General features: G+C 35.0%; 1 protein-coding gene and 1 long non-coding RNA gene across 29 annotated transcripts; both read left to right on the top strand.

Moving 5' to 3' along the window:
* Positions 1 to 3,830: 3,830 nt before the first annotated feature.
* LOC113322123 lies at positions 3,831 to 10,106 on the top strand. 26 transcript variants are annotated; one of them, XR_003346991.1, is made up of 16 exons: positions 3,831 to 3,990; positions 4,095 to 4,318; positions 4,435 to 4,517; positions 4,607 to 4,953; positions 5,231 to 5,308; positions 5,434 to 5,503; positions 5,934 to 6,117; positions 6,424 to 6,469; positions 6,562 to 6,795; positions 7,143 to 7,239; positions 7,470 to 7,675; positions 7,880 to 8,311; positions 8,618 to 8,718; positions 9,028 to 9,094; positions 9,204 to 9,353; positions 9,709 to 10,076. It is a non-coding gene; the product is annotated as an uncharacterized LOC113322123 (long non-coding RNA). The 26 variants fall into 26 exon arrangements; XR_003346999.1 differs by having other exon boundaries at positions 4,610 to 4,687; positions 4,871 to 4,953; positions 8,618 to 9,353; XR_003346989.1 differs by having other exon boundaries at positions 4,607 to 4,687; positions 4,871 to 4,953; positions 8,618 to 9,353.
* Positions 10,107 to 17,181: 7,075 nt separating this feature from the next.
* Positions 17,182 to 18,431, top strand: LOC113320163. Of its 3 annotated transcripts, none has more exons than XM_026568100.1 (2): positions 17,182 to 17,875; positions 18,076 to 18,431. In XM_026568100.1, the coding sequence occupies exons 1-2, from the start codon at positions 17,246 to 17,248 to the stop codon at positions 18,268 to 18,270; spliced, it is 825 nt and encodes a 274-aa protein (XP_026423885.1). In that variant the 5' UTR covers positions 17,182 to 17,245; the 3' UTR covers positions 18,271 to 18,431. The 3 variants fall into 3 exon arrangements, with proteins under 3 accessions (XP_026423885.1, XP_026423887.1, XP_026423886.1); XM_026568102.1 differs by having other exon boundaries at positions 17,183 to 17,875; positions 18,057 to 18,431; XM_026568101.1 differs by having other exon boundaries at positions 17,188 to 17,875; positions 18,045 to 18,431.
* The last annotated feature ends 32,888 nt before the right edge of the window (positions 18,432 to 51,319 follow it).

Below are 51,319 nucleotides of genomic sequence, written 5' to 3'. Positions count from 1 at the left end.
CCCGTAAGAAGGTCTTTGTAATGGTACAAGGTTATTGGTTACTAAATGTGTAAACATGTACTTCAAGAAAAAATTCTAACCGGACACAAAACAGGGCACGATGTATTACTGCCAAGAATAATGTTCCAACCATCGATTACAGAACTGAATATAAATATGACAAGACGCCAGTTTCCTGTCCAACTAGCATATGCAATGACAATTAACAAATCACAAGGTCAGTCTGTAAAGTACGTTGTGATCGATTTACGAACTCCTGTGTTCATCCACGAACAACTATATGTTGCTTTATCGAGGTGCACTGCAGAAAATAGAATGACAATGCTTCTGGAAAATGGAATGGACAATCTGGAGACAACTAACATTTTCTACCCATAAGTCCTATTGTTGATTATTATTATGATTTAGCATAACATATTGACACTCATGTTTACTTTTTATTCAGTTTTGACCTGAGGCAACTTACATTGTCTATCCATAAGTTCTTCAATTTAAAAGATAATTTAATTGATGTACATATCTACTAATGTTCCTGAAGATGATTTGGCAAAGAAAAATTTATTTTCTCCCTAAACCAATTGTCATAACAGTACGTGATTTAGAGACTCCTCTTGCCAATCGTCAAGGTACTCAAATGACTTGGCAACATTCACAGTGCATCACGTAACAAAGAAAAAAACCCGTTATAACAAGTCTCTTTCTTCCTACAAAATAATTAGTTGTTAAAAGATACAAAAATGTGTTAAATAATCTACACAGTTTTGTGAAACTGTACAATTTCCAAAGTCAGTTATAACAAAAAGCAAGTCTAACTTAGTTGTGCTATTTTCGGAATCTGAATAATAAAGAACAACAAATTAGATTCAGCAGTTTAAGTTATCTTAGGAAACCGATTTCCTCAATCGGGAACTTACTCCAGTTTGAATTATATCGAAATACTGATTTCCTTAAACAGGTTTTTTTAAAACCTATAAATGGACACAAGGTCGCATACACAAGACATCTATCAAAGATATTTTTGAAAGTTAAAGCACAAACTCCCAAGGTTCACTTCTCTTTTTCTTTGTATTTCTTAAAAATCCTGAAACCGTATTTTATTTATTTATTTTTATTATGACATTCAATATCAAGGTTATGCTTCATAAGAATAACAAAATCTATAACATTTGAATATGTCAGGAGGAAATACTCACAACAATAAACAAAGTTTGAGATCATTCTTTTGCGTTATAGTTATAATATTTTAACATGTTGTCTAAAGATTTAGTTGTTACATCTCTGTCTACGGTATTATGTGCATAGAAAATAGTAAGAACCATGGCATATACTCAAGCATACGAATCACAAGCCGTTATATATAACAAGTTTTATTGCTACATAAACCCCGAAAATAATAAATTTTTCATATTTTAACAGCCGAAGTTTGAGACTAATAGATATGGTTTTGGTGAATAGTATAAAGAAAAACACATCTCTTTGCAACAAGATAGTTAAAACTTCTGATCAAAATAATTCAATAAATGGAGAATAGAAAAATTATCAAACAACCAATGTTAGGTACGACACAACAAAAGAAACCCTACACGCAACACCTTTTTCTCCTTAATAAAAAACCTATGGATTCCGACGACAAATATGAGTAGAAACAGTATAATGGAGAATCGTATTTATACGATACCACGTTTTCACAGTATTATCCGATTGAGTTTTGTGAATGTAAAACAATATTGATTAAAGATCATTACAATAGGATCATATATATATATATATATATATCTACGACGAAAAGAAAAGACAAAAACATGAGCTAACAAAGTTTAGACCTTATCAAAAACTAGAAAAATACTGGAATGACATCATGTTTAGCGAATTTTTAGAATTGGATGACACTGAAGAAAAAAATGCAAAAATAATTTTTTACAACTCATATGTTATCGCGTGACAATATTTACTGGGGAAAATTTCAGAGACGATTCAGAATCTAATACAAGGCCGAGTGCAAAAGATAGAGACATCTTTGCAGCATTAGAAAAATAGGCAATTTATGTTTTCCAGATATTGTTTTAAAGAAGAAATACTAAAATAAAGAGATAGAGAAGTGATTCATTCCTGAAAGAATAAGTAACAATACAAATATATATAAAGCATGATAATAGGATTCTTTTTTCCAGATCATGGATCTAAAGAGCAAATAAAAGAATTTGGGAAATATTATTACATAAATGAACAAAAAGTAAAGAAAAAAAATCGTAGGATGTTAACGTTCAAAGAACATCTACAACAAAAAATACAATGTTAACATGGATAAAATTTGGGATTGAGAAAAAATGAAACTATGCAAAGAAGTTCTTATAGTATATAAATTAAACTCAAGAAAAAAATATGGAAAATCGAGCGCAATTTAATGACATAGATGTGGTTCGGTTTAAATTACTAGCAGAAGTCATATACGATTAAAAGGTAATGTCATGCTCTACGTTTTACGTTAAACTTTATGGTTGTTTCCTGTTGTTTTTTAATCAACATATATTACTGTTTTCTTCTTTTGGTTGAGCGTATTATATGTACCCATGCAACTACAATAGGTATGAATATGTATTTACACAGTGCTTTTAATTATTTTTTTGTTTGGGATTATTGATTTACTCTTTTATAAGGGTTAAATTTTTTCGTCTGCAATATTATTGTAACAATCTTTAATCCAATCTTTTTTTATAAGTAAAAACAATATTATATTATTTTCTTACTGTCGACATATTTATTTCATGAAATAGTTTTTATATGTATATGCAGATGTATTTTAGGTGTTGAATGAGGCAATATTACAATTTTCTTTTTAATATCAGCATGATCAGTAGGTGTAAATTCGGGCAGGCCGGGCCGCCCGACCCAAAAACTAAGACAGGCCGGGCTTAATATTTGTGAGTCCGTAAACAAATTCAGGCCGGACAGGCCGGGCACAAGTAGATAATTTGCTACCCAAAGACCGCCCAAAGCCCGCTTTTTATACGGGCAGGCCAGATAGGGCCGGACAAGCTACTATTTTTTTTTTTAAGTTTAAATTTTCAAATGAACGGTATTAAATACAATATCCTTTCCTTTCCAACATCGCATATCGTAAGTGATAGTATTATTTTATATTTAAATTACACTGATAAATTTTTAATTTTAGACTATAATAAATAATTAATTAGAGTACAATAAACTTTCTAATAAGAAAATATATTACCATTAATGTTTTGAAAAATTTAATTATAAGTAAAAACAATTATATATTTTATTTTTCTTGACACAAAATTGACAATTATAAAATTGTAACTTTTAAGTCTTTTTAAGAGGATATTAAATGATTAATGGCACATAGAAGACTTTCAGGCCGGGGCACCAGGCCGGGTATCAGGCCGGGCATCATAATTAATCGCAAAGCCCGAGACCGCCCAATAATTTAATCCAGGCTGGGCCTGGTGGTCCATGACGGGCCATAACAGGCTTTGGGCTACTTCGGGTACAGGCGGGCTCGGGCGGATACAGGCAGGCCGAGTATTTTCGGGTATTATTTACACCCCTAGGTCTACGTGACTAAATTGACTATGGTGTAGTATCTTAAAAGTATTTGAATATATGTGCACTTACATTATGAAAAAAAGGTGTACTTTGACTCTGAGATCTGAGAATCATTAAACGGACAGGATTTAACGGGAATCCTGATCTGGCGGTCATTATCGTCCGGATGGACTTATTGCTTGGACGGCCAGGAATGATAGGATAGGTCATGGGGAATTCTTTTTACGGCTAGGAAACTGCGAGAAATTCCGGGTTTGGAGGTCTGAAATCGTCTTTTTTTATCTGTCTCATAAAACCGATTTTTCTGAGATCCCTTCTTCTGCGTACTCAACTCTTCTTTGGTTCTTTACATCATCTTGAACAAGTGATTGCAACATCTGCATCTTTTTGCTGATTCGGATTCAGTAGTACTTGAAGGATTTGTAGGTAAGAAGAGATTTTTGCATAAATAATTTATTTCTGTCATGATTTTAGAAATTAAAACCTAGGGTTTGATATATTTGATGGTAATTTGGAGGTTTTCAATGTAGTCCAGCAAAAGTTTAAATTTGATGCAGTTGCCACTACCAAGACTACCTCAATCATCTCCAGTCTCCACCAACAAAACAGATGATATACAGATGATCGTTGGAAAAGAATCATTGGTCTCTACAGAGGTTATTGGTTTATTGACCTGCCCTGTGAATGCCCAGTCAATGACCAAACCTAATGGCCAGGAGTGCATGCTGCATGAAAAGATAATCCAGAACCTCTGGTATACTCGACCAAACTATCCACTTCTTTTAAATATTATGAGGCATCTTGTCCAAATTCACCCAAATATGTTTACTAATGATCTTTAAAATTGATGTTGTTGTTGATACATTGAAGCTCATACTCTGGTAGAGCTACAACGAAGGTGGACGATTTTTCTTCTTCCCAAATTATCATAGATCCTTTGTGCTTTAATTTAGGTAAACAACGATTCTTATTTTATATATGATTAGAGTATGCTTTGATTACATGTATGTCATCTAATCCCCTTATTCATGTTGATTCATAGAAGCTTGACAAATGTGGAAGTTACAAAGAGGCCTAATTGGAAGGAGTGCCGGAATTGAGAACTGACAATCGTGGGCTTGAGGTCTATGTTTGTGGTGAATATAATTTGCGTGCTTTGTTAGTTTAAGGTTTTGGATTTCAAGTTCATGTCTTTTCAGATTGTAAATTTGTGATTCAGAAGTGCTAATTGGCTATCTTCTAATTTGATACTGTATTTCTTTAGCTAAGTGTTCAGTACAATGAACACCATTTTCTCTCATTTCAGAGCTTGCATATATGTGCTTATGAATTTGGGACCTTCAAAGCCTCATAACTCCTGGAAATGTGTAGATGTTGCTGAGTGTTATGGTTGGGAACTCTGTTATAACTTCGTATCTAAGTTAGTGATTGCCGAGCGTTGTGTGATATGAGACAATTATTATCAGTTAACTTGAATTATCCCGGCAACTCAATATATGTGATTACAATCTGCCAACTTTAAATTAGCAGTAATATATAGTGATTGTTCTTAGGATCTAATCGATAAATTGGCAAGAATATGTAGCATAATTTGGGTAGGACATCTGCACATACAGATATCAATTGTACAATTAGAAGATTTATAATGTTGGCTTGCTTTCAATAGGTGTCGGTAATTGGCCAATCGGATTTAGGGCGTCACTATGTCTGCTCTTTGGTGATAACAAATCCCTTCATAATCAAGGTATATATAATGAATGTTTGAAATTTCAGTTCATTTAGAGTTCACTGTGTCTGCTCTTTGGTGATAACAAATCTGCACGTTCAGTCTTTTGGTTTGATTTTAAATCACTTTTTGATTTTCTTCAGGGTGTAAAATTTTGATTTTCTTCGGATCCGCGGGAGTAATTCGGGGCCGTTGATTCTGTTTTTGCTCGAGGTAATTCTTTTTTATGAGTTCGTTTATAAATTTCTTTCTCTGAGAATTCAAGACCCAGAATTCCGGTTTTTTGTTTAGCAAATATTAGGGTTTATAACTCCTTTATCTCAGACATTAACAATTCCCATGTTTGAATGATCGTTGCGCTGAAACCAATTCAAAGAGACGTCCTAGGTTTAGGCAGAGCAAATATTAGATGAGCTTTTCGGTTATAAATTTCTCTCGATTTCTTTCTCGTGTTCTTCGTTCTCGATTTTCTTCATGATTTTGTGTTGATTGCTTTGTATTCTTAATTTTTTGGTTGATGCCCGTCTCTCTCGAAACTATGGCATTCGAGGTTTATCATGCAGGTGTTGGTGATTTTTTATTTTGTTCAATGTATCAATAACCCAAATCAACTGTGATAAACCGTTATTTATATTGGTTTTAGGTAACCAATCAATGAAGCCAATTTATACCCTTGCATAGCTTTGTCGGATTTTGATACACAGTTGAGTTGTTTGTTGGTTTTGTATATGGTGGTGACGTTGTATCTGGATAGAAGAGTGTTGTATTGGTCAACTTATGTGCTTCATTCAAGGCTGGGAAGAACGAACATGGATGGATGATTTAAGGTAATTCTCTACTGTTTGTCTCTCCTTAATATTGGGTATGAAGGTTTGTCAAATCCTGCTTAATTCCGAAAATTGATACTAAATTGTTTTATGTTCGGATGGTTATCTCGAATAAGTCTAGCCAAAGTTCATGACATTGGCTGCGTTTATTATGGATGATCCCATAACAGATTTTTCTCAACTGTGGATTGCCGAGAGTTGCTGATGTGATGAGTTTTGCCTAAATTGATTCTGATGGATATTCGATTGCATTTACCTTCTACCGGATATCGGATGTGATTTTTTGGTTTTTGTTTTTCTTGGCAGGTGCTCGCATTCATTGGTTTACTTGCCCCGACTTTGGCTACGACAAGTACGGTTTACTGCCCCTCTACTGTTTCTTTTTTGCCTGTAGTGAGCATCGTTGAAATTGGATTTTAATTGGTTATATGTCTACACTTTCAGTTCTTAAGAAGAACGAAAGCTCTAGCAAAGATTAATTTTAAGAAAAGAAAGGCAACCATTTTCCTGAGGAATAATGTGTTGAAACAAAATCATCCTAGATCATGAGGTGATGACCCATGTCAATCCAAATGTCACTTAGCTCATTGTCGTCGGATCAGTGAAGTCCATGCCTGCAATCTTATGCTTATTGTCAGAAGTCAGAACCCGATGAGATACAGTCATGTATTGCCATTGGTAAATGCCTAAAGGATGTTAGCTTATACTTTTTTTTTCTTTTATTGTTCATTCTTTTTGACATCTTGAAATTCCCCTTTGCTTGGCTTTCTATTCGTCACTTTGGGAAAAGCAGTCCATGAAAAAATAGAATGATGATGATACTCACTGCTATGGGGAGTTTTGTTGGAGTTGTTTCGGAGAATAGGAGCCATGAAACTATGTAATTTTGGAAACTCCATTGTGGGGTGTGATTGTGAATGCACTAGAGTTCCAGTATTACATAGTTTGATGGTTTTTCAATCAAAAAGAATCTCTTTCAAAGCACTGTTTTAGCTTCTAAAATGTGACGGCTTGGTTTTCAACAGAACGCTAGCATCTCAGATAATGCATGGCTTAGGGCTGCCAGTGAGTTGGAATTGTATGGAGCAGTCTAGCGTTGATAATTCAAATCGCACATGAAAGGTACTATATAATACCTATGTTCTGCCAAAAGACTTTTGGAGCATTAATAACTTATAGAGAGAACTGGGTACATTTCCTGCCAATTGTCATGTGATTGTATGTCGTATTTTATGTTTACACCTTGGATAGAGCTTAGAATTATAAAGTTCGCCTTTGTAAGCATGATTATTAAATGTTATTGGAATTTAACAACCCTGATTATCTTCAAGCTAATGCCAAAAATTCAACAGGTAACGTCTGTATGACTACGAAAGAGGTGATAGAAGAATGCAAGTTTTTCTGTTTCGCTGGCCAAGATACAACCTCAGATTGTATTACATGGAACATTATAGTCTTGAGCATGCATCAAGATTGGCAAGAAAAGGCCAGAGAAGAGGTCATAAGAATCTGTGGGAAAAACCCACCTCAGTTTGAAAGTCTTGCCGATCTAAAGACTGTAAGTGTCCCAATTCATTCTGGATTTATAACTAAAACAAGGCTAAGAACTACAGTATCTAATCTTTATGTGAGTAATTCATCTGATAGCGGATCTAAAGAAATTTAAACATTCCAGTGCTCAGAAAAAGCGTCAAAACTGGAAAGAAACGTCATATATGTTTAAATGCCAGATACTATGTTTTCTGACAAACTCTAACTGCAGGTAACCATGATCCTATATGAAGTTCACAGGTTACATCCACCTGTGATCCAACAACATGGGTGTACATACAAAAAAAGTGCAGATTAGAGATCTCAACCTTCCTGCTGGGGCCGAGATTATACTACCAACACTTACTATTCATCATCATCCTGAACTATGGGGTGAAGATGTACAAGACTTCATACCAGAGATTCTGTAAGGGGAATATCCAAAGCGGCTAGAATGCCATCTTAGCTTCAGCAATGGCGAAGTTTTGCCCTATACAGATCCTTGGTCCCCATCCAAACGGAAAGAACGCTACTGGGCACCACCTCTATCTATTTACTGATATGCATATAAAGATTCTGATCAGGAGCATTATGAGGATCAGACTTCATCGTCGTTTCACCATCCCTGTAAATATTCAGATCTTCCTCTTTTTTGTAACTTCAGGTAACAAACTTTCTGCAAGTTGCGGGTCTTTAATATTATTAGGTATTGTTCATTGATTTAGATCTCACAAATTGTTAAATAGCTGGTTCATAAGCTACTAGAGTTGATGATAATTTGTTGGTTTACTTGGTATCTGTATTGAATCCACATAAAGTGAGGTGTGATTTGGCCGTGGAAAGTAATTTTGGTGAATTGAATGAGGAACTTCATATAGTCTTCGTGATTTTGAATTTCTGAGGCATTTAGCACCTTACCATTCTTTCGAATTTTTTAATTTCTATCCAATTGTTATAAATGTGATAGCAGGATCATGGAGCTATTTTTGGATATTGGACTTCTTTCCTAGAATTCAAACACGATTGATTCCGGGGTTTGCATAAAGCATTTGGGGAGAATGGGATCTGAGGGTATAGCTTTACTAGCAAAGTTGCTGGGGTTTTAATCCATATAGGCCTTCCTAACTATAATAATAATCCCAGTTGTACCACTACCTGTAGAAGCTGACTAATGCTACGTTATTTTACAATCTATGATGGGAATTTTCCTAATGCCAGTTCCCCAATTCTTTGTTCGTATTTAGAGGACTTTTACAAAATTATTTGTTGGGTTTATTAATCAATCAGTGATTACCCCTGGTTGTGATGAAAGAGTTAGTTTTTATGTTTGGTAAATACTTCTGTTTACTTGATTGGTGTAGGATGTATTATTTGTGCCAGGGGCGGATAGGGAGCACAGATATTGCATTACCCCTGGTTGTGATGAAAGAGTTAGTTTTTATGTTTGGTAACTACTTCTGTTTACTTGATTGGTGTAGGATGTATTATTTGTGCCAGGGGCGGATAGGGAGCACAGATATTGCGTTTTTGTTATAATACAATATTGTGTCCCGCAGGGCTATGCAAGTGTTGGGAAATGATGGTCCAGATAACCATATGGATGCAGCTAATATATTCCAGCCCTTGCATCACGTTGATGGGTAGGATACTGTGGAATCCTGAGTTGGTTTCAGGGATAGCTGTATCGGTAATGTTGTTGTGTGAAGGTGGGTTTGTGTACTGTTTTCGGATTAAAGAGCTGCTATCGGTGCTTTTTCTGGAATCCTTCCATCTGTTTTGAATATCCCTAAAGTATTTTTGAGTTAATGATTAACCTTTTTTTGATAATAAAGTAAAATCCTTTACTAGATTAACCTTTTTTTTCTTACCTGTTCTACATTACATTGATTCCTGAATTAGCTTGCACCTAACATAAGAAGGGTCAAGGGTGTATATGCTTTACATTGAACTCCAGTAAATATTGATTCTGAAAAGGAATTTACTATTTTGAAAGAAAAAAATCACTCAGCGTGAGTTTATAGTATGACTAACAACTTAAGAGTTTTTTTTTAGTTCCTGCAGGAAGCAACAGCAGCTAGGAATCTAATAAACTATTTGAATCAAAGATGCAGTCATCCATGTCCCAGTAATCCTTGAGTTTATCTTTTGACATCGTATTCGGATATACATGGCAAAGCACCAAAACGTCGACTCTCATCACACCAGAACAACATGAGTTACAGATAGCAGAAGTTATTAAACAAAGGTGAATATATTCATGTCTATTTAAGGGTTAGTCCCACCAGTTTTCTTACAGATTCATTCCATTTTCAGTTCCTTGATATGGTTTTCTACTTTAAGTAGTACCCATGCTACGATTCCTTGATATGTTACTATAATAACGAAATTATTAAACAACGTTGTTGTATATATTTTCTTTTTTCTGGCTACCAAAAGAAATGATAAAGGTTTTTTGCAGTTTTTTTCCGCGTTAAGTACAATCATAATTATATCTTGGGTTTTCCCTTCATGCCTCTGTTCTGCGCCTAAAATTTTCTTGAATTGTTTTTAAATCAGGGTAATTCCTGCTAATTTCCCAAAGATAAAACTCCCTTGACGAAATCCCAGGTCCCTTTTCGCAACCACTCTCTTGATTATAGTTTTCAGCTTCCAGTTTTCAATTATTACAGAGAAAATAAAAAGGTGCTTTAGTTCCTTTTTTTTTTTTTTTTGTTAATATTCATCTAGACTTCTGTCTTAAACTCTCTTTATGTTTTTGAATTAGTAAAATATATGGACGAGCCTTCAAAGGATATCCATCCGGTTGAGTACAAATTGAATACAATGTTTATTCTCTGTCATGACACTTGGACGTTTCCTGAAAAATATAGATTTGAACTGGGCTACAATTTTATATTTTATTATGAATGATTTTTTAGGATGATTTTTTTTTGAGGGGACCATGATTTTATTAGGCCACCTTCCCAATAGTTATAAGGGATGTCCTAAAATGTTGAAATGACTAATCTATCCTTAACCTAATTTAATTTAAAACCAACCTAATAATCATATATATATATATATATATATATATATATATATATATATATATATATATATATATATATATATATATATAAATATGTAATCACCTCCTTCTCGCACCACCGCTGATTACCACCACCTCCGATTACCACCACCACCAACCACCGATTACCACCACCGTCGATTACCACCACCACCATCTTCGCTTATCACCACAACCAACCACCGATTACACCCTTGGACTTTAAGTTCGATTTGATCGCAAAAAATAAAATTCAATTTTTTATAACCGAACTTCTTACTGGTAACTAATCATAATAATCATTACTAATCATTAAGTTCGGTTTTTGGTCGGGTAACCTAATTTTAAGTTTGGTTTGATTGTAAAAAGATTTTAATTTTTTTTGTAACCGAAATATATAGTTCGGTTTGATCGCAAATAAAAAAATTCAATTTTTGTAACCGAATTTTTTACTGGTAACTAATCATAACTAATTATTAAGTTCGGTTTTTGGTCATAAATTTGGGTAATCGAACTTTGATCGCAAAAAGTTTTAAATCTTTTTGTAACCGAACTATACGGTTTGATCGCAAAGAAAAATTTCAATTTTGTATGTAACCGAACTTGTTACTGGTAACTAATCATTACTAATCATATTAATCATTACTAATCATACTAATCACTAATCATTAAGTTCGTTTTTGGCGATAAATTTGGGTAACCAAAAAAAATTTAAAATTTCTTTCTAATCGAAATTTTTACTAGTCACACCAAATATATAATTTGGTTTGATTGCAAAGAAATTTTTTAATTTTTTTGTAATAGAACTTCTTAATGGTAACTAACCATTACTAATCATAGCAATCACTAATCATTAACTAAAAATTAATTAATCATTAAACTAAAACATTTAATTAAGAAAGATAAATTTGATATTAAAAAAACATTTAGATAAAGAATGACTTAAAATTACTTATAATGTCTTGTCTAAAATAGAATCATGGTCTCTATAAAAAAACAATAGTCCTCAAAAAATAGTTCTTTATTATTATCCCCGTTTAGTAAGATACTACTGGAAAGTTGATGAGCTAGTTAGCTTATGTACATCTTTTTGCCACTGATCAATTTGTATCCACATTCCCTTAAAATTTTGTTTGCGGTGAAAACAATGGTAGTAGGCGGAACAGAAACCAATCTGAATGATCAAGTCTTTACCCATGTATTGTTGTGGAGAGTTCTTCCATGAACATCATGTATTCTAGCGTCGATGATGTTTATCAGCTGCAAGCCTGTGTTTCCCATTGGTTAACCACCACCACTAAAGAGTCCACCAACACCAACGTTAGTACAAACAGCTCCAAGAACTACAAGAATTGAACTTAACCCCAGTAGTAATTCACCACTTTGAAACCAAGCAACCATGTACCCAGCTAACGGTTTTATGTATTATATTTAGAACAAAGCGTTTGGACTATGGCTTCAGTATTGGTTGATTTTACAAATGAAACCAAAAAAAAAAACGTGCCTGATTGATATATTATTACCATGCTGCATTCAAATTCTTGGTACCGTCTTTGATGAAACAAACATTCAGGTTTATTTGGAAAAACATGAGTTACAATACATCATCATCTATTCACATCATCTATTAAAATATAGTCATTTGGAAAAACGCCATATTTTAGTTGTTAAAGTACTTAATTCCTAATATGATAAGTTAAATGCATCTTGATATATTTGGTTTGTTTTTGTAACGTTCCATTTCGAATTCTAGGTCGGCCGCCCTAAAATCCAAAGTGTGGCATACTCATGGACCTCTTTGCACACTCAAACCATCAACCCAATAAATGGAGATTAGGTTATCCTATGGAGCACATTCACATAAAATCAAAAATAAAATAAAGTAAAATAAAGAATATTTTATTAATTTGGGATTGTAAAAAAAATACAAGTAATCTTCGACGCACAGGTCGATACCAAAAACAATGCTCAGAGTTTATGGAAAGAAACAAAAATTTATAAAGTCTTGCTAGCCACTTTGGCCAAGTAAACAGAATTCAGTTTTCAAACAAGTGAAATTGATGTTATAGGCTAGACGTTCCGCCATAACGATACCTGAAAAACTTAGCAAGTTGGGTGAGACTCCAGCTAATAGTAGATTTCGACATACTTAAATCCTCGGTAGAGAAAGTACAAATAAATAAGGTTGTAGCGAAATTTATCGAAGTTTTAAAAAATATTTGTATGAGTATAAGTAAAACCCCATTTTCTTCGCAACCTGAAACTATCAACCCTATCACTCCCCATATAACGATACCTATGAAATCAAATATCGTATGCATAATTCACCATCTAAGGTGATGTTGGTCCTCATTCTCGTACATAAAGTAACCATAATCTGCATACCTAACTGCTAAGAACTCCACACACATACACAATTATGTGACTGTTAAGATCTGCACACACATACACAATTATGTGATAACGATTTTCTTCTTTTTCCCATAAGCAAGCAGTAGTATACACATCCAAAACTACATTGCACACACAAGATATTCGACCCTTAGGTCATTGCAAAAATATTCAAAGGTGAGCCAACCACCGACACGAAACATCACATAGAAACACAAATACAACGACACCTGAACATATAATTGAGGGTACTTACACCCTTAAGTACTAACTAGTTACCGTACATGTGCTCAAGCATCACGTTCACATTCTTATCTAGTCACCTTACATGCTTATAGACATCAAAAATAAGGCCATTACACTGCCATATATCTTTACCCTTGAATTTGGTTGAGAACCATACACCTTCGATAGCTTCAATAATCTACTTCTATTTTACTTAGAAACAAATACCATACATTTAAAAATATATCACATACATTGTACAAAAACTTCAGAGAAACATTGGTATTGTTATTCATTGTATATCTTGTGAACAACCAATATATGTGATTAGTATAACCGTTCATGACTTGTTTGTGTTCTTGGTAAAAATATTCACAAAGGCCTAACTTATGTATTGGTATGACTTTTATTAGTGAAACCGATCTTAAGTAATCACCTGAAATGGTATGATCGAGTTTGTGATTTTATGTCTGACCGAATCTGGGTAAAGGGGAACCGATCCTAGTAAGAGGTGTAGTACATAACAAAAGGGAATCGATCCTTGAATTAGGTGCAACAAATTTATAGCATAAATGGGAACTGATCCTATGGACATGTGCAACACGTTTTTAGGCAAAGGAGAACCGATGCTATGGACATGTGCAACTCATACAAGTTAGATACCATATATTTGTGGGGAACCGATCCTAGTACCTAGTCAACCAAATTTTGGAAAGTTAGTGTCACTAAGCACAGTACTCACATGGAGGTAGAACTGAAACTTGTTTTGGTAGAACCGTTACACCCATGTTTTGTGATTAAATGTACTTTGATCAATCGCATAGTTCTTGAAAGTCAGCTGAAACAATTCTAAACTTGTTTTGAAGTGTGGAAAATCGGTTTCAAGCTTGTAAGTATGAAAGAGGACTTACAAAATAAGGATGTAGACATACTTTGAACACTTGTTGTGAATGTTAATCTTTAATTGATCCAAGTTATTCCTTAATAGATAAGGGAAGAAAATCTCAGGATCGAAACATAAATAAGTTAAGAATCTTTTAATTAAGGTTATTAATTTCATTTTTAAGAAAATAAGAATTATTAATGTGCATTTACTAATTAGAGATTTTCCAAGAGATTTCGATCATTATTTTTGAACAGAGCATTTCCAGGAATTATGGAAACCGAATTTGTGCCTTAATGAATATCTTGAGAATATTTTCGGTTTTGGAAATTCCGTGGTGTCCAAACTTTCTAGTCTATAAAGACTGAAGTTTGCATTTCTAGCAAACTAATCCTTCGTAACAGCAAACTACCTCTTGTTGTGGTGCCACTGGTGAATCCGCCTATTCAGAGAGGAGAGTAACCTAATCAGGCGAAATCTTTTACGACCGATCGTTTTAAAGTCTTCTTTGGGATTAAGAAGCTCTATTAGTACCGTTGGTGGGAAACTAGATAATTGAGGCTCATCTTTTGTTTTCGATTGATTTGATTGACTAACGGTGGTTGAGCTTTGATTGCACCTAGTTTGTTTATGCTTGAAGGTCTTCTCTTATGATATAAGATTCACTCAAACTAGTTCAGATTTTCGACAGGGATCTTTAGACTGTTGTTAGTTCTAAAGACGAACTTGTGATAATCCATTGTTAACAGACTCCGTTCTGTGCGTGATTGATTACAAGAGATTCAAGTGATTGTGTGCAGGTGTTTATTGAAGATCTAAGAAGATTTTAAGACATAGAAGATATTGAAGATTTATGATTGAGGTTCATAATCTTTGGTGTGCACAATACTTGTTTCGGTAAAAATAGGATCCAACTATAATTGGTTTTATCCTTGTGATAGAATTGGATTGATTAGTTGACTAGATCGGCATGAACACAATTCTTTGGATTAAGAGTGTTGATTGCAAAATCTTAACGATTACTTTGGTAATTGAAGATAAGATAGATCTAAGGACCTGACGAAGGATTTTATGTTAAGATAAACAGAAGAGCCTTTGTCCAACTCATATCACTTAGTTGAAGAGAGTTGATACCATACCGATTTGTTGTTCCTTTACTGTTTGGAATACGAACCAAAGGAATTGTTCCAAGTATGTGACTTATTCATAAGTTGGAGGCATGGGAATACAAATGGAAATAGGTGAGCCATAGGTTTAGTTGCTTGGTCTCAACTATACGAAGTTAGGTTTAATTTTGTGTAGCGGCTTAATCCTGAGAGTATTCAATTCTGGACAAGGTCCCGGGGTTTTTCTGCATTTGCGGTTTCCTCGTTAACAAAATCTAGCTGTATCATTTACTTTTATTTTCCTCAATTATAATTGTCTTTATTATAATTTAAAGTAAATTACACAAACGTTAATTCATATTTACTTGATAAGTGATCCCATTGTGTTTGGTTAAGTCCGAACTTTTTTTTATCAAGTAAACATACTTCGTTGTTGTATTATCTCGATCTCGTATCCATAGACGATCACACGAAGTGTGAACCGATTAGTTGCTTTGTCTCGACTCAGTCCACAAACAATCACTTTCAAAGAAAGGAATTATAGGTAGGAAAAGTTTTAGATTGAGGTATATTTGGGTACCCTCGTCTTTTCAATGGGACTCGAAAATTTTCATATGATCTTATTCGGAATTTCGTCACGGATGTAAGATGAATTCGGCCGAAACGAAAGCTTGTCAACACATATTCCGAGAAATATACAAGTGAGATAAACTCAGCTCAAATGTGTATAATAGAAAACTATACCGTAATACGATTTATGTCTCAATATAGGAGATATAGTAGAAATAGACTTTCCAAGTGATAGATAAGTTTTAGAGATGAACGCCGTGAAGTCTAAAGCTCAACTACACAATCTATGTCCTAGTTCCGAGACATCTAAATAGGCTAGAAATCAAGACTCATAGTTTTGATCACATTGACAAACATGCTTGAGATAGCAACGCATGCGAGTTCGTCCGAGCAATGCTCTAACAAACCTGTTTACGGTGATTGTTGATTCTTGAAGTAGAACAATAATAAATACAAAATTACTCAGGTTGTTCCACCGGAATTGGGATTGTGAATAATCAATTTTGAGATGAGATTAGTAGGGTTATGAACATAAAGATAACAACTCTGAATTTTCGAGGTTGTTGTATTTTTTTTTTTCTTTTCTTCTCGTCAGTTACTCAATGAAAGTGGGATGATTAAGGCGAAACGGGCGGAATGGAAGAATTGAGGCGTGATAAATCCCAGAACTAACTATTCGGGTGCAGAATTAATGAGAAAGATGCATTTCCTAGTAATGTCACCAGAATTTGCCACATCAGCTTTTGGTGGGTCAGAATGAATGAGAATCAAGTTTTGAGTTTCAATTGTCATCTCGTTTGATTGATGATGATTGATTGATGATTGATTGATGATTTGATTAATGCGGAGGTCAAATAGACGTCCAGATTCCGGAATATTTTCGGGTTCACTGGAGTAGTGAATGGCGGGCCAGTCTATCAAAGGCGTGTGCACGTAACAAAAGAGTGATGCTACACATATCGGGGCTGGACACCGTGAAAAATATCGCGTCTCACATTCACGGGATCCCACTGGAGCTTGCAGGGGATGAGCTTATGAGACCCACGTTTTTTTTTTGTGAGTTACGGTTGATCTCACACGATTCTCCCCCGGTGTGCGTAGAATTATTGAACAAAACCCCAGTTATGCATAATCACTTAATCTAATCCGTCCATTTTAAACTACTCACTACTTAAAGATATTTTGGCAGCCGTTAAGTAAAATATCCTCTAACGGAATCTCACCATCCACCCTACAATAAGAAAACTAATCTACGTCACACACCATCGAAGAAAAACAAACTCCATTCCTATCTTGTAACCCATACCGTCCATCTCCATCACATCTTTTATAAAATTTTGTTAAAAATCATGTTTGCAGAAGAGAGATGGATGCCAGATGGACCATTGCTTCCACCATTGTGGAGCCTTAAAAAGCCAAAGAACAGTCTTCTTCGTTTCCAAAGAAAAAATTAGTACTCCTTTATTCTCTCTCTCATTCCAACTGTTTCAAATCTCCATGGAGAAAAGCGATCCACTTAAATCTCCTGAGAGCAGTGGCAGTGTAAATTCGTCCATACATTATCAGACGCCACCGTATTACCGTTCATCATCGTCATCAAGTTCATCACCAGGTATTGCTTCTTTACAGAGACAGAAACCTCGTAGTTTGCCGCCAAAATCATCAATCTACAATCCAGTTTTTTTAACTCCTCCTCCTTCATCTTCTTCTACTGTACTAACACTAGAGGAACGAGTTTTCTATACGAATCTCTTGATAGAGTACACCAAATTGAAGAATCTATATGCATTATGTTGTACTTATGCTGAAATGTCATCAAACGATAGAGAAGTTTTAGAGCATGAAAATGGTACTGTACGAGCAATTACGGCAGATCTTCAAAATCAGTTAGATCTATTAGAAAAATCTGGGAGAGTTACTAATGAATCTGTTGGTACAAATACGGTGGCTCCTTCTTCCAACAACCGACTTCGTGTTTCTAGTACACCATTCGTCCAGGGAACTGAGGTAAGACTAATTGTTTCTCATCGCTCAATTTTAAGTTTACTTGAGGTGTTAATTTCTGTCATGTTGATTTCTGAATTAAAATGAAATATGTTGATAAATTTTGAATAAGATTTCAGATCTCGATTCATTTAGATTTGATTAGTAATATTTTGTTGTATGAATGGATTAGCAACGGGTACAGTTACCTACTCGTCCTGCAGCTGTTTATCAGAGCAAAAATGTTGGAGTTGATGATCAAAAGAAAAGGGGCCCACCACTCAGAGATATATCCAACCAAATGTCGAAGACGCGATGATGAAACACGTCCGGCAAAGAGAACATCATTCAGAATAAATGATAGGGATCGAAAGCAGTATAAAGACAGAAGAAGCACACAGATGTATGAGTGGGGGTGACATATTTTTTTGTTTGTTATTTTACCATTCCTATAGTGAAAGGGAAGATGCACTTGTCACTGCAAGAGCGGACTATCAAAGTACATAGTACAAATAGAGCAGAAAAGGATTTTTCTTTTTTTTTATGCAAAACAAAAACATGTTCCATTTTTTTTTGCTCATCCTGATAATAGTTTTAAAATTTTATGGGATTACCAAAATATACAAAAGATTGTTTGTTAGTTCTGCTAGAATTAGCTATTACACAGTCACTTCTTGGTCATTATGGAAGAATTAGCATCATTGTTTGGAGATCTTTTAACATGTTTAACTGAGACATAACTAGTAATAGATAACATATGTCTTATTTCATCTACAAGGCGTTCATTCATCCACTGAATCACTGGTTTGGCAGATATGATAGAGTTTATGAGATTTTGACAGTCACTCTCAAAAATGGCATTGATGAAGCCGCAATCCCTAGCCCATATGATAGCTTCTTTTGTAGCTAGGCATTCGGCTTGTTCAAGATCTATTCCTCCATTGACATACCTCTGATGCCAGTGCAGTTCCCTGTATAATCAAAAATGATCAAGCCAATACCAAAAGGGTGAGTATGCTCATCAAAGGAAGCATCCATATTAATTTTTAATTGAGCATAATTTGGTGGAGACCAAACTTCATGGAGATTATTTTTAGGACACTAAGTTGATGATGCACATTATTTGACCATGTTTTTAATGCAGTGCACTATATAAGATAAATTTTGGTTTTTATTTTGAAAGACTTTAATGCATCTATTCTTCCATAATGACCAAGAAGTGATCATCAGAATAAGTATCCACCTTTGAGTGTCCTCTTTATTCTGTGCCGATGGAAGATCAGTGTTGAACCAACTAGGTATCCAGTCAGTAACTTGAATTTGTTGTCTTTGCAAAGACTCCACATTACTATTCATGGCTAGCCAAACAGACCTAGAGTGATCACAGTCAATAAGAAGGTGTTGTAAAGTTTCTATCTCTTGGAAACATCTTGGACAAACCGTTTCTATCAAAGAGTTGCATTTATGCAAATCTTCTCTTGTAAGAACAATTTTTCTCAAATATTTCCAAATAAATAGTTTAACCTTATGTGGTGATTCTGTTTTCCAAAGCCTTTTCCAATTGATTTGAGAACCCATTGTATTAGAGTGTTTATATTGAGTTAAAGCCTTATAGGTTGTTTTAACTAAAAACTCTCCCGTTCTACTAGGTTCCCAAATAAGCTTGTCTACTCCCTGTTCGTCTAGTTGCATACATAGAATTAATTCAACAATGTCATTTGGGAACAAGGACCAAATTAGTTGCTCATTCCATCTTCTAGGTTGTTCTAAAAGCAGGTCATACACATAGAAAATTCTACCTGGTTCATGAAAAGTTTCTCTAGGTGTTGGAGGGAAATCTAACCCTATTATCCACTTATCAAACCAAACTAAAACCTTCCTTCCATCTCTGACATCCCATCTGTGAAATCTTTTGACATTCCGAAGACCAACTTATATTCCTTTCCGTATCCATGATGAGTTCTTGGGAGATTCTTGAAGATGTCGAAAGCTGCAAAAAGGTGAATATTTTTCTTTCATCATTTTAATCCAATTCTTATCTTCCTCGGTACACATCCTCCAAGCAAGTTTAGTAATAAGTGCAATGTTAAATTGTTCAAGATCTCTGAATGCTAAGCCACTAACATCTTTAGATGCACATAGGGAAATCCATGCAGCTAAGTTGAGCCCTTTATTTGTTTTATATCCCCACCAAAATTGTCTATAAGCTGAGTCCAACTTGTTGATCAAGGTTTTTGGAAGCTTGAAGTTGCTCATATAGTTAGAAGGAATAGAATTTAAAACTGATTTCACTAAAGTAGATCTAGCAGCTTGATTTAATATTTTAGAACACCAGCTTTGGAATCTGTTTTCATAAGCATCTTTAAATGAATTGAAAAATTTACTTTTAGATTTACCTAGAAGAATGGGTAAACCTAAATACTTATATGAAATATATTATTGTTTAATTCCTAGTTGGTTCAAGATGGATAAGTTTTGATTATGCAAAATATCACTTGTTATATAAGATGATGATTTCGAAAATTTGATCATCTGTCCAGAGAGGGCACCAAAGATTTGCAGACAAGACTTTACTTGAGTAATACTATCTTGATCAGCTTCAAATAACAAAATGCAATCATCTGCGAATAACAAATGGTTTATGGATATTGAATTCTTTGAGAATTTGATTCCGCACAATTTATTTTTGTTTTCTGCTTCTAAAAGAGATCTTGTAAGATACTCCATAGATATGGTAAACAGATAAGGGGGAAAAGGGTCCCCTTGTCTAAGTCCTAGATTGGAGTATACGGCTCACAAATACTACCATTTAAACGAATTGAAACTACCGTTGTCGAATTACATTGATGAATAATGGATCTCCAATCCTGAAAAAACCCATGGCATCAATCATATAATTCACAAAAGACCATTCTATTCTATCGATTGCTTTTGACATGTCGACTTTGAGAGCCACTAATCCTTTCTTTTTCCTAGATTTCTTCATCGAATGTATTAGTTAGTGAGCCATAACAATGTTATCATTGATATATCTTTTAGGTACATATGCTGCTTGAGTAGGAGATATTAGCCTCTCCATAAGTGGCTTCATCTAATGACAATTAACTTAGAAATGATCTTGTAAATAATATTACAGAGACCTATTGACCTGTAATCACTTGGTAATGAAGGATATTGATTTTTTGGTATAAGACAGGTTATTGTTTGATTTATGGAAGTATGCATCACTTTTGTATCGAAGAATTGTTTAACTAGTTGTATCACATCATTACCAAATATTGACCATTGAGATAAGAAAAAACTTGCTTGAAAGCCATCAGCGCCCAGAGATTCCAACTTGGCATATACTTTAGTGTTTCTAAGATTTCATCCTCCTCAGGAGAAGCTAATAAAGCTTCATTTTCATCTTGAAATATAACTGTATTAATGAAATTAAACAGCTCTGAAGATAGAACTGGTGTGTGGACTTAACAATAGAACAAAAGTAGTTTGTAAGAATATTTCCTAACTCCTTAGAATAATTATGCCATTGGACATGTTCATCCTTTAGAGCTGAAATATGATTACGAGTTTTCCTTCTATTAGCAAGTGTATGAAAATAAGTTGTATTCTTATCAAAGTCCTTTAACCATCTATCTCCAGATTTCTGGTGCCTCTACCTTTTTGCAGTAGTTAAACCTTTGTATAGTGATATCAATTTTTAAGAGTTATATTCACTATATGGTTAGGATTGGAGAGTCGATAATTGTTTTCTGAGATGTCTCATATGAAAGTCAACACGACCAAAATGTTCTCTATTCCATCTCGAAAGTTTTTTCCTGACATTATTAGTGAGTTATATCTCTATTATTTCCTGTGGAATTCCAAGAATTTTCAATAACATCAGAGCAGTTTGGATTTTGAAGCCAACATTTATAGAATTTCTAAGCATTTCTTGGTTTTGCAATTTTCTATTCAGTAATGAGAAGAATGGGATAATGATCTGATCCTAGGAATGGCAAATGCTTAACCTTTGAATCAGGGAAATCTCTAATCCAATTGGAATTGTGTATTGCTAAATCAACTTTAGCTATCTTAGGTCCTTGACCATTTATGCGACTAGTCCATATATGGTGTGATCCTGAATAACCCATGTCCATTAGTCCTGCACCATTGTTTATATTACAAATCTAATTATCCGTGGATCTAACACTAGTTGAAGCATTTGAATTTGAGAAATGCAAATTTAAATCACCCATAACCACCCATGCTTGAAATAAATTTTCACTAAGGTCTTTATAAATTCTCATTGCTGTTTTTTAAGATCATAATTGGTGGATCCATAAACACAAGATAAGCCATTCCTGTTTAGAAGCATTTGAAGTTATGAGAAGGTGATCATGTTATCTTTGCCACAGACAATGTCGCATGGAAATCCATCCTTCCAAAGAAGAATTAATCCACCAGATAACCCCATAGAGCTAACAAAATGAGAATTTGGGTAATTCAAAATTTTGTTTATATTTTTTGCATTTTGAAATCCAACTTTAGTTTCCATCAAGAAAACTATATCTGGATTATGAATTCTAATTACATCCTGGAGATTATCCCTATTTGATTTACCAGCTAATCCTTGAAAGTTCCAAGATAAGATTTTCATTTTAGCAAGAATTCCTCTATTAAAAGTCAAGATCTTTGAAGTATGGAAATGAAGCAGGCAGTGGTTGAAATTTAAACTAATAAATTGGATGCGAACTCTTAATAAATAGGAAAATCAAAATGAAGGTGAGTAGGAATTTACCTGGCCATCAGTGCTTGAAGAGGTTGCTTTATGTCTTTTTTGTGTAGTTTTGCTCTGAAACAGTCCCATGAAAAGAAGTGTAAGAATCTGCGGATGGAGACTGATCTTCCAGATTAATACACTCATTGTTAGATAACTCTACAGTAAGACCAGTAGAGTTATAGATGGAAAGGTTATCTTCAATTTGGTTAATAAGCTCTTGAAGGGGCTCCTTGAAAGTGTTTTCATAGAGAAGTGAATCTGGATCTATGTTACCAGCATTAAGATCATCAAAAGATACATCAAACTCTCCTAGTACCATATAAAATTTTAGAAGATCCATATTCGACCCGTAACCACCTTTTTGACCCATTGACTTTTTAAAAATTTGCAACTGTTTCTCCACGTTTACTTCCGACATAGTTCCTAGAATATTATTACTTTCTAGATATTGGTTCAAGGTTTGAAATATATTGTTTTCACCACTAGGACACCCTTCTTCAAATCTGATTCTCTTCCCTTGTCTTTGGACCACATTTTCTTTCTCACTGTTATTTAACAATTGAACTTGGATCATACCTTGAGGATTACAACCAACCGCATAGTGACTGGAGAAGAAGCATCCAAAGGAATATTTCTTATGTTATTGTCTGCATCCTGCTGACTCAAGTTAACCATATCTTTGGACACTTATACATTAAATTGCAACAATTTAAGAGTGTTATATTATCTGCATGCATGCAAGAAGAACTAGCAATTACCATTTTATCTTTGTTCTCTTTGAATAACTTCAAGTTGATTATGATTTTCATTGTTCTGAACCATTTGCTCTGTATCTGCATGCTGGTTACCAGCTCTTTTTCCTCTTATATCCGGGTTAGTCCATGACGGAGGATCAAGAATAGAGGTGGAGGATAAGTAACCTCTCTGTTGCTGAAGAAGATAAGCATCAATGGTTTCACATTCTGTCTTCTTATGATCTATTGTATAACAAAATCCACATATTGAAAGGTTGTTTTTCATAAAATAATCTTATCCACACATCTTCCCCAGCAGCATTCTTCATCTAAAATCCCCTACGTAAAGGATTTCTAACATAGAGAAGAACTAAAACTTTCTGCACCTTTCCTTTGGGAACTATGCAATCCTTTGGGTCCAGCTCTTTAACTTCCCCAATTGCAGATGCTATACCATAAAATATCTTCTCATTAGCGACCTGGTTGCACGTTATATAAACATATCCAAAAGAGTTGCTTAGTGAGATCCACAGAGATTTTTGGAATTTGGGGATTCCATGGCTGTAAAACTAGCAGATCTCCTTCTAAAAACCAAGGCCTAAACTTGAGAACTATTTCATAATCTTCTTGGATATGAAACTTTATGAGAAGACAATCATTATCCTCCTTTTTTATGAAGATATCTTTGGTTTTTGGCCAGAGCTTTTTGAATTCTTTATATAAGTCACCAACCGAGTAAACTTTTGCAGTATATATCTTTCCTAAGAAATTAAACTTATATTGCACTGCTCCCTGTAGTAAGTCTTCACTTGAGATTTCTGGTTCTCTTAAATCTCTCAACCTATCACTTAACAAAGTTCCCTCCATCTTCTGTTGAACTTGCAGTATCTCAGGTTCCATTGCAGAACAGCTAGAAAAAAGAAGAGAGGATAAAAGTCGGGAGAAGAGAACGAGATAAACATATAGTAATAATAATTTAGCACCTCTTTTCCCCTGGATGAATGTCGTACACCTGGTGTAAGAATTATTACAACTTAATAATTTACTCGATACCATAAAAGCATTAAAGGAAAGTCGGCTGGTTTGTCTTGAAAACCTAGAAAGTTGGCATAAGATAATCAATTCAATTTCTTCATTTATGAAAAAGAGGATATCAGCTGGTATAAGAAATAACCGCATCAAAACGTGTTTATCAAACATCAAAAGTTGAGCCATTGAACCAAAAGATCAGATTACTTGGAATACTAGGCAAAACCACTCCAAACTTCAAGCACCGATACCTGGAATTAGTGAAAGGGAATAAAAGAGTCCATTAAATATGAACTAACAGGTTAGGATAGATAAGAATCACTAGAAAATAACATTCAAATAAAGAGATTTAAGATTAGGAGAGAAATTAAAGATGGAAATTTTATTCGAGTCATGCTGATTTTTCACTGAGTTGATCGCCTAGTTAATCGCACTTTCGAGAGAAAAAGGATTATTTGTTCGTTAAAATGGGATATTAGCACACAACCACCAATTTATATCCTTTTATTATTTATTCTCATGGCAATTTGTGATGTTGTACTTTCTTTACATAGTAAGACTCTTTGACTGAAATTTCCTTATCATAGCGGCTATTTTTATTCCTTCAATTATTTTTTGAAATAAAAAGCTGGAGAAACATTTGTGGGTATTGATATACATGTAACGAGTTATCTAGGATAGAATGGTTAATTCAGTTTCATATAGACAAGTCAATAAAGGTTCTATTATTTATTGTCTGAGCTGGTCGCCATATATCTTATTTTTACAGCAAATTTTTTTGATATACCGTCAGATAAACAACGTATAAACCTTGCAGACACAAACCCACCCATGAATGAGACCCTCTGTTATCTCCATAGGGTCGGGCCCACTTGTTTAATGTGTCTAAAGGTTTTGGGCGTGTCTAAATAGGCGGTACATGTAGAATAATTCTTTTTATAGTACATGAGTGACAAGAGAATATTAGATTTGTATGAAGATCTTTTCCAGGCTTCTCCTATCCAACGAAACTGAGGCAACCTTGCATGGAATCCAATGACTCCCAACAACAATCCAGTTTCCCTTCTTTTTTCGTAGATGACTGCCTTTTGTTCCTTAGAGCTAACCTTAGAGAATTTCATGTTATTCTTCAGATTATTGATAAGTTTAGTAGAGCCTCTGGACAACTGATAAATTTCGATAAATCCGGAGTCTTCTTCAGTAAAAAGTCCAACCTAAACATCAAAGAATGCTTTCTAAAATGCTGAAAATTAAAAAAATAAAATAACGCTAAAGATACTTACTTAGGAGCGCCTTTATTCATAGACATAGCAAAAATAAAACTATTTAAAAGCATAATAGAAAAAATGGAGGGTAAATTACATGTCTGGAAAGGAAAGCTTTTAGCACAATCAAGTAAGATGATTTTGAATACAACAACGTTGGCCAGTATGGCTAGTTATCAGATGAGTTGCGTTATACTTCCTAAAAAGGTAACAAATAAGATTAATGCATTGCAGAGACACTTTTAGTGGGGGAAATAAATCAATCATAAAGGTTATTACCCAGTCTCCTGCTCTTGTTTTTGTAAACCCATTTGTAAGGGAGGATTAGGTTTTAGAAATGCTTTTAAATTTAACTAAGCTTTTATATCTAAATTAGCCTGGAGACTCCTACCTGAACCTAAAGATTTATGGTTTCTCAATTAAAACTAAAATATTTCAGAAATCATTCAACCTTCAGAATTAAAAAAAAATCTTCGGAGCTCTTGGATCTGAAAATGTATTAGTAAAGGAATTAGATTTGTAGAACAAAACAGTATTTGGGAAGTTGGAGATGGACAGAGCATAAACATATGGGATGATAATTGGATCCCTAGATTAGGGGGAAATTTAAACCAGTTTAAGAATGCTTCATACTCTCACTTATCTCTAGTGAAAAACCTTATAGATCCTAATACTAAAAAGTGGAATAATTTTGTTATTCAGTCATCCTTTCCAAACTTAATAGCTGAACAAATCTGTGCTATTAGACTAATCTCAGGAAATAACAGAACTAATAAACCTAATACTCTTAGATGGCTTCTAACTGCTTCAGGGAAATTCACAGTCAAATCAATGTACGCTAAGTTAAACGAAAGAACCATTAATAACTACACTATAGGAATGAATGAATCCTTCTGGACTAGATTATGGGCTTTAGAAGTTTCACAAAGAATCAAGATCATTGATTGGAAATGTTTACAAAATGTTGTGTCCACTAACCTCAAACTATCTAGGTTCTTGAACGATATTTCTTCTAACTGTACTCATGGATGTAATGAACATGAATCCTTATAACAACTTCTTTTTCATTGTCATTATGCAAAAGGTGCTTGGGTACTGATCTTATCAGTTACTTTCTATTTCAACACTTCTACTTCCTTTCCGGATATTTTTAAAGAATGGTTACAAAAGGAAAGCTTGATTATACATATGAAGATTATCGAAAAAGAGATGTAACCGGGTCTATGATAATAAATTTCAATCTTATGAACAACTTAGTTTAGAAATTCAGAAACATCGAGTTTTTTGGCACAAAGAAAAATACATAGGTACAAAGAACTCAACTAACAATAGATCTACTCAGAATGAACATTGGCGAAAGCAAAATTTATTTCAAAGAAAAATTAATGTGGACGCTGCTTGGATATCTGAGAGTGTGCCTGCAGGTTTCTCTTTAATTCTTCGAAATGATGCAAGTCAATTTGAAAAAGGAAAAGCAGGGAAAATCTCAGAAACAACACCAGAAGAAGCACAAGCTTTAGGCTTGTTGCAAGCAGCACAATAGGCAATCGAGAAGAACATGTCAAAATTTTCAGTGGAAGGGATTGCAAGAATCTTTTTGATTACTTAAATTGTATTCCCTCGAATATCAATTGGCAGAAACAAACTCTAACGGATGAAGTATTAAACATGAAAATGAAGTGGCTAGTATGCTCGAAATTCCTTCCTCTTCTATCCCTCAAATGGAAATAACTGACCTCTTTAGTCGCTCTTGTCAAAAAAACTCTATAATTAGGGCTATAGGCGTATGGATTTTGGGGATACAATATGATTCCAATATCCCAAAAATGGCTAGGGGAGATCAAATTTGTGTTAAAAGTTTTGGTTACCCTTTAGTTATCCGTATACCTAAAATCAAAAGTAATTCAAATTTCAAAATTCTAAAACCAAAAATTATTCACAATTTTCTCTCTCTTCTCTTCTTCTTCTCGAGATCAAACAACAAAATTTTATGATCCAAAAATTTTACATTTTATTTTCATCAAATCTTCATCGATTCAAAAATGTTAATCAAGAATGATTCTCGAGATGACAAGATCATGGTGATTTGGATTGAATCCAACATCAACTGGTTGTGATTTTAATGTTTATGAAGGTGTTGAAACACAAATTAAGATTCGGTGAATGAATATGTCGAAACACCAATAAATCCCACACAATGTTAAGAATCGAAAAACCCACCATTCATTTTACTTTTAGATTCGTTTAATGCATAAGATTTATGAATTTAGGGTCCATTACGACTAAGAGTTATTATCAACTTGGCCGTATGAGAGGTGGTTACATCTTGGTCGATAAAAACTCCTAGTCGTAAGCCCTGACATGATTGGGATTTTGCTAGTCGTAGGGTAAAAACTGATCCTCGATAAAAATGTAAAATTAGGTATTCTGATGAGAAACGAATCTAAACCTTAAAAAAAATGTACTGCACATGAGTATTTTAGATTAGAGAGATCAATCTGTATAATCCTGGCCTAAACCAATAAATGGTCATTCCAGTCTTGCTTCGGTCACAAGATGAAGGTGAAGGGTCTTAAGGAGGGAAGCAAAGAAAGTGTTGAGATCAGAATGATGAATTCTTTGAAATGTAGTTATATGACTTTTATCAGAATGTAGAATTTACTTGCAAAGTGTAAGTTGTGAATCCTGGATGGTTTCTGAATACCTGTGTTGATAACTGATTATCCTGGTTGAAATAGATTGAAAATTTATTTATATAAGTCATAGTCGAACACACTGATCTTGCTGGAAGTAGGAGTTGCGAAGTAGTGGAGATCATGAGTGAGTGATGAAAATCGTGTCTTGTAGTTATGGGAAGACTGGTCGGTTTGTACTCCCGCTACTCCTCAACATGTTACTTATCTGTTATTCCAGGAACTTTCTCTTAATAGGCGTATTGCACGCCGCATGCTGTAAACCGCCAGAACAATACCTTGATGTACATCCCCCAGTTGTGACATATATGATGTCTCGAGTATTTGTAGGAAATTCACTTAGTCATGAATGGCATGATTTATAATACTAAGAATCCCAGGTAAAATCCTATACTATAATTTGTTACCTGGATGAGACCCTTGAGTAACTCAAGACGTATGAAAAAGATTTGTTGTGAGTCGGCGCTCAGAAAATAACATGTGGTGTTTTTAAGTTAAATAATTAAAAATTTGTAAAATCGATATTATAAAATATTATCTATAATCGATGCATGTAAAACATCGTTGTTAAGTAAGCATCTTAAGTATAATCGATCCATGTAAAACATCGTTGTTCATATCCTGTTTAGACCAGTCGCGAATTTCACGGTCATATAAGGAGCATGACCGGCTATCCTTGAGAGGCTTCCATGTGATATCTAGTATAGTTTGAGGACGGGGTGATCGGTCCTGATGGGATAGGGGCGACCAGTGTTCATCATGGCACCTCATTAGTTAGCTCAAGTTAAATCTAGGATGGTCAAATAACCCGGTTAAGTTCAGCGGTTTTTATGATTTGCGGCCGTTGTTAGTTGCCATTGAATTTGTTAGATATTTTATAAGTGATGTGACCAGCCTACTTTGGCCTATGCTTCAGAGCAGTATATGCGGGCTAGGAGCGACGTGACCGGTCAAGGATAAAAATGGGCCACTAGTGAGAATAGTGACACCTCATGGGTCGCCAGGATTGAATCTAAGACATTTAATTTGACAGACTAATTTGAGTGGTTGTGATTAATTTAAGACCGCCACATACGGTCTTGACCTAATTATGACCCTTTTGGGGGCCGCTCGACTAGCTTATTTTGGCTTAAAAATTGTGAACATCTTCTGCGGGTTATGAGAGTTTTAATTAGCTTGGATAATAAAGGGTCCGTCCAGGGACATCATGTAACTTGTTTTTTCGCGCCAGGAAGGGCCCAGGCTTTCCAAATCGACCGGCCAAGTCGTACAGCCGTGATTCTTTCTTCCTGGTTTCCCTTTTTCTTCCAGGCTTCCCATTTTCTTCCTGGTTTCCAAATTTTGATATAACTGTATTTCTATTAGCTCCAGAGCCGGTTTTCTACCCTGCCTATGTTTAGTCTCGACTAATAGGGATTAAGATATCTTGCAGGCTCCGTTTTAGGTCAAAAGAACTAATTTTTGTAAATTGGCAAAACTAGGTCAAAAATTGAATTTTGTGAATCGACAAAAAATTGATCAATTTTTGGTGAATTTTGCACATTGATACAAAATCACTAATTTTTATCGTGGAGAGCGGAGCAGCTAGCACGCCCTGGATGAGTTCCTTCATGCTCACCTTAATCCTGACACTTCGGAAATTCATGCTACTTAGCTGAGAGTGAACATTAATTGTCATATCATGTCAATATGAAGAGTTCATCCGGGAACATAACATATGATAAATACTCAGCAGGCTCCGAAATTAGTGAATAATGCAGTTAGGAGCTTATTATGAAGCATCCCCAGCATTAGTGAATAATGCAGCTAGGAGCTTAAATACTCATTAGTCTTTATACCAGTGAACAATTAATCTAGGAGCTTGAGTTTCAATACAATATGAAGAGAGACATAGGCACTCATATATATTTTTAAAATTCCCTGCGGAATACAGACATATCAAGGTCTGCTACTTATGATGCCGGGTCAGGTAGACAGACTTTTATGATTTTCGCCCTAAACTAAAAACCACCATCAACATTAAGCCCCCATTCTTAGCACGTAATAATGACATTGTTTAGGGGTAAGCACTTGATGGCGACAGACGAAAAATAAAATTAATAAGATGAAGTAGATAGATGTTACCACGGATATATCAGTTGGTTTGAACTTCCTTGACAGTTTTACTGGTGAAGCAGCTATCAATCAAGGGCTACTAATAAATTACCGCTCTTTCTTATCGAACATCAATGGTAGCAAAAAAAAAAAGCGAGAATAGTTGGTTGCAAGGAAAGTAGTTGGATATGACTTACTTGTATGCTGATATTTTGGAGACATATCGCGACGTCTTCTTCAGGTATCTGTCCCGCAGCTGGGGTTGGTACTTCGCTATCTTCCATAACTAAAAACCCTCAAGGGCTTCCAGAAATTTATAGATTATCAGAGGTGTTAGTACTGGTGATAAAGGTGAATCTTCTCCCATCATCCATGGTCGTCCTTGGATCATGACATACTTCAAATCATTTATGTGGGAAATATGGCCATACAATTCCTGGATATTCTTCCAGAGTCTTTAATTATTGTTGGAGAGTAAACGACTTCGCGATTGAGAACCCCTGCAGCTATCAAAGTTTTGACAGTGATGATATTGACATCATTTCCCGCATCTATGAGCACCCTGTCAAATTCAACGTCTCTCAGATAATCAGTAGTGAGAAGGTTACGTTTATTGTTAGATCATAACTCGGTTGAACCCACCAAGCGTTGATATGTCAAGTTTGATTATCGTATTTTAGTGAATCAAAACTCATTTAAAGAGTCGCTTGATTATGTACTAGAGTCACCTTCGTATAAGTTAAACTAGAAAGACTAGGATTATGAGATATACAAGTATTACTCGAAGACTTAAAGAATGTGAAGAAGTGACGAGCTACAACGACGATATCATCCTTCCTCTTGATGTTAATAATATTTTAATTTGAAATTTTTTACTCCTAACGTATCTTTCAAGTCGTGCTATATTGAAAACACAACTGCGAACCTGTGAATAATTATACTCTAGTAGTGAGACATTATATTAAGGAATCAAAATACGAAGTATAAGCTTATCTTTTGAACTTCGTATATAAGACATCGACATAATCGTATGATTGCTATTGTGATTATGTGTATGGGTAAACATGAAGATTTCATCCTAGGAAACAATGTTTGCATTTGTTTAAAATAAGTACATTCATAAACTTGTTTTGTGAATCGAAAGGGAAATCACTAGGCTTATTGATATTGTTATTCATTGTATATCCTTGGATTACCAATATGTGTGAGTTAGTAGAACCAATCATAATTTATTATGTATCTTGGTAAAACAAATCACAGTGCCTGACTTATGTATTGGTATGACATTTATTAGTGTAACCGATCCTAAGTAATCACCTAAGACGGTATGATCGATATTTTTAATTGGTGTAACCGATCCTAGTAATTGGTGAGACCGATCACAAAAGTTACGTAATCGATCCTTGTAATTGGTGTAACCAGTCCTAGTAATTGGTGTAACTGATCCTAGTGACTTGTGTAACCGATCACAAGTAATACCATGAGTATATGGTATCCGTTCCTGGTAATTGATGTAACCGATCCTGGTAATTGATGTAACAGGTCCCAGTAACCATATGGAGGTAGAACCGATCCTCGTGTTTGGTAGAACCGTAAACCCATGATTGGTGATTTGATATTTGATTAATCACATAGTTCTTGGAATACAGATGAACCATTTCTAAACTTGTTTGGAAGTGTGGTACAATGGATTCCAAGATTGTAAATTTGAAAGAGAATTTACAAAGAAAAGATGTCTGCATACTTTGAATACAATCAGTAACTCTTACTCCCTCCGTCCTAAATTATTAGTCTGCTTTGACTAAGCCAAGATATTAAGGAGACCGGATGAGTGTACTAAACCACCCCTGCTAAATGTTATGTTATAACCAAAATTAAAAGAAGTATATGGATTATGGAGCATGTAAGAAAAATACGTATTTGGTAATTTATTATATATAGAATTCTTTAGATAGAAGATAAAATATTTTTTTGTAAGGATTGATTTAGTAGATTTTTTTTCTATTGAGGAAGATATCATTTAAGATTTTAGATTGACTATATTTAAGAATAATTTTATAATTATAAAAAACTGAAGGGTATATTTGAGAGTTTAACTAAAAAGTATGACTATAAATAGAATCTGGACAGTATTTTAGGACATACGAAAACAGAAGGGAGTATCTTTTATTGGTCAAAGATATTCCTTAATAACTCAAGGAGATACCGGATCGAAATAAAATGAGAAAACTAATTAAGGTTTTTAGTTTTATATGGTTTCATTACCAACAATTAAATGCATATATCTGGAAAATAAAAGTTGGTAATGTGCATTTAGTAATTGGAGATTTTCTAGTGAGATTTCGGTAATATTGCACAAAGCATTTCCAGGAATTATGAAAATCGATTTGGGCATTTATTGTATATCTTGAGAATATTCGGTTTTGGAAATTCCTTGATATCCAAACATCTTTGGTCCATAGATACCTAAATTTGCATTTCGAGCAAACTATTCTAAGAGCCAGCAAAACTATCAAGTTATGTTGTTACTGGTGGAGCCGTCTATTCCGAGAGGAAAGTACCCTAATTAGGCGAAATCTCTTACGACCGCTCGTTTAAAGACTTCTGTGGGATCGAGAAGCTCTACGAGTACCGCTGGTGGGAAACTAGATAATTACATTTTGTTTTAGTTTTTGGTGATTTGATTGACTAACGGTCGTTGAAATTTGATTGCACCTAGTTTTTTCATCCTTGAGAATCTTCTCTTCTGATATAAGATTCACTCAAACTACACCGAAGTGTCGACGAGATCTTTAGAACTGTTTGTGGATTTAAAGACGCATTGTGATAATCTATCATTAACAGGCTTCGTTCTATGTGTGATTTATCACAAGATATTAAAGTTATGGCATACCGGTGTTTATTGAATATCTAAGAAGATTTTAAGACAAAGAAGATCTCTTATTAGTTTCATAATCTTTGGTGTGCACAAAACTTGATCGGCTGGAATCCAACTATAATCGGTATATCTTTGATAGATTTGGTTGATTAGTTATGTAGATCGGCATCACTACATAGTATCTTAGTGGATTATATATTAGTTGATTGCAAAGTCTAAACTCTACCACTTCGGTAGTTGTTGAATAGATAGATCTAAAACCCGACAAAGGACTTTATTGGATTAAACAAAAGAGCCCTTGTCAAACTCATATCACTAAGATTGAATAGAGTTGTTACCAAACAGATTTGTTGTTCCTTTACTGTTTGGAAAACGAACCAAAGAAATTGTTCCAGTACGTGCACTTACCGAATGTCGTAAGCGCAGGGATACTGAAGAAACTAGGTGAACTAAAGGTTTGGTTTCCTGGTCTCAACTATACGAAGTTGGTTTAGATTTTATATATCGGCTTAATTCTGAGAGTATTCAATTCTGGACTATGTCCCGGGTTTTTTCTACATTTGCAGTTTCTTGCTGTATCTTTTACTTTTCTATTTTCGCAATTATACTTGTTTTATTATAGTTAGAAGTAAAATACACAAATGCTAATTTTGTATTACTTGATAGGGATCTTATAAATTTGGTTAAGCCCGAACCTATTATCAAGTAATCATACTTTGATTGTTGTATTGTCTCGATCTTGTATAAGACAATCACACAAATTGTGAATACCTATTTGTTGCATTGTAACGACTAAGTCCATATACAGTCACTTTCGGTAAGAGGACTTATGGGTGGAAAATTTTAAGATTCAGGTATATTTTGGTACCCTCGTCTTTTCATTTATCTTCACTGTTTGTAGTTCCCGGGGATGGATTAAGCGAAATTATGGATTCTCCAACGAAGGGTATACGTCTACCAGACACCACATAGTTGAGAGCAGCAAAAATATCTTTGCATTGTGTTGTGGAGAGATGGAAAATTTCACATACACGCTCTATGGTTGACTATACAATTCTGTAGACGGAGTCCCCATAAAGCATGCAACAACTTCTAATATGAAGATGGTCTTTGTATACTCCTTCAGTGCTTAGTTAAAGTTCCCCTAAGTCGATCTTCTCTTGGAATATGCGCTTCAGTCTGTTGCAGTCACTTGTAGGATGGCTTACGAATCAATGGAGGCGGCAGTACTTGGGATGTTCCATTCATTATTTGGTTGAAGAACGTCGATACGAGGTAGCTTGATAACGCATTCTTGTATCCATACCTCCAAAAGTTCAATCACCACTCCCACTAGAAAGGGAAAATCCGAGAATGATGGGGTCTCATTTGACCAGTGTGAAATGGGAGTCGGATGCTTAGATTCTTGATAGTCGTTCCCCAGATGCCTTCTCTTTCCAGCCTCACTAGTGATTCAATGGAGGTTGGATCTTTTATTGGAAGGATGCCTGCTTTTCTGGATATCTTTACGAGCTTTCTGTTCAATGTGAGCGTAGACTTCATCTTCCTTCACTCTTAAGGCATTACGCAACCCAAGTCTTCATCTCTTCTTTCTCTCTAACTCTTCATGCCCCCATAAGCATAATAGGTTTGCCATGCATAAACTCAACAAGATCAGCATCATAATAACACAAAGATATACTGCAATAAACTCATTTCATTGCACTAAAGGAAGATTACAAAAACTTGTCCACCACATGAACCAAAAACAGGCCATTCACCCTCTTGGTAAATGCCTAATACTCTCTACAATCAGTGGTTCTTCTCTCAATTGAACAAAACCAATCTTATTAATCTCTAGCCTATTTATACTGCTAGGATCAGGCCAAAATTTGTGTGCAAACATTTGCATAAGCCTTGGACAGCCATGTGTCCAAGGGGTACTTTCCATAACCGCTTAAAGTGTGCATAACTGACTAACCTCTTCTAATTTGTGCTACTTCATGCCACACCTGTCCAAAACGGTTTTGGACACTCTAATATGGTTATAAACTCACTTTACAACCGTTCACCTTTGTCTCACTTCATTGGCATGCTCGCAAAGCCAATAACCAACGCTTGAGTTATAATGTGCGACTTTAATGCCAACTTTATGCACCACTGCGTATGACCATGATTTGAACTTGATAAGATGCTTTAGTTAATCCAAATTCACGCCAACATGATTTCCAACTGATGCCAATACGTGACATATGCTCATATGCGTTATTCTTGCTTTGTTGAGCCAATTGCTCGACAATAGTAATGCCAGTCTTGCATTACTAGCTTGTTTGCATTATTCAAGCTTTGGCAATCCTTGAACTAATGCATAGACCAACTCTTGTCATATTCTACCTTCTTGCATCATCCTTGAGTTTGGGCCAATTCAATTTCATGGATATGCCTTAATGCCACTATCACATGTTGCGTCTTGCATCTTGCCACTTTGGCTTTGCCTTTCCTTTCCCTCAATGAAGCTTCAGTACGTCGGCCAATAAGCTTCATTACTTATCCAAATGTATTTATAGTGTAGCACTATCTTTGCGCTTCACTTTACCTGCAAGGTTATGCCATTCTTAGCACTTGACAGTTTATGAAGTATTCGCACAATCATTGTCGGACACTGACTTGACCTGCAATATTGTAATGCGCAACCTTTACGCATCACTTTCTTGACCTGTAATAGACCTCCCACACCTAATTCTTTCAACTTCCTCGTTGAACGTAACAAAGTATAGTTGTTATACATGTTATATGTCCTTGTACACTTCTGAGCCTATCTTAGAAATCAGCAAACTTGTTTGGCCTTTTTTCTTGCCAAACTTTTCTGCCTAGTACCATATGCGATCACTTAGCTTACTGCCTTGTCATTGATCCTACCTACTTGTATTTTTGTTGTCATGTTGTCCTACGCTCCAACTCCTAATAAACAATTGCATATCAACACCCAAATGCAACTTGGAATATCATCTTGTCAATTCCCTGAATTAGGATTGAATCATTTGCGCCTAAGTATACGCAAATAATGATTCTCCCCAACTGATCACAACGAACAATGCCACCGTCTTTTGCCTTCACTTTCCGATTTTAGTTGCACCACACAACATAACAGGACTTATACAAGACTTGGCCTCATTCTTCAATCATATGCGCCTACGCCAAAGCATGCCATTCCTCAATGTATGCAGCCTATGATTCCATAGCACTCTTGGGATGCGCCACAATCTATATCCTTTGCTGCACTTTTCCGACATCAACACTTTTACTAGATTTGGCCCCCAAATGATATTGCAAAATTCACCTTCTTGGACTTGCATCATCTGTATGCCAAAGAACCTGGACCTTGTTGTTCTTTGCATGCATTGTGGGAACATCATTATTGAAATGAATGACTTTTGTATAGTCATGACTTAGGACTACCCGGGCATCCCACCGCCACTTTGGACAAGGTATCCTCTTCATGCGCCTTTGAAACCAACAATTTAAGCATCACTTGCTTTCTCAAACTACTACGCTTTAGTGTGGAGGAAAAATAATATCATGTTCTTCCTAACTATGTGTTACTCTTAACTCATATACTTGATGGACTTACATCTTCATTCTTGTTGTGTTACTCCATGCTATTGCTGCCAAATGCTGTCGCACTTCCACATAACTCTCAACAACAAACTCGACTATGCCACCAACTCTATTTGCTTATTTCACTTCCAGCGTCTTCTATTGCATATTTTTACTTAGTATGCTATGTAACATCTTCCACTTGAACTAGATTTACTTTGAACGAAATAGACAAGAACTCTCGTCTCAAATACCCTCATCCACTACAACATTACATAAAAAGACAATTTCAAACACCAAGGTCCACTCGACCCAAACTAAAAGTATACTCAAACTTGAGCAAATACTCGCACCAACTTATTACAACTTGTAATACCTAACAATTCTTGCAATACTGACTTCATCTTCGCTTCTAAGCAACAAACACGAAAGTGAGACATCACCTGTTGTCCCCAATGTAGCAATTCACTTTTCCACATGCACTCTTCCAACTATCAATGTTCATATGTAACTCACACAATGAAGCACAATATAACTGACACTTAGTTGAATACTCCTTCAAACTGATGCTATCATGTTGTTTTAGCTTTCATGACGATTTCCAAAAAATGATCTCATGCCATGCTTATGCGTCACCACTACTTTGTCCTTCCTTCTCCACGCATCATTAATTCGGCCTAACTTGCATCTCTAAAAGCATTATGCATCTTGGCCATGCCCAATTCCTATTTGGCGCATGCTATTGTTGCATACTTGTTATACCAATTAGCACCCAAATATTCACACAATATTGTGCACCTTTGCACAAATGGAACAGACTTAACTTGGTGATTCTGAGCATTTGGGAACCTATAAATAAAATTGAAATATAGAAATACTTGTGATCGGTCACACAAGTTACATCAGTTACCAGGACCGGTTACCATATACTCATGGTATTGGTTGTGATTGGTCACACCAGTTACCAGGATCGGTTACACCAATTACCAGGACCGGTTACACCAGTTACAAGGATCGAGTGTATACACACTTTGTGATCGGTCATACCAATTACTAAGATTGATCACACCAATTACAAATATCGATCATACCATCTCATGGTGATTACTTAGGATCGGTTACACTAATTAATAAAAACTAGTCATACCAAATCATAAGTCAGGCATTGTGATTAATTATACCAAGATACATAACAAAGTTATGATATGTTCTACCATCTCATACGTATTGGTAATCCAAAGATTTGCAATGAATAGTCGTAACAATAAGACTAGCAATTTTCCTTTCGATTCATAAAACAAGTTCATGGTTTACTTCCTTTAAACAAATGTAAAATATTGTTTCCTTGGATGAAATATTCACCGTAACCCATTCACATAATCATAACAGTATATACAAGATTATGTCGATGTCATATCTACAGAGTTCAAAAGATAAGCATTATATTTCGTAGTCTAATTCCATAATACTATGATCATACAAATATAACAATGTCACATCAGTAGAGTATCATACAATATGTATCGTATATACAGCTTCACAGTTATGTTTTTAATATAGCCACGACTTGAAAGATATGGTAGGAACTAGAAAATGACCGGTGCCAAAATGAAGTATGAAATAGGCGGGGTTTCATTTGACAGAGAAAGTTGAGAGACGGTTTTATATTATCGGGCATCCGAAGTATGTATATTTGTCGGCACTGTAATATTTCGTCGTGGTCTACCATTTGGGCACCTATAAATAAAATTGAAGTCAGATGGATGAGTTAAAAAAGAAATACTGGCATGGCGCGGCTGTGTTTCGGGAAAAGAATCTTTGTTTGACTAAAAAATTAAAGTGCTGGAAAAGAAACCGGAATTAATTTCAGTGAGAAATGAATCAAATGAAACATAGGTTAAACCTAAAAGCTTGGACGATCACCGTGTTAAACACAAACAAAGTCTAAATGACACTGGCAAGAAAGAACATAATTACCTAGAGGCCATAAGCCAACAGATGGATGTGAGTGTACACCCAGTTACCGGCATTCATGATAGTGTACACAACAAATAATTTTACAAATATAAAACAATCAAGAGTTATTGTACATGTCATTTGAAGGATTTGTTCACAGTACCAAGACAACAGTATTTGTCAACAGTAAGCGACGCATAGGCAGTACAATAATCTAAAAGCACTACCTCAGAGTAGCTGCACTAAGCGTTTTCACAATTTTACAATAGCCAGTATGTCAATGTTTGGGTACACTTTGGTGGCATTTCTAGAGGGTGGAGTAAATTTCCCTGCAATAATGGCAACACGGGCTGGTCTGATTGGTTCTTATTGGATAGAATACTGTGAAATCAATAAAAGTTATAGTTTTTTGTTTTTGATGCAAAACAAAAACACGTTGCATTTATAACTTAGGATCTATACATAACTTAAGGTGACAGACTTGTTGCTCATCCCTGATAATAGTTTTAAATTTTTTCTGGGATGTTACCAAAATACACAAAATATTATCTGTCGGTTCTACTAGAATTAGCTATTACATGAGCAGCATTGTTGGAAGATCTTTTAATATGTTTAACTGAGACATAACTAGTAATAGATAACATATGCCTTATTACATCTACAAGGCCTTGATTCATCCACTGAACCACTGGTTTGGCAAGTATGATAGAGTTTATGAGATTTTGACAATCACTCTCAAAGATGACATTGCTGAAGCCGCAATCCGTAGCCCATATGATAGCTTCTTTCATATCCAGGCATTCAGCTTGTTCAGGATCTATTCCTCCATTGACATATTTGCCTTTGAGCCAGTGAAGTTCCCTATATAATCACGAATGATCAAACCAATACCAAAAGAGTGAGTATCCTTATCAAAGGAAGCATCCATATTAATTTTTAACTGAACATAATTTGGTGGAGACCAAACTTCATGGAGATTATTTTTAGGACACTGAGTTGATGATACACATTGTTTGACCATGTTTTTGATGCAGTGCACTGTATAAGATAAATTTTGGTTTTAATATTGAAAGACCTTAATGCATCTATTCTTCCATAATGACCAAGAAGTGATCATCAGAATAAGCATCCACCTTTGAGTATCCTCTGTATTCTGTGTTGATGTAAGATCAGTGTTGAACCAACTAGCTATCCAGTCAGTAACTTGAATTTGTTGTCTTTGCAAAGACTCCACATTAATATTCATGGTTATCCAAAAAGACCTAGAGTGATCAGAGTCAATAAAAATGTGTTGTAAAGTTTCTATCTCTTGGAAACATCTTGGACAAACTGTTTCTATTAAAGAGTTGTATTTATGCAAATTTTCTCTTGTAGGAACAATTTTCCTCAAACATTTCCAAATAAATATTTTAACCTTATGTGGTGCTTCTGTTTTCCAAAGCCTTTTCCAATTGATTTGAGAAACCATTGTATATTTGTATTAGAGTGTTTATATTGAGTTAAAGCCTTATAGGTTGTTTTAACTGAAAATTCTCCCGTTTTACTAGGTTCCCAAATAATTTTATCTACTCCCTGTTCGACTAGTTACATACGAAGAATTAATTCAACAATGTCATCTGGGAACAAGGACCAAATTAGTTGCTCATTCCATCTTCTAGGTTGTTCTAAAAGTAGGTCAGACACATAGACAATTCTAGCTGGTTCATGAAAAGTTTCTATAGGTGTTGGAGGGCAATCTAACCCTATTATCCACTTATCAAACCAAATTAAAACCTTCTTTCCATCTCTAACATCCCATCTGTGAAATCTTTTGATATTCTGAAGACCAACTTTTATTCCTTTCCATATCCAGGATGAGTTCTTGGGAGATTCTTGAAGATGTAGTAAGCTGTAAAAAGGTGAATACTTTTCTTTCATCATTTTAACCCAATTCTTATCTTCCTCGGTACACATCCTCCAAGCAAGTTTAGTAATAAGTGCAATGTTAATTTTTCAAGATCTCTAAATGCTAATCCACCAACATCTTTAAATGCACATAGGGAAGTCCATGCAGCTAAGTTGATCCCTTTATTTGTTTTATGGCCCCACCAAAATTGTCTTTGAGCTGAGTCCAACTTGTTGATCATGGTTTTTGGAAGCTTGAAGTTGCTCATATAGTGAGAAGGAATAAAATTTAAAATTGATTTCACTAAAGTAAATCTAGCAGCTTGATTTAATGTTTTAGAACAACAGCCTTGGAATCTGTTTCATAAGCATCTTTAATTGAATTGAAAGAGTTACTTTTAGATTTACCTAGAAGAATAGGTAAACCTAAATACTTATCTGAAGTACATAATTATTTAACTCCTAGTTGGTTCATGATGGATAACTTTTGACTATGCGAAATATCACCTGTTATATAAGCTAATGATTTTGAAAAGTTCATCATCTGTCCAGAGAGGGGACCAAAGTTTTGCAGAAAAGACTTTACTTGAGTAATACTATCTTGATCAGCTTCAAAGAACAAAATGCAATCATTCTGCGAATAGCAAATGGTTTATGGATATTGAATAGTTTGAAACTTTGATTCCACATAATTTATTTTTGTTTTCTGCTTCTAAAAGAGATCTTGTAAGATACTCCATAGATATGATAAACAAATAAGGGGGCAAAAAGTCTCCTTGTCTAAGTCCTCTGATTGGAGTATAAGGCTCACAAACAATACCATTTAAACGGATTGAAACTTCCGTTGTCGAAATACATTGATGAATAATGGATCTCCAATCCTGACAAAAACCCATAGCATCAAGCATATAATCCACGAAAGACCATTCTATTCTATTGAATGCTTTTGACATGTCGAGTTTGAGAGCCACTAATCGTTTCTTTTTCCTAGATTTCTTGATCGAATGTATTAGTTGGTGATCCATAACAATGTTATCATTGATATATCTTTTAGGGGCATATGCTGCTTGAGTAAGAGATATTAATCTCTCCATAAGTAGCTTCATTCTAATGACAATTAACTTCGAAATTATCTTGTAAATAATATTACAGAGACCCATTGGCCTGTAATCACTTGGTAATGAAGGATATCGATTTTTTGGTATAAGACGGGTTATTGTTTGATTTATGGAAGTAGGCATCACTTTTGTGTCGAAGAATTGTTTAACTAGTTGTATCACATCATTACCAACTACTTACCATTTAGATAAGAAAAAACCTGCTTGAAAGCCATCAGCGCCCGGAGAATTCCAACTTGCCATAGACTTTAGTGCTTTTAAGATTTCATCATATTCAAGAGAAGCTAATAAAGCTTCATTTTCATCTTGAGATATAACTGGATTAATGAGCTTAAACAGCTCTGAAGATAGAACTGGATGTGTGGACTTAGCAATAGAAAAAAAGTAGTATGTAAGAATATTTCGTAACTCCTTATAAGAATATTTCCTAACTTCTACATTAAATTGCAACAATTTAAGAGTGTTATTATCTGCATGCATGCAAGAAGAACTAGCAATTACCATTTTACCTTGTTCTCTTTGAACAACTTCAAGTTGATTATGATTGTCATTGTTCTGAACCATTTCCTCCGTATCTGCGTGCTGGTTACTAGCTTTTTTTCCTCTTGTAACCGGATTAGTCCATGATGGAGAATCAAAAATAGAGGTGGAGGATAAGAAACCTCTCTGTTGCTGAAGAAGATAAGCAGTAATGGTCTCACATTCTGTCTCCTTATGACCTATTGTATAAAAAAATCCACAGAGATCGAAAGGTTGTTTTTCATAAAACAATCTTATCCACACATCTTCCCCAGCAGCATTCTTCATCCAAAATACCCTACGCGAAGGATTTCTAACATCCAGAAGAACTAAAATTTTCTGCACCTTTTCTTTAGGAACTATGCAATACTTTTGGTCCAGATCTTTAACTTCCCCCTTTGCAGATGCTATACCATAAACTATCTTCTCATTAGAGAATCCTGGCTGCATGTTGTATAGACGTAGCCAAAAGAGTTTCTTAGTGAGATCCACAGAGCTTTTTTGAATTTGGGGATTCCTGATGCGTGTCGTAACCACAAAAAATTAATTAAGATATTTTACACTAATTAACTGGTAATATAGCGATAGTAAGAGATCGTTCCCACAGAGAGCTGTGTAATTGATATGTTATTTGAATTAGCAAAACAAAGTCAAAGAAAATGGGGTATTGGTTGTAAGATAAATAAAAAGAAACAAATAAGAAAAGAAAGGGATGATTAAGGAATCATTCGCCATTACCAAGCGATAATTGGATTAGAATACTTATCTATCTTTCGTTAGAACCATTCATCACCAACCGTAGGAAAACAGCTAGATTAGTGTTATCCCCAAAACTCCTTCTACCACTGGATACAGAAGTTCTCGACTACCAGATTCTATTCAACGAACCACCAAGTAGTAGATCACTCAAGGTGTAATCCAATCGAATGCTTTAAGCTTTGTGAATTTAGGTTGATCCCAGTAGCTGAACTCTTAGATCAAGGTTCACTTGCTGATGTTATCTTCACTCACAATATCTCCACAGAATCCCTCTGCAAGGTCTCGTGATGTCTACTTGTGTAGAGAGTCAATCGACGATTACTTATCTCATAACTTCTACTAGCTTTCGAACAATCAATAGACCAATCTAGTAGGCCTCCCAAATCAATCTAAGAATCATTCATAAACCATAAATATTGAAAAGAAAAACGATGATGATAAAAACTCCGAACAAACTTGTATAATAATAAAGCTTCACGTTTAGAACATTAAATTCATCCTTAATCAACAAGGGTTTAACAAATCATAATTACACAATTACCTGGTTTCCCCCTAAAAGGGTAAACCCTAGAATATTTTATGAAGAACAAAAGTATAATATGAGATGTGATGTTATCCTCTAATTGTTGTGGAAGTCCTCTTATATAGTTTTCATGAGATCTAGGTATTAGAATCCATCCCGGACCGTGTTTCCTTGATTTGGAAGTCAAAATACGTCAAAAGGGACCCCATGGGTCTATCTCAGTCGGCATTGTCGAATACCCCAAAGCAATGCCAAAAGTTGGGGCCGAAATACACCTTTTTTTCCAGAAATATGGTTACTTTCAGTATTGCTTTAGCAATGCTGAAAGTGGTGTTGTAGATTGTCATTTTTCGTCTCGACTGTTTTGGCCGTAACTTCTTCGTCCGAACTCGGAGTGACCACATTCTTTCACCGTTCTCTTAAAAATTGAATTCTCTTCAAGATGAATATAAGAAATAATTAATTTGGATGATTAGAAATTTGTCTTCTAGTCATTGTTATGATCTTGAGCATTCTTTGCTCCTTTTCGTCGCACTTCTTCCACTTCCTTCGGCATTAGACACTTGGATCTTTGAGAACTCCACTTTATAGATCTTTTGTAGCCCTTTTCACGCTTATTAGGATGATTCACCTGATATGACACTTAAACTAGAAAATAATCATAATAATAAGTAATATGCAATAATTATAGCTAAAACAAGTATGGAATTGACGTTCTAAACGTGTAAATTAAGCGCTTATCAAATCCCCCCACACTTAGCTTTTGCTAATTCTCGAGCAAACTATCTAAAGTACGACAACTCCATCTCGTCGAGGATACAGTTACACTTAGCGCGTATAACAAGCCTTTATACCGCTAGGTGTCCCTAATGGACGAGTTATAGTCTCGTGAGGGCTTACGAGAGGTATACCCACAAAACCTGCTCCAACTTCAAAGCATTCCAGCTTCCCAAGCATCCAAAGAGCTATGAGGACATAGAGTTTCTGCATGCTAGTAGTAAGAAGTTAGAAATACCAAAGAACATATTCTAATTCTTAAATGTTGAGTGAGAAATAACCACACCATAATGAGAGAACGCGTGTTTGAGAGCGATCAATAAGCATTTCGCCTCGACTTCTGACTCACTTAAAAGGATTTTATGATAATTACACTCAATAAGACGTTTTTTTATGGGTCTCAATTATGTGCAGGTAGGAATGAAGAGAGACTCCTACACACGTTGAATGGTGGGAAGTAACCCTGCGAACTATTTTTGGAGACTGCGGAAAATCGTGGAAAATAAAACTTTTTTTCTGATGATCTTTAAGAAAGAAAATAAACCATTATTATTAAAATAGAGGATGAGAGTACTTACCATCTTCACATCTGATTGCAACAATGAAAGCACCACTCTCACAGCATCCAATAGAAACGTAGTCTTCAACTTGTCTTATTCATCTTCTTGGTCTTCGGTCTTCAACTGTTGATGATAAACTGCTGAACTCTGTAAAACTTTGACATTTTCTACTCTTTTCCTCAAATTCCTTAATGCTTGAAACTTCTTTATATATTTTTCTTCCTTCCCCACGGCCTTATTAACAAAATAACAAATTTTTCTTATCTCATTTTTTTATTGAGACAAGAAAAATAATACAACTAACAACGGAAATAGCCATGGGTGAAGTACTTTACCGCTTGATTCTTCACAACTTGTATTGTCTCGTATCATAAACTTCAATAATTCTCACCTTTTGATTTTCTTCGCTCTTGTACTTAAATCTTCAATTTTGATATAAAATTCCGCCCCTTGTATTGTAAATCTTCAACATGTATTTAAAAATCTGCTCATTGTATGTTGCTTTACTCGGATATTAAATTTTCTCTTCCTTGTATTGTTGCTTGTAAACCTCAAACGTCTTCAACTTTCCTTGTAAATTTTTATGTCGTTCCCTTGTTGATGATGATGATGTTTATATGGATCTGTTGTTGGCGAGATAGAGAATGTTGCTAACTGCAATTCAAACTACAAGAAGGTGGTTTTCATCTATAGACGTCACCCTCATGATTGAAAAAATTAGCACTCAATAGATCAAAGAGTAGTGCTTCTATTGGTGGGAGGTTGGGTAGCTCACCATTCTACCCGGAATTAACGTACGGTGACACACGCTCAAAGAAAGCTCTTTAGTCAGCTACAAAAAAAATTTGGTCTGGTTCCTCTGTTGATTTGAAAATAGGTAGTCTCCACTAATGATTGATCAGCAACTCTAATAATGCATTTCTCCCTGATCCTAATTTGCATCACCGACATGATTAGATCCATTATTTAACACTCTAACAAGCAAGAAATCCAACGTAGTTCCCTAACACTTCCAAGTTCAGTTATGTCGGTCAAAATTCTCTATGTAAACATACCTAGAAGTATGCTAGTGACTCTAAAATCTCTACAAGTTGGAGGTTTTTATGCAAAAATTTTAAAAAGTCTATATGCAAAATATCCAAACACTCCCCAACACTTAAACTCTACATTGTCCTCGATGTAATTGACTCGTCCTAAGTAAAATCAAGGTGAGAAATCCTAATATGATATGCACAAGAAGAAAACTAAAAACAAAAGGATAGAAAATACCAAAGCTATGGGTTGCCTCCCATTCAGCGCTTAGTTTAACGTCCTCAGCCTGACCGTCTGTTATCGGCCATACACCAACAATCTGAAAATCTGGTAGTCCGTCCAAACAACAATCTGCAATTTTAATAACAACTTCATGAAAATATTAGCACAAGATATAAATATTGAAGCTATGAATTTATTGAAGTTTCCCCCACACTTAGTCCTTTCTACACTCGAAAGTGGATAGAGAACATAAAATTCGGGAACTTCAAAAGGTTCTTCAGCTTGGTGAACCTACACAATTCTAAAATCAAACACATCAAGTGGTGGGTACTTAGAAGAAAAATAATCCGTTAAAACTTTGGAAGAACATAACTCCAATCCTAAGTGATGTATTTTCCTAAAAGATGGATTAACAACTCTTTTGGGAACTACTTCAATTGGATGGAAATGATCAATAGATATAGAATTATGCGAAGGATTAGACAAACCTTGTATGGGATCCTCATCTTGCTTAATTAATAGTGAATTATTTACCTCAAGTATGTCGTGGTCCTCTATCAAACTTTCAATATCTGCTTCAACCGAAATATTAGCATCATTATGTTCTTTAGCAAGTTCAATTAGGTCTTCCATAACTTCAATCAATTTGGTTTCATTCTAAATCTCTATATCTTCAACAATCTCACCATCGGAATCGAAATCCTCCCCAAAAAAGTCTAGTTCATTGGTGCAAATCCTAGGGTCTTCCGTTTGAGTCTCCGACGAAGGAATAATTTGTTTTACTTCTTGCAGATCAACCGGCCTAAAAATATTGTAATCCGGATATTATTCATAGCGTTGATATGCATTTGAGTATGTTACACGTTTCATAACAATGGTTCGGTGATTCCAAGGCTCCTCCTTTTGAATAGGCGAGTGATATTTATAATGATCCAGAGCTGGAATAACTTTATCACTATTACATGTAATTTCTAAAGGTTGCTCACCTTTCTCCTTTTCTTCCTTAATATGATCCATGTCTCTTCTTAAGTTGGTAATTCCCTATTGAAGTGATTGATCAACGCTTTGTTGATGTTTCTCTAAACCATGGTAATACTTTTCCATTTGTATGCGAATATCTTCCATCATGGTACATATTTTCTATGCAACACTTGAAAAAATAGGATTAGAAGCATAACTATCCTCCCATCCTTGTGATTGATCACTTACATGCCCGGCATAAGGTTGTTGACATGTATGAGAATATTCATAAGGTTCCGTGGGATATTGATCATAGCCAAAAGATTGGTTTTGATTATACCCATAGGATGGTTGGTAGTTTTCATATGAATGAGATTGAAAACCATATTGATTACCAATGTTATATATCTGATCTTGTGCTCGGTACATGTTATTTACGTAAGGAAACATGACAACTCACAAGAAAAAGGAAATAAAAAAACAAAAATAAAAATAAACTAAAAAAATAACAAATCAATTAGCAACTGATCCCCGGCAGCGACGCCAAAATTTGATCTGTGTTGTAACCACAACAAATTAATTAAGATATTTTCCACTAATTAACTGGTAATACAACGGTAGTAAGAGATCGTTCTCACATAGAGCTATATAATTGATAGGTTATTTGAATTATCAAAATAAAGTAAAAGACAATGGGGGATTGGTTGTAAGATAAATAAAAAGAAACAAATAAGAAAAGAAAGGGATGATCAAGGAATCCTTCGTCGTTACCAAGCGATAACTGCATTAGAACACTTATTTATGTTTCGTTAGAACCATTCATCACCAACCGTAGAAAAAAAGCTAGATTAGTGTTATCCCCAAAACTCCTTCTACCACTGGATACAGAAGTTCTCGACTACCAGATTCTATTCAACGAACCACCAAGTAGTAGATCACTCAAGGTGTAATCCAATCGAATGCTTTAAGCTTTGTGAATTTAGGTTGATCCCAGTAGCTGAACTCTTAGATCAAGGTTCACTTGCTGATGTTATCTTCACTCACAATATCTCCACAGAATCCCTCTACAAGGTCTCGTGATGTCTACTTGTGTAGAGAGTCAATCGACGATTACTTATCTCATAACTTCTACTAGCTTTAGAACAATCAATAGACCAATCTAGTAGGCCTCCCAAATCAATCTAAGAATCATTCATAAACCATAAATATTGAAAAGAAAAACGATGATGATAAAAACTCCGAACAAACTTGTATAATAATAAAGCTTCACGTTTAGAACATTGAATTCATCCTTAATCAACAAGGGTTTAACAACTCATAATTACACAATTACCCGGTTTCCCCCTAAAAGGGTAAACCCTAGAATATTTTATGAAGAACAAAAGTATAATATGAGATGTGATGTTATCCTCTAATTGTTGTGGAAGTCCTCTTATATAGTTTTCATGAGATCTAGGTATTAGAATTCATCCCAGACCGTGTTTTCTTGATTTGGAAGCCAAAATACGTCAAAAGGGACCCCATGGGTCTATCTTAGTCGGCGTTGTCGAATAACCCAAAGCAACGCCAAAAGTTGGGGTCAAAATACACCCTTTCTGCCTGAAATATGGTTACTTTCAGTATTGCTTTAGCAATGCCGAAAGTGGTGTTGTAGAATAGATTGCCATTTTTCGTCTCGACTGTTTTGGCCGTAACTTCTTCGTCTGAACTCGGAATGACCTCATTCTTTCCCCGTTCTATTCAAAATTGAATTTTATTCAAGATGTTTATAATAAATCCTTAATTTGGATGATTAGAACTTGGTCTTTTAGTCCTTGTTATGATCTTGAGTATTCTTTGTTCCTTTTCGTCGCACTTCTTCCACTTCCTTCGGCTTTAGACACTTGGATCTTTGAGAACTCCACTTTATAGCTCTTTTATAGAATTTTTCACTCTTCTAGGATGATTTACCTAATATGACAAATAACCTAAAAAATAATCATAATAACAAGTAATATGCAAGAATTATATTTAAAACAAGTATGGAATTGACATTCTAAACATGTAAATTAAGCACTTATCAATTCCATGGATGTAAAACTAGCATACCTCCTTATAAAATCCAAGGCCTAAACTTGAGAACTATTTCATAATATTCTTGGGTATGAAACTTTATGAGAAGACAATCATTATCCTCCTTTTTGATGAAGATATGTTTGCTTTTTGGCCAGAGCTTTTTGAATTCTTTATCAAAGTCACTAACCGAGTAAACTTTTGAAGTATATATATCTTTCTTAAGAACTGAACTTATATTGCAATGCTACATGTAGTAAGTCTTTAGTTGATATTTCTGGTTCTCTTAAAGCTCTCAACCTATCACTTAACGGAGTTCCCTCCATCTTCTGCTGAACTTGCAGTATCTCGGGCTCCATTGCAGAACAGCAAGAAAAAAGAAAAGAGGATAAAAGTCGGGAGAAGAGAACGAGGTAAACATATAGTAATAATAATTTAGCACATCTTTTACCCTTGATGAATGTCGTACACCTGGCATAAGAATTCTTACAACTTAATAATTTACTCGATAGCGTTAAAGCTTTAAAGGAAAGTCGGCTGGTTTGTCTTGAAACCCTAGAAAGCTGGCATAAGATAAACAATTCAATTTCTTCATTTATGAAAAAGAGGATATCATTTGGTATAAGAAATAACTGCATCAAAGCGTGCTTAGAAAATATTAAAAATTGAGCCATTGGACCAGAAGATCAGATTACTTGGAAGATTAGGCAAAACCACTCCAAACTTCAAACAACCATTCAAGAACCGATACTGGAATTAGTGAAAGGGAATAAAAGAGTCCATTAAATACGAAATAACAGGTTAGGATAGATAAGAATCACTAGAAAATAATATGCAAATAAAGAGATTTAAGATTAGGTGAGAAATTCAAAGCTGAAATTTTCATCCGAGTCACGCTGATTTTTCACTGAGTTGATCGCCTAGTTAATCGAACTTTCGAGAGTTCTCCTCAAAGGTCACTGTTATGTCAGCTACCTGATAGACACATTTATGTGCCTGATATGATCTCAATTATGTGTAATTATAATGCTCGATTTTGTACTTATTTGGTTATTTCATGTCTTTGTAGGTGTTTTTTGGAGAAATAAGCTTTTGCGGAGAATTCGTCTCAAAAAGTGGTATTTGGACCCCCTAGATGAATTACTAAAAGCACCCGTAGAACACGGTAAAGGCACCGAGAAATTCTCTATGCGCACCCCAGGAATATTGCTATTTACACCTTTGAATTTACCATTTTCACCCAAGTGCTAAAGGGACTCCTGTGCTGGATATGGCGATTCCACTGTCTCCTCAAATTCAAAAAGAAAAAATGGCGGGAAAAAGAAACTTTATACTGCATAAATTCATGTGGTAATTGAAATATTGTCCCTCCTTTTGATGGACCTTCACAAATATCCCTAACAGACTTTACAAATGTCCCTGATGGCATAATTGAAAATACTTTTAAAAACACAATTGTTATAATTCCTTATTTAACCTCCCTCTCTTATTTCCTTCTTCTTCATTTCTTAATTTTTATCACCAAAGAAAAAAAAAATCAACACTCTCACCACCATCATCTCCATCGCCTCCCACCGCCACCACGATCTCCATCGACGCCACCACCACAACCAACACGAGCAGCCACCGACGATCTTCTCACTGAGAACAAAAGGTTTCAATTATGTATTTCATGTTTCAGATCCAAAAAAGTCTCTTTCTTCTTTGCTGATAAATAAGAATCGATGTCAACAACGTTTTTCTTGAAGGTTTACTATAAATCAAAAGGAAGAATTGATGAGATTTAACGTCATCCAACACGAGCATCCACCGATGATATTCTCACCGAGAACAAAAGGTTTCAATTATGTATTTCATCTTTCAGATCCAAAAAAGTCTCTTTCTTCTTTGCTGATAAATAAGAATCGATGTGAACGACGTTTTCTTGAAGGTTTACTGTAAATCAAAAGGAAGACTTGATGAGATTTAATGTCATCAAAAAAGATTAAGCAGTTGAGTATTTCTTGAAGGTTTACTGTAAATGGATCAACGTTTTTTAGATTGCTGCTAATGGATTAGAGTTAAATAGATGTATG

The sequence above is a fragment of the Papaver somniferum genome, chromosome 11, assembly GCF_003573695.1.
Source record: "Papaver somniferum cultivar HN1 chromosome 11, ASM357369v1, whole genome shotgun sequence".
NCBI lineage: Eukaryota > Viridiplantae > Streptophyta > Magnoliopsida > Ranunculales > Papaveraceae > Papaver > Papaver somniferum.
Note: the sequence above shows the minus strand (reverse complement) of the source record. Positions and strands in the feature narration are given on the sequence as shown.

Excerpts from the sequence above, each read along its gene's own strand:
- LOC113320163 (XM_026568100.1), top strand. The coding sequence starts at position 17,246 with ATGGACCATTGCTTCCACCATTGTGGAGCCTTAAAAAGCCAAAGAACA. Across the intron at positions 17,876-18,075 it reads CATTCGTCCAGGGAACTGAG|CTGTTTATCAGAGCAAAAAT; the intron begins GTAAGACTAATT and ends CTCGTCCTGCAG.